At 43.4% G+C, this 60,948-nt stretch overlaps 1 protein-coding gene across 1 annotated transcript; it reads left to right on the forward strand.

Moving 5' to 3' along the window:
• Window positions 1-15,013: 15,013 nt before the first annotated feature.
• Window positions 15,014-36,044, forward strand: COX7A (Cytochrome c oxidase subunit 7A). The gene is made up of 3 exons (XM_071679366.1): window positions 15,014-15,135; window positions 32,866-32,967; window positions 35,726-36,044. The coding sequence occupies exons 1-3, from the start codon at window positions 15,115-15,117 to the stop codon at window positions 35,867-35,869; spliced, it is 267 nt and encodes an 88-aa protein (XP_071535467.1). The 5' UTR covers window positions 15,014-15,114; the 3' UTR covers window positions 35,870-36,044.
• The last annotated feature ends 24,904 nt before the right edge of the window (window positions 36,045-60,948 follow it).

The raw sequence follows: 60,948 nt of genomic DNA on the forward strand, positions 1-60,948 counted from the left end.
TCTTACTTCTTCATCCCACCACTCACTACCCTTTCTAATCTGCTCACCTCCCACACTTCTCGTGCCACAAGCATCGTTTGCGCAAGCCATCACTGCTTCCCTTAATACATCCCATTCCTCCCCCACTCCCCTTACGTCCTTTGTTCTCACCTTTTTCCATTCTGTACTAAGTGTCTCCTGGTACTTCCTCACACAAGTCTCCTTCCCAAGGTCACTTACTCTCACCACTCTCTTCACCCCAACATTCGCTCTTCTTTTCTGAAAACCTCTACATATCTTCACCATCGCCTCCGCAAGATAATGATCAGACATCCCTCCAGTTGCACCTCTCAGCACATCAACATCCAAAAGTGTGAGGTGGTTTGATATAGTAAGTAATGATAGGGTAAGAGAGAGAGCAGAAGAGGGTGTTTTGAAATTGTTTCGTCACATGGAGAGAATGAGTGAGGAAAGATCGACAAAGAGGATATATGTGTCAGAGGTGAAGGGAACGAAGAGAAGTGGGAGACCAAATTGTAGGTGGAAAGATGGAGTGAAAAAGATTTTGAGTGATCGGGGCCTGAACATGCAGGAGGGTCAAAGGCGTGCAAGGAATAGAGTGAATTGGAATGATATGGTATACCAGGGTCGATGTGCTGTCAATGGATTGAACCAGGGCATGTGAGGCGTCTGGGGTAAACCATGGAAAGTTCTGTGTGGTCTGGATGTGGAAAGGGGGCTATGGTTTTGGTGCATTATTACATGACAGCTAGAGACTGAGTGTGAACGAATGGGGCCTTTGTTGTCTTTTCCTAGCGCTACCTCGCACACATGAGGGGGAGGGGGTTGTTATTCCATGTGTGGCGAGGTGGCGATGGGAATGAATAAAGGCAGACAGTATGAATTATGTACATATGTATATATGTATATGTCTGTGTGTGTATATATATGTATTCATTGAGATGTATGGGTATGTATATTTGCGTGTGTGGACGTGTATACATGTGTATGTGGGTGGGTTCGGCCATTCTTTTATCTGTTTCCTTGCGCTACATCACTAACGCGGGAGATAGTGACAAAGCAAAAGAAATAGATAAATAAATAAATAAATGTATGTTTTTTTTTTTTTTTTTTGCTTTGTCGCTGTCTCCCGCATTTGCGAGGTAGCGCAAGGAAACAGATGAAAGAAATGGCCCAACCCACCCCCATACACATGTATATACATACGTCCACACACGCAAATATACATACCTACACAGCTTCCCATGGTTTACCCCAGACGCCTCACATGCCTTGATTCAATCCACTGACAGCACGTCAACCCCAGTATACCACATCGCTCCAATTCACTCTATTCCTTGCCCTCCTTTCACCCTCCTGCATGTTCAGGCCCCGATCACACAAAATCTTTTTCACTCCATCTTTCCACCTCCAATTTGGTCTCCCTCTTCTCCTCGTTCCCTCCACCTCCGACACATATATTCTCTTGGTCAATCTTTCCTCACTCATTCTCTCCATGTGCCCGAACCATTTCAAAACACCCTCTTCTGCTCTCTCAACCACGCTCTTTTTATTTCCACACATCTCTCTTACCCTTACGTTACTTACTCGATCAAACCACCTCACACCACATATTGTCCTCAAACATCTCATTTCCAGCACATCCATCCTCCTGCGCACAACTCTATCCATAGCCCACGTCTCGCAACCATACAACATTATTGGAACCACTATTCCTTCAAACATACCCATTTTTGCTTTCCGAGATAATGTTCTCGACTTCCACACATTCTTCAAGGCTCCCAGAATTTTCGCCCCCTCCCCCACCCTATGATCCACTTCCGCTTCCATGGTTCCATCCGCTGCCAGATCCACTCCCAGATATCTAAAACACTTCACTTCCTCCAGTTTTTCTCCATTCAAACTCACCTCCCAATTGACTTGACCCTCAACCCTACTGTACCTAATAACCTTGCTCTTATTCACATTTACTCTTAACTTTCTTCTTTCACACACTTTACCAAACTCAGTCACCAGCTTCTGCAGTTTCTCACATGAATCAGCCACCAGCGCTGTATCATCAGCGAACAACAACTGACTCACTTCCCAAGCTCTCTCATCCCCAACAGACTTCATACTTGCCCCTCTTTCCAAAACTCTTGCATTCACCTCCCTAACAACCCCATCCATAAACAAATTAAACAACCATGGAGATATCACACACCCCTTCCGCAAACCTACATTCACTGAGAACCAATCACTCTCCTCTCTTCCTAAACGTACACATGCCTTACATCCTCGATAAAAACTTTTCACTGCTTCTAACAACTTGCCTCCCACACCATATATTCTTAAAACCTTCCACAGAGCATCTCTATCAACTCTATCATATGCCTTCTCCAGATCCATAAATGCTACATACAAATCCATTTGTTTTTTTAGATATTTCTCACATACATTCTTCAAAGCAAACACCTGATCCACACATCCTCTACCACTTCTGAAACCACAGTGCTCTTCCCCAATCTGATGCTCTGTACATGCCTTCACCCTCTCGATCAATACCCTCCCATATAATTTCCCAGGAATACTCAACAAACTTATACCTCTATAATTTGAGCACTCACTCTTATCCCCTTTGCCTTTGTACAATGGCAGTATGCAAGGATTCCGCCAATCCTCAGGCACCTCACCATGAATCATACATACATTAAATAACCTTACCAACCAGTCAACAATACAGTCACCCCCTTTTTTAATAAATTCCACTGCAATGCCATCCAAACTTGCTGCTTTGCCGGCTTTCATCTTCCGTAAAGCTTTTACTACCTCTTCTCTATTTACCAAATCATTTTCCCTAACCCTCTCACTTTGCACACCACCTCGACCAAAACACCCCACATCTGCCACTCTATCATCAAACACATTCAACAAACCTTCAAAATACTCACTCCATCTCCTTCTCACATCACCACTACTTGTTATCACCTCCCCATTTGTGCCCTTCACTGAAGTTCCCATTTGCTCCCTTGTCTTACGCACTTTATTTACCTCCTTCCAAAACATCTTTTTATTCTCCCTGAAATTTAATGATACTCTCTCACCCCAACTCTCATTTGCTCTCTTTTTCACCTCTTGCACCTTTCTCTTGACCTCCTGTCCTCTTTCTTTTATACCTCTCCCACTCATTTGCATTTTTTCCCTGCAAAAATCGTCCAAATGCCTCTCTCTTCTCTTTCACTGATAATATTACTTCTTCATTGCACCACTCACTACATTTTCTAATCAACCCACCTCCCACGCTTCTCATGCACAAGCATCTTTTGCGCAAGCCATCACTGCTTCCCTAAATACATCCCATTCCTCCCCCTCTCCCTTTACCTCCTCTGTTCTCACCTTTTTCCATTCTGTACTCAGTCTCTCCTGGTACTTCTTCATACAAATCTCCTTCCGAAGCTCACTTACTCTCACCACTCTCTTCACCCCAACATTCTCTCTTCTTTTCTGAAAACCCCAACAAATCTTCACCTTTGCTTCCACAAGATAATGATCAGACATCCCTCCAGTTGCACGTCTCAGAACATTAACATCCAAAAGTCTCTCTTTCGTGCGTCTATCAATTAACACGTAATCCAATAACGCTCTCTGGCCATCTCTCCTACTTACATACGTATACTTATGTATATCTCGCTTTTTAAACCAGGTATTCCCAATCACCAGTCCTTTTTCAGCACATAAATCTACAAGCTCTTCACCATTTTCATTTACAACACTGAACACTCCATGTATACCAATTATTCCCTCAACTGCCACATTACTCACCTTTGCATTCAAATCACCCATCACAATATCCCGGTCTTGTGCATCAAAACCACTAACACACTCATTCAGCTGCTTCCAAAACACTTGCCTCTCATGATCTTTCTTCTCATGCCCAGGTGCGTATGCACCAATAATCACCCATCTCTCTCCATCAACTTTCAGTTTTACCCATATCAATCGAGAATTTACTTTCTTACACTCTATCACATACTCCCACAACTCCTGATTCAGGAGTAGTGCTACTCCTTCCCTTGCTCTTGTCCTCTCACTAACCCCTGACTTTACTCCCAAGACATTACCAAACCACTCTTCCCCTTTACCCTTGAGCTTCGTTTCACTCAGAGCCAAAACATCCAAGTTCCTTTCCTCAAACATACTACCTATCTCTCCTTTTTTCTCATCTTGGTTACATCCACACACATTTAGACACCAATATACATATATATATATATATATATATATATATTTTTCTTTCTTTCATACTATTCGCCATTTCCCGCATTAGCGAGGTAGCGTTAAGAACAGAGGACTGGGCCTTAGAGGGAATATCCTCACCTGGCCCCCTACTCTGTTCCTTCTTTTGGAAAATTAAAACAAAAAAATGAGAGGGGAGGATTTCCAGCCCCCCGCTCCCTTCCCTTTTAGTCGCCTTCTACGACACGCAGGGAATACGTTGGAAGTATTCTTTCTCCCCTATCCCCAGGGATATATATATATATATATATATATATATATATATATATATATATATATATATATATGTATATTGGTGTCTAAATGTGTGTGGATGTAACCAAGATGAGAAAAAAGGAGAGATAGGTAGTATGTTTGAGGAAAGGAACTTGGATGTTTTGGTTCCCTGGGGATAGGGGAGAAAGAATACTTCCCACGTATTCCCTGCATGTCGTAGAAGCGACTAAAAGGGGAGGGAGCGGGGGGCTGGAAATCCTCCCCTCTCGTTTTTTTTTAATTTTCCAAAAGAAGGAACAGAGAATTGGGCCAGGTGAGGGTATTCCCTCAAACGGCCCACTCCTCTGTTCTTAACACTACCTTGCTAATGCGGGAAATGGCGAATAGTTTGAAAGAAAAAAGATCTATATATATGTATATATATATCCTCTTGGTCAATCTTTCCTCACTCATTCTCTCCATGTGACCAAACCATTTCAAAACACCCTCTTCTGCTCTCTCAACCACACTCTTTTTATTACCACACATCTCTCTTACCCTGTTATTACTTATTCGATCAAATCATCTCACACCACATATTGTCCTCAAACATCTCATTTCCAGCACATCCACCCTTCTCCGCACAACTCTATCCATAGCCCATGCCTCGCAACCATATAACATTGTTGGAAACCACTATTCCTTCAAACATATTCATTTTTGCTTTCCAAGATAATGTTCTCGATTCCCGCACATTCTTCAATGAACCCAGAACTTTCAGCACCCTCCCCCACCCTATGAATCACTTTTGCTTTCATGGTTCCATCAGCTGCTAAATCCACTGCCAGATATCTAAAACACTTCACTTCCTCCAGTTTTTCTCCATTCAAACTCACCTCCCAATTGACTTGACCCTCAACGCTACTGTATCTAATAACCTTGCTCTTATTCATATTTACTCTCAGCTTTCTTCTTTCACACACTTTAGCAAACTCAGTCACCAGCTTCTGAAGTTTCTCACATGAATCAGCCACCAGTGCTGTATCATCAGCGAATAACAACTGACTCACCTCCCAAGCTCTCTCATTCACAACAGATTGCATACTTGCCTCTCTTTCCAAAACTCTTGCATTCACCTCCTTAACAACCCCATCCATAAACAAATTAAACACCCATGGAGACATCATGCACCCCTTCCGCAAACCTACATTCACTGAGAACCAATCACTTTCCTCTCTTCCTAAACGTACACATGCTTTCATCCTCGATAAAAACTTTCCACTGCTTCTAACAACTTGCCTCCCACACCATATATTCTTAATACCTTCCACAGAGCATCTCTATCAACTCTATCATATACCTTCTCCAGATCCATAAATGCTACATACCAATCCATTTGCTTTTCTAAGTATATATGTGTCAGCGGTGGAGGGAACGAGAAGTGGGAGACCAAATTGGAGGTGGAAAGATGGAGTGAAAAAGATTTTGAGTGATTGGGGCCTGAATATGCAGGAGGGTGAAAGGCATGCAAGGAATAGAGTGAATTGGAACGATGTGGTATACCGGGGTCGACGTGCTGTCAGTGGATTGAACCAGGGCATGTGAAGCGTCTGGGGTAAACTATGGAAGGTTCTGTGGGGCCTGGATGTGGAGGGGGAGCTGTGGTTTGGGTGCATTATTACATGACAGCTAGAGACTGAGTGTGAACGAATGTGGCCATTGTTGTCTTTTCCTAACGCTACCTCGCGCACATTTCGGGGGAGGGGGTTGTTATTTCATGTGTGGCGGGATGGCGATGGGAATGAATAAAGGCAAACAATATGAATTATGTACATGTGTATATATGTATATGTCTATGTGTGTATGTATATATGTTTTCATTGAGATGTATAGGTATGTATATTTGCGTGTGCTGACGTGTATGTATATACATGTATATGTGGGTGGATTGGGCCATTTCTTTCGTCTGTTTCCTTGCGCTACCTCGCTAACGCGGGAGACAACGAGAAAGCAAAGTAAACCTATAATATATATAGGTAGCTGATTCATGTGAGAAACTGCAGAAGCTGGTGACTGAGTTTGGTAAAGTGTGTGAAAGAAGAAAGTTAAGAGTAAATGTGAATAAGAGCAAGGTTATTAGGTACAGTAGGGTTGAGGGTCAAGTCAATTGGGAGGTGAGTTTGAATGGAGAAAAACTGGAGGAAGTAAAGTGTTTTAGATATCTGGGAGTGGATCTGGCAGCGGATGGAAACATGGAAGCGGAAGTGGATCATAGGATGGGGGAGGGGGCGAAAATTCTGGGAGCCTTGAAGAATGTGTGGAAGTCGAGAACATTATCTCGGAAAGCAAAAATGGGTATGTTTGAAGGAATAGTGGTTCCAACAATGTTGTATGGTTGCGAGGCGTGGGCTATGGATAGAGTGGTGCGCAGGAGGATGGATGTGCTGGAAATGAGATGTTTGAGGACAATGTGTGGTCTGAGGTGGTTTGATCGAGTAAGTAACGTAAGGGTAAGAGAGATGTGTGGAAATAAAAAGAGCGTGGTTGAGAGAGCAGAAGAGGGTGTTTTGAAATGGTTTAGGCACATGAAGGGAATGAGTGAGGAAAGATTGACCAAGAGGATATATGTGTCGGAGGTGGAGGGAACGAGGAGAAGAGGGAGACCAAATTGGAGGTGGAAAGATGGAGTGAAAAAGATTTTGTGTGATCGGGGCTTGAACATGCAGGAGGGTGAAAGGAGGGCAAGGAATAGGGGTGGGTTGATTAGAAAGAGTAGTGAGTGGTGGGATGAAGAAGTAAGAGTATTAGTGAAAGAGAAGAGAGAGGCATTTGGACGATTTTTGCAGGGAAAAAATGAAATTGAGTGGGAGACGTATAAAAGAAAGAGACAGGAGGTCAAGAGAAAGGTGCAAGAGGTGAAAAAAAGGGCAAATGAGAGTTGGGGTGAGAGAGTATCATTAAATTTTAGGGAGAATAAAAAGATGTTCTGGAAGGAGGTAAATAAAGTGCGTAAGACAAGGGAGCAAATGGGAACTTCAGTGAAGGGCGCAAATGGGGAGGTGATAACAAGTAGTGGTGATGTGAGAAGGAGATTGAGTGAGTATTTTGAAGGTTTGTTGAATGTGTTTGATGATAGAGTGGCAGATATAGGGTGTTTTGGTCGAGGTGGTGTGCAAAGTGCGAGGGTTAGGGAAAATGAGTTGGTAAACAGAGAAGAGGTAGTAAAAGCTTTGCGGAAGATGAAAGCCGGCAAGGCAGCAGGTTTGGATGGTATTGCAGTTGAATTTATTAAAAAAGGGGGTGACTGTATTGTTGACTGGTTGGTATGGTTATTTAATGTATGTATGACTCATGGTGAGGTGCCTGAGGATTGGCGGAATGCGTGCATAGTGCCATTGTACAAAGGCAAAGGGGATAAGAGTGAGTACTCAAATTACAGAGGTATAAGTTTGTTGAGTATTCCTGGCAAATTATATGGGAGGGTATTGATTGAGAGGGTGAAGGCATGTACAGAGCACCAGATTGGGGAAGAGCAGTGTGGTTTCAGAAGTGGTAGAGGATGTATGGATCAGGTGTTTGCTTTGAAGAATGTATGTGAGAAATACTTAGAAAAGCAAATGGATTTGTATGTAGCATTTATGGATCTGGAGAAGGCATATGATAGAGTTGATAGAGATGCGCTGTGGAAGGTATTAAGAATATATGGTGTGGGAGGCAAGTTGTTAGAAGCAGTGAAAAGTTTTTATCGAGGATGTAAGGCATGTGTACGTGTAGGAAGAGAGGAAAGTGATTGGTTCTCAGTGAATGTAGGTTTGCGGCAGGGGTGTGTGATGTCTCCATGGTTGTTTAATTTGTTTATGGATGGGGTTGTTAGGGAGGTAAATGCAAGAGTTTTGGAAAGAGGGGCAAGTATGAAGTCTGTTGGGGATGAGAGAGCTTGGGAAGTGAGTCAGTTGTTGTTCGCTGATGATATATATATATATATATATATATATATATATATATATATATATATATATATATATATATATATATAGTGAGAAACTGCAGAAGCTGGTGACTGAGTTTGGTAAAGTGTGTGAAAGAAGAAAGATCGTTTGATCGAGTAAGTAATGTAAGGGTAAGAGAGATGTGTGGTAATAAAAAGAGTGTTGTTGAGGGAGCAGAAGAGGGTGTTTTGAAATGGTTTGGTCACATGGAGAGAATGAGTGAGGAAAGATTGAGAAAGAGGATATGTGTGTCCGAGGTGGAGGGAACGAGGAGAAGTGGGAGACTAAATTGGAGGTGGAAAGATGGAGTGAAAAAGATTTTGTGTGATCGGGGCCTGAACATGCAGGAGGGTGAAAGGAGGGCAAGGAATAGAGTGAATTGGAGCGATGTGGTATATCGGGGTTGACGTGCTGTCAGTGGATTGAATCAGGGCATGTGAAGCGTCTGGGGTAAACCATGGAAAGCTGTGTAGGTATGTATATTTTGCGTGTGTGGACGTATGTATATACATGTGTATGGGGGTGGGTTGGGCCATTTCTTTCGTGTGTTTCCTTGCGCTACCTCGCAAATGCGGGAGACAGCGACAAAGCAAAAAAAAAAAAAAAATAATATATATATATATATATATATATATATATATATATATATATATATATATATATATATATATATATATATATATATATATTCCCTGGGGATAGGGGAGAAAGAATACTTCCCACGTATTCCCTGCGTGTCGTAGAAGGCGACTAAAAGGGGAGGGAGCGGGGGGGCTGGAAATCCTCCCCTCTCATTTTTTTTAATTTTCCAAAAGAAGGAACAGAAAATTGGGCCAGGTGAGGGTATTCCCTCAAAGGCCCAGGCCTCTGTTCTTAACGCTACCTCGCTAATGCGGGAAATGGCGAATAGTTTGAAAGAAAGAATATATATATATATATATATATATATATATATATATATATATATATATATATATATATATATATATATATATATAAATATATATATATGTATATATAAATATATATATATATATATATATATATATATATATATATATATATATATATATATATATATATATAGTGAGAAACTGCAGAAGCTGGTGACTGAGTTTGGTAAAGTGTGTGAAAGAAGAAAGATCGTTTGATCGAGTAAGTAATGTAAGGGTAAGAGAGATGTGTGGTAATAAAAAGAGTGCGGTTGAGGGAGCAGAAGAGGGTGTTTTGAAATGGTTTGGTCACATGGAGAGAATGAGTGAGGAAAGATTGACAAAGAGGATATATGTGTCCGAGATGGAGGGAACGAGGAGAAGTGGGAGACTAAATTGGAGGTGGAAAGATGGAGTGAAAAAGATTTTAATGATCGGGACCTGAACATGCAGGAGGGTGAAAGGCGTGCAAGGAATAGAGTGAATTGGAACGAGGTTGGATTACGGGGTCGACATGCTGTCAATGGATTGAACCAGGGCATGTGAAGCATCTGGGGTAAAACATGGAAAGTTCTGTGTGGCCTGGATGTAGAAAGGGAGCTGTGCTTTCGGTGCATTATACATGACAGCTAGAGACTGAGTTCGACCGAATGTGGCATTGTTGTCTTTTCATAACGCTACCTCGCACTCGAGGGGGGAGGGGGTGTTTGTTTTATGTGTGGCGGGGTGGCGACGGGAATGAATAAGGGCAGACAGTATGAATTAAGTACATGTGCTTATATGTATATGTGTTTTGTGTATATATATGTATACGTTGAGATGTATAGGTATGTGTATGTGCATGTGTGGACGTCTATGTATATACATGTGTATGTGGGTGGGTTGGGCCATTCTTTCATCTGTTTCCTTGCGCTACCTCGCTAACGAGGGAGACAGTGACAGAATATATGCATATTTTATATTTTCTATATCCTTAGGGATAGGGGAGAAAGAATACCTCCCATGCTTTCCTCATGTGTCATAGAAGTCGATTAAAGGGGATGGGAGTGGGGGATGAGAAACCCTCCCCTCCATGTACTTTAACTTTCTAAACGGTGAAAGAGGAGTCAAGCGGGGAGTGCTCATCCTCCTTGAAGGCTCAGATTGAGGTGTCTAAATGTGTGTGGATGTAACCAAGATGACAATATAGGAGAGATAGGTAGTATGTTTAAGGAAAGGAACCTGGATGTTTTGGCTCTGAGTGAAACGAAGCTCAAGGGTAAAGGAGAAGAGTGGTTTGGGAATGTCTTGGGAGTAAAGTCAGGGGTTAGTGAGAGGACAAGAGCAAGGGAAGGAGTAGCACTACTCCTGAAACAGGAGTTGTGGGAGTATGTGACAGAGTGTAAGAAAGTAAACTCTAGATTGATATGGGTAAAACTGAAAGTCGATGGAGAGAGATGCGTGATCATTGGTGAATATGCACCTGGGCATAAGAAGAAAGATCATGAGAGGCAAGTGTTTTGGGAGCAGGTGAGTGAGTGTGTTAATAGTTTTGATGCACAAGACCGGGTTATAGTGATGGGTGATTTGAATGCAAAGGTGAGTAATGTGGCAGTTGAGGGAATACTTGGTGTGCATTGGGTGTTCTGTGTTGTAAATAGTAATGGTGAAGAGCTTGTAGATTTATGTGCTGAAAAAGGACTGGTGATTGGGAATACCTGGTTTAAAAAGAGTGATATACATAAGTATACATATGTAAGTAGGAGAGATGGCCAGAGAGTGTTATTGGATTATGTGTTAATTGATAGGTGTGCAAAAGAGAGACTTTTGGATGTTAATGTGCTGAGAGGTGCAAGTGGAGGGATGTCTGATCATTATCTTGTGGAGGCGAAGGTGAAAATTTGTAGAGGTTTTCATAAAAGAAGAGAGAATGTTGGGGTGAAGAGAGTGGTGAGAATAAGTGAGCTTGGGAAGGAGACTTGTGTGAGGAAGTACCAGGAGACACTGAGTACAGAATGGAAAAGGGTGAGAACAAAGGACGTAAGGGGAGTTGGGGAGAAATGGGATGTATTTAGGGAAGCAGTGATGGCTTGTGCAAAAGATGCTTGTGGCATGAGAAGCGTGGGAGGTGGGCAGATCAGACAGGGTAGTGAGTGGTGGGATGAAGAAGTAAGAATATTAGTGAAAGAGAAGAGAGAGCATTTGGATGATTTTTGCAGGGAAATAATGCAAAGGAGTGGGAGATGTATAAAAGAATGAGGCAGGAGGTCAAGAGAAAGGTGCAAGAGGTGAAAAAGAGGGCAAATGAGAGTTGGGGTGAGAGAGTATCATTAAATTTTAGGGAGAATCAAAAGATGTTTTGGAAGGAGGTAAATAAAGTGCGTAAGACAAGGGAACAAATAGGAACATCAGTAAAGGGGGCATATGGGGAGGTGATAACAAGTAGTGGTGATGTGAGAAGGGGATGGAGTGAGTATTTCGAAGGTTTGTTGAATGTGTTTGATGATAGAGTGGCAGATGTAGGGTGTTTTGGTTGAGGTGGTGTGCAAAGTGAGAGGGTTAGGGAGAATGATATGGTAAACAGAGAAGAGGTAGTAAAAGCTTTACGGAAGATGAAAACCAGGAAGGCAGGGGGTTTGGATGGTATTGCAGTGAAATATATTAAAAAAGGGGGTGACTATTGTTAACTGTTTGGTAAGGCTAATTAATGTATGTATGACTCATGGTGATGTGCCTGAGGATTGGCGGAATGCTTGCATAGTGCCGTTGTACAAAGGCAAAGGGGTTAAGAGTGAGTGCTCAAATTATAGAGATATAAATTTGCTGAGTATTCCTGGTAAATTATATGGGAGGGTATTGATTGAGAGGGTGAAGGCATGTACAGAGTATCAGATTGGGGAAGAGGAGTGAAGAAGGATGCATGAAAACGGATGAGTGAAGAAGGATGAGTGAAGATGGATGAATGAAGATGGATGAGTGAAGAAGGATGAGTGAAGATGGATGAGTGAAGAAGGATGAGTGAAGAAGGATGTGTGAAGAAGGATGAGTGAAGATGGATGATTGAAGAAGGATGAGTGAAGAAGGATGAGTGAAGATGGATGAGTGAAGAAGGATGAGTGAAGAAGGATGAGTGAAGGATGAGTGAAGATGGATGAGTGAAGAAGGATGAGTGAAAAGGGATGAGTGAAGACTGATGAGTGAAGAAGGATGAGTGAAGACGGATGAGTGATGAAGTATGAGTGAAGAAGGATGAGTTAAGATGGATGAGTGAAGACGGAAGAGTGAAGAAGGATGATTGAAGAAGGGTGAGTGAAGAAGGATGAGTGAAGAAGGATGAAGAAGGATGAGTGAAGACGGATGAGTGACGATGGATGAGTGAAGAAGGATGAGTGAAGATGGATGAGTGAAGAAGGATGAGTGAAGAAGGATGAGTGAAGACGGATGAGTGAAGAAGGATGAGTGAAGAGGGATGAGTGGAAAAGCATGAGTGAAGAAGGGTGAGTGAAGAAGGATGAGTGAAGAAGGATGAGTGAAGATGGATGAGTGAAGAAGGATGAGTGAAGAATGGTGAGTGAAGACGGATGAGTGAAGAAGGATGAGTGAAGAAGGATGAGTGAAGATGGATGAGTGAAGAAGGATGAGTGAAGAAGGATGAGTGGAGAAGGATGAGTGAAGAAGGATGAGTGAAGAAGGATGAGTGAAGATGGATGAGTGAAGATGGATGAGTGAAGAAGGATGATTGAAGACGGATGAGTGAAGAAGGATGAGTGAAGAAGGATGAGTGAAGGATGAGTGAAGAAGGATGAGTGAAGATGGATGAGTGAAGAAGGATGAGTGAAGAAGGATGAGTGAAGACGGATGAGTGAAGATGGATGAGTGAAGAAGGATGAGTGAAGATGGATGAGTGAAGATGGATGAGTGAAGACGGATGAGTGAAGACGGATGAGTGAAGATGGATGATTGAAGAAGGATGAGTGAAGAAGGATGAGTGAAGACGGATGAGTGAAGAAGGATGAGTGAAGATGGATGAGTGAAGAAGGATGAGTGAAGATGGATGAGTGAAGAAGGATGAGTGAAGAGGGATGAGTGAAGACTGATGAGTGAAGAAGGATGAGTGAAGATGGATGAGTGACGAAGGATGAGTGAAGATGGATGAGTGAAGATGGATGAGTGAAGACGGATGAGTGAAGAAGGATGAGTGAAGAAGGATGAGTGAAGACGGATGAGTGACGATGGATGAGTGAAGAAGGATGAGTGAAGATGGATGAGTGAAGACGGATGAGTGAAGAAGGATGAGTGAAGAAGGATGAGTGGAAAAGGATGAGTGAAGAAGGGTGAGTGAAGAAGGATGAGTGAAGAAGGATGAGTGAAGAAGGATGAGTGAAGAATGGTGAGTGAAGAAGGATGAGTGAAGAAGGATGAGTGAAGAAGGATGAGTGAAGACGGATGAGTGGAAGAAGGATGAGTGAAGAAGGATGAGTTGAGACGGATGAGTGAAGACGGATGAGTGAAGAAGGATGAGTGACGGAGTGACGAGGATGAGTGAAGAAGGATGAGTGAACGAGGATGAGTGGAAGAAGGATGAGTGAAGATGGATGAGTGAGAAGGATGAGTGAGATGGATGAGTGAAGACGGATGAGTGAAGAAGGATGAGTGAAGACGGATGAGTGAAGAAGGATGAGTGAAGAAGGATGAGTGAAGACGGATGAGTGAAGAAGGATGAGTGAAGACGGATGAGTGAAGAAGGATGAGTGAAGACGGATGAGTGAAGAAGGATGAGTGAACGAGGATGAGTGAAGATGGATGAGTGAAGAAGGATGAGTGAAGAAGGATGAGCGAAGACGGATGAGTGAAGAAGGATGAGTGAAGACGGATGAGTGAAGAAGGATGAGTGAAGAAGGATGAGCGAAGACGGATGAGTGACGAAGGATGAGTGAAGAAGGTTGAGTGAAGATGGATTAGTGAAGAAGGATAAGTGAAGGATGAGTGAAGAAGGATGAGTGAAGACGGATGAGTGACGACGGATGAGTGAAGAAGGATGAGTGAAGAGGGATGAGTGAAGACGGATGAGTGAAGAAGGATGAGTGAAGACGGATGAGTGAAGAAGGATGAGTGGAGAAGGATGAGTGAAGACGGATGAGTGAAGAAGGATGAGTGAAGACGGATGAGTGAAGAAGGATGAGTGAACGAGGATGAGTGAAGATGGATGAGTGAAGAAGGATGAGTGAAGAAGGATGAGCGAAGACGGATGAGTGAAGAAGGATGAGTGAAGATGGATGAGTGAAGATGGATGAGTGAAGAAGGATGAGTGGAAAAGGATGAGTGAAGAAGGGTGAGTGAAGAAGGATGAGTGAAGATGGATGAGTGAAGAAGGATGAGTGAAGAAGGATGAGTGAACAAGGATGAACATTATATAATTTGATGAACTGGTTTGAACCATTAGTGGATTGTTTTCCTGAATTTTGGTTATGTGAGATCTTGTTCAGCTGAGCCAAGGATCTATATTGATCGTTTGTCATTCTGGTTTTAATAATAGACCAAGATAGTAATTTTCATCATTATTTTAGAGTGAATATATATATATATATATATATATATATATATATATATATATATATATATATATTCTAGTTTAGATTGAGTGTAGATTATTTATTGGTGTGTACGATGTTAGACTCTCATTTGATGGGTGATGAGGTCGGCCATCTTTCCTGGTCAGTAGTCGTCCTGTGGCCACCGTCAAGATGATCAACTCTGCAGCTCGCGTAAGTGGAATTACGTCACATAATGACGAGGTTATTACTGATATGATGATGGAGATGGTAGTAATAATGACAGGTAATACCAGAGCAAGTACAGAGCACAGGATTGGCCCTTGTGCATTCATGACGCAATCCTGATCAGCTGATTGGGATCCGGGACGGTTCTAGGGATACCTTTGTGGCCAGCATTTGGGATTACTTGTGGCCAGTATTTGGGATCACTTGTGGCCAGCATTTGGGATCACTTGTGGCTAGCTTTTGGGATCACTTGTGGCCAGCATTTGGGATTACTTGTGGCCAGTATTTGGGATCACTTGTGGCCAGCTTTTGGGATCACTTGTGGCCAGCATTTGGGATTACTTGTGGCCAGTATTTGGGATTACTTGTTGCCAGCATTTGGGATCACTTGTGGCCAGCATTTGGGATCACTTGTGGCCAGTATTTGGGATTACTTGTGGCCAGCATTTGGGATCACTTGTGGCCAGCATTTGGGATTACTTGTGGCCAGTATTTGGGATTACTTGTGGCCAGCATTTGGGATCACTTGTGGCCAGCATTTGGGATCACTTGTGGCCATCATTTGGGATCACTTGTGGCCAGCATTTGGGATCACTTGTGGCCAGCATTTGGGATCACTTGTGGCCAGCATTTGGGATCACTTGTGGCCAGCATTTGGGATCACTTGTGGCCAGCATTTGGGATCACTTGTGGCCAGCATTTGGGATCACTTGTGGCCATCATTTGGGATCACTTGTGGCCAGCATTTGGGATCACTTGTGGCCAGCATTTGGGATCACTTGTGGCCAGCATTTGGGATCACTTGTGGCCAACATTTGGGATGACTTGTGGGAATTAAAGGTTTATCCAAATATGTTGGATCCACGGAATTATGTATCCCCGGGACCAGTCATGTGTCCCATCCCAACTGTGGGACTCCCTCACATCCCACAATGATTACTCCAACAACCGAAGTTGTAGATCAATGTATTGATCTACAACCCTGTCTACCTAAGTTGTAGATAAATGTATTGATCTACAGCGCTGTCTACCTAAGATGTAGATAAATGTATTGATCTACAGCCCTGTCTACGTAAGTTGTAGATAAATGTATTGATCTACAACCCTGTCTACCTAAGTTGTAGATAAATGTATTGATCTACCTACAACTCTACCTAAGTTGTAGATGAATGTATTGATCTACCTACAACTCTGTCTACCTAAGTTGTAGATAAATGTACTGATCTACAACCTTGTCTACCTAAAGTGTGTTCGGTACGTGTGACTTCGAATAATTGATAATCACCATGAAAGATGATAATCATCATGGAAGATAAGAACTTATATCACTTAAGAATATCGTTGATTTGCTGTAAGAATTATCTTGCTCCATTCTGTATTGTTATTATCTGTGTATATTGTTCTCCATTACTCATGTTGTAGTGAGGAATATTATGTTCTCCAGTACTCATGTTGTAGTGAGGAATATTATGTTCTCCATTACTCATGTTGTAGTGAGGAATATTATGTTCTCCAGTACTCATGTTGTAGTGAGGAATATTATGTTCTCCAGTACTCATGTTGTAGTGAGGAATATTATGTTCTCCAGTACTCATGTTGTAGTGAGGAATATTATGTTCTCCAGTACTCATGTTGTAGTGAGGAATATTATGTTCTCCAGTACTCGTGTTGTAGTGAGGAATATTATGTTCTCCAGTGCTCGTGTTGTAGTGAGGAATATTATGTTCTCCAGTACTCATGTAGTGAGGAATATTATGTTCTCCAGTACTCATGTTGTAGTGAGGAATATTATGTTCTCCAGTACTCATGTTGTAGTGAGGAATATTATGTTCTCCAGTACTCATGTTGTAGTGAGGAATATTATGTTCTCCCAGTACTCATGTTGTAGTGCAGGAATATTATGTTCTCCAGTAACTCATGTTGTAGTGAGGAATATTATGTTCTCCAGTACTCTGTTGTAGTGAGGAATATTATGTTCTCCAGTACTCAGTTGTAGTGAGGAATATTATGTTCTCAGTACTTCATGTTGTAGTGAGAATAATATGTTCTCCAGCAGTTACTCGTGTTGTAGTGAGGAATATTATGTTCTCCAGTGCTCGATGTCGTAGTGAGGAATATTATGTTCTCCAGTACTCATGTGTGAGGAATATTATGTTCTCAGTACTCATGTTGTAGTGTGGGAATATTATGTTCTCCAGTACTCGTGTTGTAGTGAGGAATATTATGTTCTCCAGTACTCATGTTGTAGTGAGGAATATTATGTTCTCAGTACTCATGTTGTAGTGAGGAATAATTATGTTCTCCAGTACTCATGTTGTAGTGAGGAATATTATGTTCTCCAGTACTCATGTGTTAGTGAGGAATATTATGTTCTCCAGTACTCATGTTGTAGTGAGGAATATAATGTTTCTCCAGTACTCATGTTGTAGTGAGGAATATTATGTTCTCCAGTACTCATGTTTAGTGAGGAATATTATGTTCTCCAGTAATCATTTGTAGTGAGGAATATTATGTTCTCCAGTACTCATTGTTGTAGTGAGGAATATGTTTCTCCAGTAGGTCATGTTGTAGTGAGGAATATTATGTTCTCCAGTACTCATGGTTGTAGTGAGGAATATTAGGTTCTCCAGTAGACATGTTGTAGTGAGGAATATTATGTTCTCCAGTACTCATGTTGTAGTGAGGAATATAGGTTCTCCAGTACTCATGTTGTAGTGAGGAATATTATGTTCTCCAGTAGCTCATGTTGTAGTGAGGAATATTATGTTCTCCAGTGATCATGTTGTAGTGAGGAATATTATGTTCTCCAGTACTCATGTTGTAGTGAGGAATATTATGTTCTCCAGTACTCATGTTGTAGTGAGGAATATTATGTTCTCCAGTACTCATGTTGTAGTGAGGAATATTATGTTCTCCAGTACTCATGTTGTAGTGAGGAATATTATGTTCTCCAGTACTCATGTTGTAGTGAGGAATATTATGTTCTCCAGTACTCATGTTGTAGTGAGGAATATTATGTTCTCCAGTACTCATGTTGTAGTGAGGAATATTATGTTCTCCAGTACTCATGTTGTAGTGAGGAATATTATGTTCTCCAGTACTCATGTTGTAGTGAGGAATATTATGTTCTCCAGTACTCATGTTGTAGTGAGGAATATTATGTTCTCCAGTACTCATGTTGTAGTGAGGAATATTATGTTCTCCAGTACTCATGTTGTAGTGAGGAATATTATGTTCTCCAGTACTCATGTTGTAGTGAGGAATATTATGTTCTCCAGTACTCATGTTGTAGTGAGGAATATTATGTTCTCCAGTACTCATGTTGTAGTGAGGAATATTATGTTCTCCAGTACTCGTGTTGTAGTGAGGAATATTATGTTCTCCAGTACTCATGTTGTAGTGAGGAATATTATGTTCTCCAGTACTCATGTTGTAGTGAGGAATATTATGTTCTCCAGTGCTCGTGTTGTAGTGAGGAATATTATGTTCTCCAGTACTCATGTTGTAGTGAGGAATATTATGTTCTCCAGTACTCATGTTGTAGTGAGGAATATTATGTTCTCCAGTGCTCGTGTTGTAGTGAGGAATATTATGTTCTCCAGTACTCATGTTGTAGTGAGGAATATTATGTTCTCCAGTACTCATGTTGTAGTGAGGAATATTATGTTCTCCAGTAGTCATGTTGTAGTGAGGAATATTATGTTCTCCAGTGCTCGTGTTGTAGTGAGGAATATTATGTTCTCCAGTGATCGTGTTGTAGTGAGGAATATTATGTTCTCCAGTACTCGTGTTGTAGTGAGGAATGTTATGTTCTCCAGTACTCTTGTAGTGAGGAATATTATGTTCTGTGCTCGTGTTGTAGTGAGGAATATTATGTTCTCCAGTACTCATGTTGTAGTGAGGAATATTATGTTCTCCAGTACTCATGTTGTATTGAGGAATATTATGTTCTCCAGTGCTCGTGTTTTAGTGAGGAATATTATGTTCTCCAGTACTCATGTTGTAGTGAGGAATATTATGTTCTCCAGTACTCATGTTGTAGTGAGGAATATTATATTCTCCAGTACTCATGTTGTAGTGAGGAATATTATGTTCTCCAGTGCTCGTGTTGTAGTGAGGAATATTATGTTCTCCAGTACTCATGTTGTAGTGAGGAATATTATGTTCTCCAGATTTCACTTAGCTTTACTAAATGAGGATTGGCGGAATGCTTGCATAGTGCCATTGTACAAAGGCAAAGGGGATAAGAGTGAGTGCTCAAATTACAGAAGTATAAGTTTGTTGAGTATTCCTGGTGAATCATATGGGAGGGTATTGATTGAGAGGGTGAAGGTATGTACAGAGCATCAGATTGAGGAAGAGCAGTGTGGTTTCAGAAGTGGTAGAGGATGTGTGGATCAGGTGTTTGCTTTGAAGAATGTATGTGAGAAATACTTAGAAAAGCAAATGGATTTGTATGTAGCATTTATGGATCTGGAGAAGGCATATGCTAGAGTTGATAGAGATGCTCTGTGGAAGGTATTAAGAATATATGGCGTGGGAGGCAAGTTGTTAGAAGCAGTGAAAAGTTTTTATCGAGGATGTAAGGCATGTGTACGTGTAGGAAGAGAGGAAAGTGATTGGTTCTCAGTGAATGTTGGTTTGCGGCAGGGGTGTGTGATGTCTCCATGGTTGTTTAATTTGTTCATGGATGGGGTTGTTAGGGAGGTGAATGCAAGAGTTTTGGAAAGAGGGGCAAGTATGCTGTCTTGTGGATGAGAGAGCTTGGGAAGTGAGTCAGTTGTTGTTCACTGATGATACAGCACTGGTGGCTGATTCGGGGGAGAAACTGCAGAAGCTGGTGACTGAGTTTGGTAAAGTGTGTGAAAGAAGAAAGCTGAGAGTAAATGTGAATAAGGTACAGTAGGGTTGAGGGACAAGTCAATTTGGAGGTAAGTTTGAATGGAGAAAAACTGGAGGAAGTGAAGTGCTTTAGTTATCTTGGAGTGGATTTGGCAGTGGATGGAACCATGGAAGCGGAAGTGAATCAAAGGGTGGGGGAGGGGGCGAAAGTTCTGGGAGCATTGAAAACTGTGTTTAAGTCGAGAACGTTATCTTGGAAAGCGAAAATGGGTATGTTTGAAGGAATAGTGGTTCCAACAATGTTATATGGTTGCAAGGCGTGGGCTATAGATAGAGTTTTGCGGAGGAGGGTGGATGTGCTGGAAATGAGATGTTTGAGGACAATATGTGGTGTGAGGTGATTTGATCGAGTAAGTAATGAAAGGGTAAGAGAGATGTGTGGTAATAAAAAGAGTGTGGTTAAGAGAGCAGAAGTGGATGTTTTGAAATGGTTTGGTCACATGGAGAGAATGAGTGGGGAAAGATTGACCAAGATGATATATGTGTTGGAGGTGGAGGGAACGAGGAGAAGTGGGAGACCAAATTGGAGGTGAAAAGATGAAGTGAAAAAGATTTTGAGTGATTGGGGCCTGAACATGCAGGAGGGTGAAAGGCGTGCAAGGAATAGAGTAAATGGGAGTGATGTGGTATGCTGGGGTCAACGAACGTCAATGGATTGATCCAGGGCATGTGAAGTGTCTGGGGTAAACCATGGAAAGTTTTGTGGGGCCTGGATGTGGAAAGGGAGATGTGGTTTCGGTGTATTATACATGACAGTTAGAGACCGAGTGTGAGCGAATGTAGCCTTTGTTGTCTTTTCCTAGCGCTACCTCACACACATGCGAGGGGAGGGGGTTGTCATTTCATGAGTGGCGGGGTGGCAACGGGAATGAATAGGGCAGACTATGAATTATGTGCATGTGTATGTATGTATATGTTTGTGTATATATATATGTATATGTTGCGATGTATAGGTATGTATATGTGCGTGTGTGGACATGTATGTATATACGTGCGTATGTGGGTGGGTTGGGCCATTCTTTCGTCTGTTTCCTTGCGCTACCTCGCTAACACGGGAGACAGCGACAAAGTATAGTAATAAAATGTGGTGAGGCGGCTGGAGTGGATGGTATTGCAGTTTAATTGAAAAGGGGCATAATTTTCTTTTGAGGCTCCAGTCACTGACAAAAGTCCACATCAAGGCCGGGCCTTGATATAGATATAGAGAGGCTTATGAAAGGAAAAGAAGGGGCAAGGGAAAGTATATATGAATTTTGGAGGAAGTGAAAACGTATCTTTTAATATGTGCCAGGTCATAGTTATTGGGAAAGACATGAGAATGTGGAGAGTTCCAAAGCTTTGACATGTAGGGAAAGAAATGGTTATAGAAATGGCCCACCCTCAAGTTGCCAATGGCCATGCTGATTATGTGTCACAGCCACTTTCTGAGTATTGCATGGTGTAGCTGGTGGTTGGGGTACACCAGCAGCCAGCTCTCCGGAGCAAAAACCACAAGTAATACCTATAAAAGAGGAAAAGTGAACCAACATTGTAGCATAGGGCCAGAGGGGTCATGTTTTGAAGTGATGTGAGAGTAGAACTCCATACAAGGATGAATCAGTCCTATGTAGACAAAGCACCTATGTAGACAAAGCATCTGTTCTGAAGAAAAGAAGTTTCAACATTGTAACATGATTCCCAGTTTCTTAAAGGCAGACTTATCTCTGTTTCTTAGGGGCAGACTTAGCTGTTTCTGTATCTTTTCCCCCTCCAAGAAAGAGTGGATGTTACGGTAATACCAAGTATGTTCATTGAGTCAGGAGGTGGAATTACAGAACTGTCAAAGGAGAGACAAGTTGAGGAGTTTTCGACAAAGAGAGGGTAGAAACTGGGTCTTGGGTTGCTTATGAAAGAACATGTAAAATTTGTTTGTTGACCTTTTGCAGGATTTCAAGGACATCTAATTCTGCATTTGGTTTTGTTTTGATTTGTAGTGTGTATAGGCATCAAATCTAGTCAGAATTCTGACTGAATTCATTGGATGCAACCTGTCCTTTCAATAGGCTAGATTTGTGAGATAGAAGAGGAATGAGGTAAAGTGTAATGGATAGGAGGCTTGTAAAGGGATGGGGTGAGTCATCAGGGATCAGGCCTCCATTGAGGATAGGCCTCAGTAAAGGCATGTACAGAGCATCAGATTGGGGAAGAGCAGTGTGGTTTCAGAAGTGGTAGAGGATGTGTGGATCAGGTGTTTGCTTTGAAGAATGTATGTGAGAAATACTTAGAAAAGCAAATGGATTTGTATGTAGCATTTATGGATCTGGAGAAGGCATATGATAGAGTTGATAGAGATGCTCTGTGGAAGGTATTAAGAATATATGGTGTGGGAGGCAAGTTGTTAGAAGCAGTGAAAAGTTTTTATCGAGGATGTAAGGCATGTGTACGTGTGGGAAGAGAGGAAAGTGATTGGTTCTCAGTGAATGTAGGTTTGTGGCAGGGGTGTGTGATGTCTCCATGGTTGTTTAATTTGTTTATGGATGGGGTTGTTAGGGAGGTGAATGCAAGAGTTTTGGAAAGAGGGGCAAGGATGAAGTCTGTTGGGGATGAGGGAGCTTGGGAAGTGAGTCAGTTGTTGTTCGCTGATGATACAGCGCTGGTGGCTGATTCATTTGAGAAACTGCAGAAGCTGGTGACTGAGTTTGGTAAAGTGTGTGAAAGAAGAAAGTTAAGAGTAAATGTGAATAAGAGCAAGGTTATTAGGTACAGTAGGGTTGAGGGTCAAGTCAATTGGGAGGTGAGTTTGAATGGAGAAAAACTGGAGGAAGTGAAGTGTTTTAGATATCTGGGAGTGGATCTGGCAGCGGATGGAAACATGGAAGCAGAAGTGGATCATAGGGTGGGGGAGGGGGCGAAAATTCTGGGAGCCTTGAAGAATGTGTGGAAGTCGAGAACATTATCTCGGAAAGCAAAAATGGGTATGTTTGAAGGAATAGTGGTTCCAACAATGTTGTATGGTTGCGAGGCGTGGACTATGGATAGAGTTGTGCGCAGGAGGATGGATGTGCTGGAAATGAGATGTTTGAGGACAATATGTGGTGTGAGGTGGTTTGATCGAGTAAGTAACGTAAGGGTAAGAGAGATGTGTGGAAATAAAAAGAGCGTGGTTGAGAGAGCAGAAGAGGGTGTTTTGAAATGGTTTGGTCACATGGAGAGAATGAGTGAGGAAAGATTGACCAAGAGGATATATGTGTCGGAGGTGGAGGGAACGAGGAGAAGAGGGAGACCAAATTGGAGGTGGAAAGATGGAGTGAAAAAGATTTTGTGTGATCGGGGCATGAACATGCAGGAGGGTGAAAGGAGGGCAAGGAATAGACTGAATTGGAGCGATGTGGTATACCGGGGTTGACGTGCTGTCAGTGGATTGAATCAAGGCATGTGAAGCGTCTGGGGTAAACCATGGAAAGCTGTGTAGGTATGTATATTTGCGTGTGTGGACGTATGTATATACATGTGTATGGGGGTGGGTTGGGCCATTTCTTTCGTCTGTTTCCTTGCGCTACCTCGCAAACGCGGGAGACAGCGGCAAAAAAAAAAAAAAAAAATTACTAACAAAGCCAATTAATTAAAAAGATGTACTATCAAATTAACAAACATACAAAAATAGATGATTAATGTTCTTTTGAATTGTAACTAGATCAAAATTTGCACAGTCTTTGCTTGCCAATTTTCCTTTTTGTATAGTAACATGGTTGAATCTGTGATTTTCTTTACGGAGAAAGACCAGCAAATGTGACACCTACATATTGAGCATGAATAGATACATTATGTATATCTACCTAAGTCCTTTTCGTAATGTAATTGGTTCTTCTTGAAGGCATTGCTGTAATTGTGATGGTGAATAGGAAGAATGAGGCAAGTTTAGGAAGGTAAAGGGTAAGCAGAGCAAATTTTTGCACATAGACAAGTGTTGGAACTCTTGGAGAAAAAGATGTGTGCAACATTTATGGACTAGAAAAGGCATATAGTAAGGTGAATAGGAAAGCACTTTGAAAACTTGTAAATGCTATTATAAGCTTTTATAATGGATGTAGTCCACATGTAAGAGTAAGTGGTTTTAAATCACTGTGGCTGCATTAAGATTCTGTGATGTCACCAAGGTTATTTATTGTTTTTTGGATGGGGAATTGCCTGAGAGAAGAACAAAATGGCATGATTGAGGTGTGATACTTTACTTTCAAGAAACAGAGTAGAAGTTGGCATAGTTGTATGCAGATGATGCAGTGTTAAGTCAGTCAGAGGAAGAATTGTATAGATCAGAAGTTCAGCTCAGTGATGTACATCGGAGAAGGCCATTGAATGTTAGTCACTAGTTTCTGAAAGGGATGGGAAACAGTGTAAGATGAGTTATCATTGTGAAGAACTTGAAATTATGGATCATTTTATATTCTTGGGTGTAAACTTGAGTAAGGATGTTATTAGGAAAGCTGAAGTTGAAGATAAAGTCATGCAGGGAGAAAAATTGAGTGCACTGAAGGCTTTAGTGAATGGGAACAATTTAAGTGTAAAGTGTGCAAGAAGCTTGCATGAAGCAATACATACTTGCCTTAGTGCTGATGTGTGAGTGTGGAACTTTTGTTAAAGGTTAGGTTAGGTGAAAAATAAGGAAATGGATTTGAATGCTTTGCTTAGTATTGTTAGAATTAGAAGGATGAATAGATTGAAGACTGAAGGTTGGAGGTTATGTGTCATGAAGTCGTTGGAAAGATGCGCAGGTGAGTCTTTTAGGATGGGATGGTGTGGCCATATAGAATACTGAGAAGTAGGATCAAGAAGGTACAAGGAGAGAAAGGTTATGGAAGAGGTGGATAGATTAGGTGAGAGAAATGATAAGGGCTGAATATATTTCAGATGGTGTTAGAGGAATAATTCTGAATTTTTGAGTATGGAGGTGGTATTACTGGAGAAAATGTTCTTGATGAATCCACATACACCCATCCCTAACTTTATGCGGGATCACTGTACATGATTTTACTATTCGGCAAGGAACCTATTTCTACCTGTCCCTCTTTTTGTGTGGTCAGAATTTGCTACTGTGGGTGTGTGTAGTAAAAAGTGGACCAAAATTTGATTGAGGATTGGCAGGTGGAATAAGAATGTGACATGGGTTTACTGGTTCGTTTGTGGTGATTTCTCTTTGTGTGATGTTATCGCAGAACTTAACCCCCACATAAAGCAAGGTATGGGAGTGCTGTATAGATTGAACAGGTAAGAAGTTTCTTTTGTAAGCATAGACATCAAATTTTCACTTTTAACATGCAGGGCGTAGATTTAGAATGTGTCTAAGTGGTATTTGGAAACTATATGTATCAAATTCATCCAGAGTGATTGGAAATGTAATAATGATAAAAGATAATTATGTAAAAACAGAATTAAGAATTGTATGATTGGTATATAGTTATATATTTTAGGGAGAAATAGTTTATTTCCCCAAACTAGATTTATAGAGATACGAAGTTCATATACAATATTTTAAATTCTAAGTTTCCCTGTCAGAGCTTCACCAGCCATCGTGGCAGATAACTCAGCCGAGCTGGTTGACACTCAAGGGATACAGGTTAGTGTTATCCTCAAACGAAGGTGGTTGCTACTCATAATCCCTGCTTCAATTAAATACTGAATGTTAAGAAGGGAACAGTTTGTCTTATGAGTGAGTCATGCCATATGTGTAATGGCATATTGTACATGTGCTGCTGCTGCTGAATGTAAGCATTTGATACAACAATCTGGGCTGATATTTGAGGTTTATGCACAAGGAATAATTTTTTGTGTTTTCCATGTCTGTGTCTATGAAGGATTTCCATGAAAATATTTATGAAGCAAAATTGATAATATCTGATTTTCTCTTATTTGTAAGTTTGTTCTGTGAGCATTGAGGTACCTCATGGATATTTTAAGGGTAGTATTCATACTTTTTGGCACCCAGTTTAAATAGTGAGTTAGTGTAAACATTCCCCACCCATTGATAACCACCAACCCATGGTAATGACAGTTTACCTGCTTCGGGCCTGCCTTCGATCTGTCTGAGTCTCCCACAGGTGATGACATCACCAGGGGACTGATATGCCCAGCAGTTCAAATTCTTGTGGATTGCATGTAGACTAGATGTTATTTATTTCTTTTACCCCCTTTTTTCCCCCACTTCCATAAATTGATATCCTTTCATAGTTTCTTAAGGTTGTGGTGTACTGTAAGAGTGCTTTGGTTAGATTAAAATTTTGATATTTTCATTTTATGTCTATTACTAAAGTATTATATTTACTGTTATTGGCATCCTTTTCATTTCCAGTGTTTCTCTTCCTCCCCATGTGATTGGACATTCTTTGTGTTTGGGATTTTTTTTGATAATTCTGGAGGTTATAAGTGTATGGTCAGTAGGAAGGGGAAGTTACAGTAGAGTTGTAAATTAGAACGTAGCAGCACTTTCAAGACCTAGGGGAGTGTGTCTTCCACTGACATCTGTCCTATGTTTCTTGGTCAAGCCTTTATTTTCTTTGGTTCTCTGCAGTTGATAGACAAGTTCTTTTGACAACCCAGTCTTGGAGAAAGTGGTTTTCTAGTTCAAGGAACTTTTTTTTTTTTTTATAAAGGGTGATGTAGGGAGCAACATGTGGATCAAGATCACCCCCTAGTCATGGTGGATGGGTTGAGTCATATGCAAAAGATATAAGTTCCTTACTTTGACTAGTGCACCACCATGATGCAGTGGGGGACATAGGCTGCTCCAAGGGTTCAGCAGTTAAGGTAACCCATGTAGGGGCAAAGTTCCTCATTTGGATGGGGTTTTATATTTTTTATCCCCCAAGGCATCTTTGCATGTGGTTTCTGTATGTTTTTATGATGCTTGTTAGTGGTCAGTGGAGATTGTCTCTTTACTCCATGGCTTGTGTTGGGTAAAGGAACAAAGGTGAAAAGTTGTTCAGACGCTCATGCTGGTAGGTGCTAATTAAACTTTTGACTCCTGGTTCTGCCATAGGAGTTTGTGTAGGGAAACCCATGGTATGCATTACCTGGAGCTCCAATAGCATTGTAACATGAGGATCATATTTGAAGCAAGGTATCCTGATTCCCGTGTCTTTGTTGGGGATTAGGGAGAAAAAAAGGGGGTTTAGTTTGTAATGTGGTTTTTCTTTATCATTCTAACAAGAAATTGGTGGATTTGGTATCTATCAGGACACAGCACTTGTTGATGATTATGCTTTTCTTGTGTAAGATCGTGTGACCAGATTACTCCTAAGTGTCATTGGTCGATACGTAGATGATAAGCTAGAGTACTAGTGAGGAATTAGCTTATTGTAAAGTGCAAAAAGTACTTTCCCAATTCATGTCCCATAAACATATATTAGCCTTAGGTTTTTTATAGATACATTGGGAGAAGACCTTTTCAGATAATTAGAATTGAGAAAAACATCTATCTCCATCATTGAGTTTTTTACAGCCAAGATGTGTTGAGAGAGAGAGAGAGAGAGAGAGAGAGAGAGAGAGAGAGAGAGAGAGAGAGAGAGAGAGAGAGAGAGAGAGAGAGAGATGCCCTCTGTCTTTTAATACATGTTAGGTGTCATTCTATAGAGTAGTTAGGGGTTTAAGCTTCTATAATGTTTGTATTTTCTCTTTTTGTGACCCTTAAATTGTCTCCCTAATGTGAGGACATTGGGATTTCTGGGGGTCAGGCATAAGCTAATAATTATTAAAGTCCAAAGTGTGTAGTATTACCACAAGAGGGCTTAGCTTTCATTTGATTCCTTCCTTAGTAGAGTCAGTAGATCTACCCTGCAGTGGTGTGGTATTTTTCTTCCAGGAGAGTTGGTTTTCGTGTGCCTCCACATCACCGTTAGCAGTCACTTGTTTTGACTGTTAGCAGTTACTTGTTTTGACTTTTAGAAGTTTTCTTACCAGAAAGTTTTTTCTCCAAGCTTTCCTTTATGTGATTATGTTCTCATTGCTTTCAGGACAAACTAGTAGAGGAGAGAATTGTAGGTTTTGAAGTTTGGAAAGCATTTTTCTCTTTGAGTTGGTGTAGTGTAATTTTCATTCCCCCATTCTCATTTTTGGTTTTCCAGTTGTGTTAACATTTAGGTTGATGCGTGTAATCCATAAATTCTAACTTGCCGGGTGGACCAGTCCCTTGGAGTGAGAGTCACTGATGTCATCACTGTGGCAGACTAATTTATTGAAGGCGTACCTAAAATGAGTGTGCTGAGAGATATCACATTTCTTGCAGAAATCTGCCTTGGTTTCAGTAATCAAAACTCACATTTTTCGCCTACATGGTGGTGTAAAGATTATGTATTATTTACTGTGCTTTGGATTTAAAGTTGTTGGTAATTTGATAACATAGTGATTAAACCCCAAGTTTGTTGTTAAATCATAACTTTCAAACATATTGTTTTCCTAGAAAAAATTTAGATTTTAAAGAGGACATTCAGGAATTGATGTTGAAGTTATTATGGTATGTCGTCAAGGTGAAATTCTCGACTAAAATTATTCTACATGAAATTATGTAATCCTGTAATGATGATCTGTGCTCTTAATGAAGACAATTGGCTCATATATCAAAGATTGGGTGCATTTATATTGGCTCATATATCAAAGATTGGGTGCATGTATATTGGCTCATATATCAAAGATTGGGTGCATTTATATTTTATTCCTGTATATTGTTTTGTACATTATGACTCACTTATGAAGGTTGTTGATGGTGGTTTCAGCTTTCAACTGTTTGTTATGTGGATGTGTTCTGCTTACAATTTTAGCTGATATGCCAAAATCCAGCTCATTCATTTAGACACCATGGGAGTCAGAGCATCATTTACCAATTGTCATGCTTTTGAAACATGAAAAGAAACAGCGCTGACACTGTACAGTAATAACTGCATTAACAATGTACAGTAATAACTTAAATTCACTTTAGTTGCATTAGAATTATCCTAATGAACCAAGACTAGCATGTTTCACACGTTGCAAAGGTTTTCCAGGTATTGTAACATGCCCATGATCAAACTGAAAGTTGTGTTTTTACTGCTGAATAGAATTTTGCAAGTCAAATGACAAAATTGCTTGGTATATGGGACAAGAATCCTAGTGTTTTAAGCTTTTTGATAAAGATTGAACATTACATTACCATTGTACATACTCGAATCCTTTTCGAATCCTTTCTGATATTAGTTATTTTATGAATCGGACAAAGAATGGACACAGCTATGTTAATGTCGCCATTAGATATTTTGGCATTTATTGGCTAGAAATGATTTTTGATGCTTCTGTACTTAAAAGTATGTCTTGAATATGTATTGGCATTTCCTATTTGTTAATCCTTCATCTAAAAAGCCACTAATATTGCTTTATGTGTTTGAGGTTGTTTGTTCTCACCTTACAATAGACAATTTGAAAAATTTTTCTTGTGATTGGCATATGTATAGATTACCAGGTGATTAAGTAGTGGACAGGTATGTCAGGTGTTATGATTAATTAATCCATTGAAGTAATATTCTATATATTTTTCATTCTGTGAAATATAACAGATTTCTGTTTCCAAACAACAGTAGTTGTAATATTTTCAAAGCAAGGGCAGTCATTTGGCCAAAGCTATAGAATCTTGCTAATCACACAGATATATATATATATATATATATATATTTTGTTTTTCATTTATTATACTTTGTCGCTGTCTCCTGCATTAGCGAGGTAGCACAAGGAAACAGATGAAAGAATGGCTCAACCCACCCACATACATATGTATATACATACACTTCCACACACACATGTACATACCAATACATTTCAATGTATACAGAGAAGAGGTAGTAAAAGCTTTGCGGAAGATGAAAGCTGGCAAGGCAGCAGGTTTGGATGGTATTGCAGTAGAATTTATTAAAAAAGGGGGTGACTGTATTCTTGATTGGTTGTTAAGGTTATTTAATGTATGTATGTATGTATGACTCATGGTGAGGTGCCTGAGGACTGGCGGAATGCTTGCATAGTGCCATTGTACAAAGGCAAAGGGGATGAGAGTGAGTGCTCAAATTACAGAGGTATATGTTTCTTGAGTACTCCTGGGAAATTTTATGGGAGGGTATTGATTGAGAGGGTGAAGGCATGTACAGAACATCAGAATTGGGGAAGAGCAGTGTGGTTTCAGAAGTGGTAGAGGATGTGTGGATCAGGTGTTTGCTTTGAAAAATGTATGCGAGAAATACTTAGAAAAGCAAATGGATTTGTATGTAGTATTTATGGATCTGGAGAAGGCATATGATAGAGTTGATAGAGATGCTCTGTGGAAGGTATTAAGAATATATGTTGTGGGAGGTAAGTTGTTAGAAGCAGTGAAAAGTTGTTATCGAGGATGTAAGGCATGTGTACGTGTAGGAAGAGAGGAAAGTGATTGGTTCTCAGTGAATGTTGGTTTGCAGCAGGGGTGCATGATGTCTCTATGGTTGTTTAATTTGTTTATGGATGGGGTTGTTAGGGAGGTGAATACAAGTGTTTTGGAAAGAGGGGCAAGTATGCAGTCTGTTGTGGATGAGAGAGCTTGGGAAGTGAGTCAGTTGTTGTTTGCTGATGATACAGCACTTGTGACTGATTTGGGTGAGAAACTGCAGAAGCTGGTGACTGAGTTTGGTAAAGTGTGTGAAAGAAGAAAGCTGAAAGTAACTGAATAAGAGCAAGGTTATTAGGTACAGTAGGGTTGAGGGACAAGTCAATTTGGAGGTAAGTTTGAATGGAGAAAAACTGGAGGAAGTGAAGTGTTTTAGATATCTGGGAGTGGATTTGGCAGCGGATGGAACCATGAAAGTGGAAGTGAATCATAGGGTGGGGAGGGGGTTGAAAACTGTGTGGAAGTTGAGAATGTTATCTTGGAAAGCAAAAATGGGTATGTTTGAAGGAATAGTGGTTCCGACAATGTTATATGGTTGCGAGGCGTGGGCTATAGATAGAGTTGTGTGGATGTGCTGGAAATGAGATGTTTGGGGACAATATGTGGTGTGAGATGGTTTGATCGAGTAAGTAATGAAAGGGTAAGAGAGATAAGTGTTGATAAAAAGAGTGTGGTTGAGAGAGCAGAAGAGGGTTTTTTGAAATGGTTTGGTCACATGGAGAGAATGAGTGAGGAAAGATTGACCAAGAGGATATATGTGTCAGGTGGAGGGAACGAAAAGTGGGAGACCAAAGTGGAGGTAGAAAGATGGAGTGAAAAATATTTTGAGTGATCGGGGCCTGAACATGCAGGAGGGTGAAAGGCGTGCAAATAATAGAGTGAATTTGAATGATGTGGTATACCAGGGTCGACGTGCTGTCAATGGATTGAACCAGGGCATGTGAAGCGTCTGGGGTAAACCATGGAAAGTTCTGTGGGGCCTGTATGTGGAAAGGGTGCTGTGGTTTCGGTGCATTATACATGACAGCTAGAGACTGAGTGTGAACGAATGTGGCCTTTGTTGTCTTTTCCTAGCACTACCTCGCGCACATGGGGGGGAAGGCGGTTGTCATTTCATGTGTGGTGGGGTGGCGATGGGAATAAATAAGGGCAGACAGTATGAATTATATACATGTGTGTATATGTATATGTATATGTATATGTCTGTGTTGTTCGCTGATGATACAGCGCTGGTGGCTGATTCATGTGAGAAACTGCAGAAGCTGGTGACTGAGTTTGGTAAAGTGTGTGAAAGAAGAAAGTTAAGAGTAAATGTGAATAAGAGCAAGGTTATTAGGTACAGTAGGGTTGAGGGTAAAGTCAATTGGGAGGTCAGTTTGAATGGAGAAAAACTGGAGGAAGTGAAGTGTTTTAGATATCTGGGAGTGGATCTGGCAGCGGATGGAACCATGGAAGCGGAAGTGGATCATAGGGTGGGGGAGGGGGCGAAAATTTTGGGAGCCTTGAAGAATGTGTGGAAGTCGAGAACATTATCTCGGAAAGCAAAAATGGGTATGTTTGAAGGAATAGTGGTTCCAACAATGTTGTATGGTTGCGAGGCGTGGGCTATGGATAGAGTTGTGCGCAGGAGGATGGACGTGCTGGAAATGAGATGTTTGAGGAAAATGTGTGGTGTGAGGTGGTTTGATCGAGTAAGTAACGTAAGGGTAAGAGAGATGTGTGGAAATAAAAAGAGCGTGGTTGAGAGAGCAGAAGAGGGTGTTTTGAAATGGTTTGGGCACATTGAGAGAATGAGTGAGGAAAGATTGACCAAGAGGATATATGTGTCGGAGGTGGAGGGAACGAGGAGAAGAGGGAGACCAAATTGGAGGTGGAAAGATGGAGTGAAAAAGATTTTGTGTGATCGGGGCCTGAACATGCAGGAGGGTGAAAGGAGGGCAAGGAATAGAGTGAATTGGAGCGATGTGGTATACAGGGGTTGACGTGCTGTCAGTGGATTGAGTCAGGGCATGTGAAGCGTCTGGGGTAAACCATGGAAAGCTGTGTAGGTATGTATATTTGCGTGTGTGGACGTGTGTATGTACATGTGTATGGGGGGGGGTTGGGCCATTTCTTTCGTCTGTTTCCTTGCGCTACCTCGCAAACGCGGGAGACAGCGACAAAGTATAAAAAAAAAAAAATATATATATATATATATATATATATATATATATATATATATATATATATATATATATATATATATATATTAGTTGTAAACCATGTTTGAGTTATTGGAAAGGTATTTATATTGTACTTTAAGTGATTGATAAATGTACCAAATCTTTATTTATTCAGTGGGTAGGGGACTCTGATTTCTTTCATTTTTGTCCATATTGTAATCTTTTCCATTTTTCCCACAGGCTCTTGTTCGAACCTTTGCAACCACCTCAGCACGTACAGCTATTAAAAATGAGAGGCATTTGGGTTACCAGAAGATCCGTGATAAGATGTTTGCATTCCAAGTGAGTGTTTTTGTTTGGTTGCTTTTTTTTTTCTGAGTATCCTGGTGGTAGTAGGACTTACTCATTTGCTTTTGTGATGTTTCCTAAATCTACAGAAATATTGTTATTTACACCATGGTAGAGATTTTAAGTCAAATTACGACCGCTTGTGCACTACCTTGCTATTAATGTTATTCCCTCCTTTGCAAAAGGTCAGTTGTGACCTGGCGCAGAAGAGGAATGTTGTATTTTTTCTGTAGATAGCTTTTTTAGGAGCTGAATAATATTTTCATACGAAATCATTTACAACCTATGTGAAATTGGTTTCTCATTCTCATAAAACCAGAAAAAAAAAATTGATGGTGAAGTCGTTCTTTTAGTTTATAGTACAAGCAACTAGTGCTTTTAGAGAAAGAGACAGAGAGAGAGCAGTAAGTGTCATACAACACACACACACACAAAAAAAGGAATATTATTAATCTTTACATTGGTAAAATTGGAAATAGGATATTGATTAAACTAGATGTGAAAAAACAGAAAATGGAATGTTGAGAAATTTTTCTTGAAATTTTTCATTCCCTTTTTAGTTTTCGCTGTTAGTTTTATCTTTTATCTTTTCTTAGTTATTCCATTGGTTAATATAAGTGGCAAGGTATGTTATTGTGATTTTGGTATTTGGTAACATGTTACATATAAGCAATTAAAAAAGAAATCCATGCCCATTTAGTGTACTTCATGGGGATGTTCTGGAGTGTAACGAGGTATGCAGCAACATAATCTGTATAGTATTATACTGCTACAGTAAAACTATTTTTATACCAACCTTACCTGTCAGTGTGATGTTAGATGCAGAAGGGAGTTGCATAAGGTGAAGTAGAGTAGACAGTGGTGACTGTGTGGAGAGCAATAGATTGTTACATATGTTGCAGTTGCTGTATACAACTTACCCCTAGCTGGGGCCCAAGCTGGGGAGAAAAGGCAGCATGGAAAGTCATGTTGCAGTATGCTGATTGTCTGCCCTGTCATATTCCTGCAACTATGGGCAGAATGACCAGAAACATGCAAAATAGACTCAAGCACATAGTTGCAACATCAGATTCAGGGTTACCTCCTTTATACTCAGAGTTTAATTCACACTGTACTCGAGCATCATCCTGTTTGTTATCATGTAAAGCAATGACTAGACGCTGGCCATATTCACTCGTGTTGAGGGGAATTGTAACAGGGTGTTCGTGAACAGCCTTGGTGTGTTATATTGTATGAACCTAAATATCCTGAAATATAACAATTTTTTTATATGACTTCACATCACTTTTGCATAGGGCTGAGATGTTGATCATACACAGAGAGGGGCATTTATTCCAAAACATTGTTGTAGTTCACACACAAATGATGGTTACAAGTTTGAGGTGAAATACCATAAATTACGTGTTTCATAGGATGGTAGAGGTTGGGTACTTGGTCTAAGGGACGTTGTGTAGGTTTGCTTTGAGAAATGAGTGAAAAATATTTAGAAAAACATTAGGCTTTTCATAAAGCATTTATGGATCTAGAAAAGCATATGTTAAGGTTGATAGAAATGCTTTGTGGGAGAATGGCTTTTAGAAGCATTGAGGAGTATTTATCTAAAGAGCCAGGCTTGTTTTGCTTGTAGGAAGAAAGGAGGGTTAGTGGTTCTTAGAGAGAGAGAGAGAGAGAGAGAGAGAGAGAGAGAGAGAGAGAGAGAGAGAGAGAGAGAGAGAGAGTGTTTCTCTGGTGGCAGACTCAAGTGTGAAACTGCTTAAGCTGGTATTGGGAGTGTGTTTACGAGGAATATTGATAAGTAAGGTAATGTGGTTTATCAGGGGAGAGAGAGGAACTGGAATGTTTTATATGTATGTGAGTGGAGATGGTAGTGGACGGAACAGTTTGAGTTGAAGTGAAGCTAAAGTTGGTTGAGGGGTATAAAGGTCCTGAGTGCCTTGAGGAGTATGAGGAAAGAGAGGTCATTCTCTGTGAAGGCATAGATGGGTATGTCTCATGGTATAGTAGTTCCAGTGGTGGTGGGTTGATGTGAAGTGTTGGCCCTAAATGAAAAGAATATATGTAAGAGAATGGATGTGTTGGATATGAAATGCTTAAGGACAGATTGTGGTGTGAGAAGGGTTGATCAAGTAAGAAATGATGGGGTAAAAGAAAGGTGTGGTACTATGAAGTATGTTTCAGTGACATAAGAAATGATTGCTCTTGCATGTGGTACTGCAAAAAGTTTTGTGTATTTGCTCACCCTCTGAAAGGAATAGCAAAACAGCTGAGATCAGTGTCTTGATAAAAGCATGTTTGACTTTGCTGTTGTACACATTTGCACTATGAATAACATTGTATGTCCTTTTATATGAGTATTTTTATGCATATACATGTTTTAACATATTAGGTTACACTGAAAACTACATACCTCTGGCTGATACAAGTGTTTTTGATATTGCTCACTGTATTTGGTTAAGTGATTACTTCTGACAGGTTGGTCACCGTATTTGGTTAAGTGATTACTTCTGACAGGTTGGTCACCGTATTTGGTTAAGTGATTACTTCTGACAGGTTGGTCACCGTATTTGGTTAAGTGATTACTTCTGACAGGTTGGTCACCGTATTTGGTTAAGTGATTACTTCTGACAGGTTGGTCACCGTATTTGGTTAAGTGATTACTTCTGACAGGTTGGTCACCGTATTTGGTTAAGTGATTACTTCTGACAGGGTTCGAAAATGAGTAGTTTTTTAATACCAAGCTTATCTCTTCCAGATTGATAATGGTGCTCCAATTCACCTTAAGGGAGGTATGACTGACAACATGCTCTTTATTAGCACCCTAATCCTCAATGGTGTAGGCCTGTTTATGTGCTTTGAGTTCTTTTACTCCAAGGCATTCCCTAAGAGGATTGCTTAAACTTGGTTAGTTTATGTCTTCATGAAATCTGTAATTCTCGTACTGTACTGGCTTGTTCACTACCGGCTCAGTTACTAATGATTTTTGTGTACATAGAAATTACTCTTAACTTATAAACATCTTTCCTTGTGGAAAGTGGAATTGTACATTTATGTTTAATAAATTATAATGGAGACATTTGTTTGTTTTTTCTTTGTTTTCATGTTATATCTTTTGTAAATTGGAATTGTACATCTATGTTTGATAAATTATATTGACTTTTTTCATTATGTTTTCAAGTTAGAAATTACATATTTTAATGAATGTATCTCATGAATATATCTATATCTCTGATGCGCATTCCCTTTGGGAACTCCCATCAAATTGGTGGCTATAGCAAAAGATTCTCCCTTTATCCCTGTCCTTACATTCCTCCCTCACATACACCATTCCATGCATTCTTCCACCATTTCTCTCCTTCTAGTACTCTTCCACTCTAGTTCCCCATGTCACAGGGGGTCTTCCTCTCACATCCACACAATTAATCGTACTTATGATATACTCTTCTTGTAAAATCCTTTGTGTTCCTTGCCATACTGAATCTCTCATCACCCACTCATTACTTTGTTCATTCCATCTGTTCATACCACTTGCTACTCTTAAATATCTCATTGCCACAGCCTGGATTCTTGATCTCTGACTCATTCCATATCCATGTTTTGGCTTCATAGTCTGGATTAGGAGAACTATGCTGTCCCATAATCCTCTCTCCCTTTCCATACTTACACCTCAACTTTTCATTATTCCACTAAGGGACCCAGTGACTTCTATTCTGTGCTGCTCTCTCCCTTACCTCCCTCCATTTCACCAAACATACTCAAGACAGCTCCCAAATACTTAGATTCTGTCACCTGCTTTAGTCTTTATTCCCCCCATATCTAACACATAGTTTACTACACTTTTTTCTCTTAATCTTCAGGGTTTTGAAAGGAAAGAGTGAAAGTATAGATTTAGCAAATACCATTGATTTACATTTCTTTGTCTTTATCTTCAGTTGCCTATTTTTGTGCACATTATTTAACACACTTAAAACCTCCTGCAACTCCACTGAGCTAACAATATAGTATTCACAAACATGCTTGTCATTAGCTTCTGTGGCTCCACCACATTTTATCTCCACCTCCTCCCCTAGTTTTGATTTCGTATCTTTTATCACTCCATCCATATATATGTTACGAAGCCGTGTTGACATCACACAGCCCCGCCTCGCACATATGCCTACACATGCATTTGCTCCTCTATTAGAAGGCTTCTTCGCCATCTAACAGTTGTACAACTACCCCATGTACTCTTAACACATCCCATAAAGCATTCCACTTGACCATGTTGTACACTTTCTACAGATCCATGAAAGCTGCATACAGCAGCTTATCTTTTTGCTAGATTCTCTTCCATGGTCTTTTTCACTGCAAAAGTCTTATCCACACATCCCCCCTAGCTTTCCTAAAACCCCCTTGCTTCTGCCATATTCTGCATTCAGTCATTTCCTTTACTCTATCAGTCAACACTCAAGCATACACTTTTTCTGCTATACATGACAGACTTATTCCCCCATAATTGCTATGTTTATCCTTCACACCTTTTCCTTTGAATAAAGGAACAATAATAATGTTCACCTAATCCTCAGGCCTAACATGCTTCCATGGTGAATTACATTAATGCATCCACTGTTACATTTTCCCCTGCATACTTAAACATTTCAGCTGGAATCCCATTCACTCCAAGTGCCTCTCCTGCTTTCAACCTCATTATTGCCATTTTTATCTAACTTCTTGCTGTAGGCCCCTGCTCTTGTATCGTTTTTCTTTCTTCCTCCATGCCCATGTATGTAACTACTACTGCTTCTCTTACTCCCACATTCATCAGTTCTCTAATACTCTTTCCACCTTCCTTTCACTTCCTTCTTTTCATTCAGCAACTCTCCTTCCTTACTTATTTTTATATTTCCATATTCTTACATCCACCTCTTTCCTTTGTAACTGAAACTTTTCACAAAACTATCTTCCAAATTCTTCTCTTTCTTTGCTTTCCCCTATCAGCTTAACATTCCACTTACACATCTTATATTCTTCCCTCCTATTTTGCTGAACTTCCACTGGTAAATTCCTTTTGAGCAAATTACCATATGCCTTTTTTCTTCTTTTCCACGACATTTCTAATCTCGTCCATCCTTGGTGCATTTTCCCTTTTATTCCTATATCTCACAACCTTGTATCCAATTATTAATTCCATAACTTTGTTTTTCTCTAAACATTTTAAACACCTCATTCCCACATGGCTGCGTCCCTACAGTTACTGCTCTTTCATCAAAGCTTCCTTTCAACTTTCTGATTCATCTTCTATCTTGCTAACACATTTACTTTTCCATTCTTCCTTATACCATACCTCCACTTCTCCCTGATCCTCACCTCCACAAGAACTGCAAAATGGTTAGAATTGTCAAAGAATCCTTTCACATCTCGAGCATCCAGCATAGCCTTGCTCAACCTTTCATCGATTGCCAAAAAGTAAATCAAATCCTCTTGTTCTACTCTTCCATTATCCATGTATATCTGTGGATCATCTTGTGCTGAAAAATGGTATTTGCAAGGAATAAACTCCTCTCGACACAGACATTCACAAGATAACTCAGCCAACTATCTTGCCACTCACATCAAACCTCACCTTTGCATTTATATCAGCCACTACAACCACTTTTTTCTCCTCAAACCCATTTATACAGTCATTCAAATTTCTCCAGAAATGCTTAATTTCATATTTACCTTGTACAGTCTTCATATTCATGTGCGCATATGCACACATACCCATGTATACTACACAAATCTCAGTTTTTCTTATCATCCACACTGTTCTTGATCCATTCCATCCATGCTCTGTAAACACCCTCCCATACTCTTGGTGATAGCACAATTGCACATCCTTTTTTTCTTCCCCCAATAATTTACACTCATTCCTCTCCATACCACACTTCTGCCATGCCCTCCTATAACTTGCATATATCATTTCCAATTTCACTCCAAACAAGGTGCCCGAGGATATGGGTTTCCCCAGTCCCTAGCATGTCCACACTATAACTTAAATTTCTCCACAGATTCCCTCCCTTAACCGTATCAGTTATCCAGTAACATTCAGTGCTTGTCCCTTTAACTCCCTGCCATACTTGATGGACTTAAGTGCAGTTCTTAGCCTTTAAAGGCCTGTCTACATGAGCGGGCCTGATCGGTGGGCTTGCCCGTTAACGGGCATATTTGATGGGCAAACGATCAAATTGCCCGAAAGCCCGCCGAGCGAAATCACTGAGCTAGTGCCCGGTAGCTGGAGTTTCTACCCTGCCAGACGCAAGATAATATCGTGAACCCACAGTGGGGCTTCATTCCACATCCCACGGCATAGTAGCACAGTGAACATTTCACGATGGCAGCCCAGGATAACTCTAGTGAGCCACCAACAATTTTTTGGTCTAAAGCACTTCCTAGTACTTTGATTGACCTTCTTGAGACACAAAGCTATTATCATAGAGCATAAAATCTTTTTCTTGACAATGCTAGGCACCATGGTTCTCGTACCGCACTCCACCCGCTACTGGCAACATCGTCAGGCAGGCCCGGCTGTTCATCACTTCGGTCGTGTGGACAACATTCATGGGCAGGCCTGCCAGAATTTGCCCGTTAACGGGCAAACCCGCCGATCAGGCCCGCTCGTGTAGACAGGCCTTAATGCCTTACCCTTAACAGGCCACTGGCAGAGGGCAACTCCAGTGTGGTGTTTCCTAGAGGCAGCAGGACTCTATTAGATTCTCAAAAAGACAAAAATTTAAGTATACCTTAATGTGTTTGTTTTAAAAACTATTTCCCTGATGGAGTTGAGCTATGACTCCTGCATCAGTTTTACCTTGAAAGTTGTACTCGCGAGATCACCACGAGAGAAGACAGGGTGAGTATTGGATATCTTAGAAAACTAGAGTATCCCCTCAAAGCATTAAAGTCTAAACTTTTTCCTATAATTGAGCTCTACTGCACACATGTATGTACTACACTAATACTACTGTGAGAAATCACTAATTTTTTGGGAAAAATTATTTGATATATGTACGTTATAAAAGTTACTGTCATGATGCTCACACGTTAGCCTTCCTTACAACACTTAGTATATAGTTACAACACTCATTATGTAGTTACAACAGTCATTATGTAGTTACAACACTCAGTATGTAGTTAAGAAGCAACACGACAGCCACAAGGCTCACTACAGGGCAAACAAACACCAGCTTATTTACTAACTTGATGTCAGACTTTTGTTTTTTTGATATCTATGAAGTTGTTAGTAAATAACTAGCAAACATTGGCCTGATAATGGTTTTATCTAACTAGCCAGCCAGGAAGTGGTACTATATACAAAGGTAACTTAACAGAACACACTACTGCTGGTGAACTACCTTAATAACGAGAAACATTGTTAACAAACAAACAAACACATCTATCCTCACAGTTAATGTCTGTCTTCATGTTGTCTTCTGTCTCTGGACTACCAGGTGAATGACCAGGTAATCGACCAGGTGAATGACCAGGTGGAATGACCAAGTGGACGACCAGGTGAACAGTCAGGTGGATGACCAAGTGAATGACCTGGTGGACAACCAAGTATGAACAGGTGTACGGCCAGGTGAATGACCAGGTAGACGGACAGGTGGACAACTAGATGGATGACTAGGTGAATGACTAGGTGGACAACCAGATGAATGACCAGGTTGACAACCAGGTGGATGACCAGGTTGACAACTAGATGGATGACCAGGTGGACAGCCAGATGGACGACCTGGTGGTCAGGCAGGTGGACAACCAGATGGACAATGCTAATATGGTATTCCAACTTCGGATAAGAATATTGTATTCCAACACTATGGATAATGATATGGCATTCCGACGCTGCAGATAATAATGCAGTAGTCTGACACTAAAGAGAATAATATGGTGCTCTGATGCTAAATAATATGGTATTCCGACACTGTAGATGATAATACGGTATTCCGACACTATAGATAATACGGTATTCTGACACTATAGATAATATGGTATTCTGACACTACAGATAATGCAGTATTCTGACGCTACAAATTAACAATATGGTATTCCGACACTATAGATAATACGGTATTCCGACACTATAGATAATATGGTATTCTGACACTACAGATAATGCAGTATTCTGACGCTACAAATTAACAATATGGTATTCCGACACTATAGATAATACCATTTTCAGATCTTGTATGGTATTCCTATGCTACACATGATAATACAGTATTCTGACATTATAGACAAATGTACGGTATTTTGATGCTATAGATAATAATACGGTATTCCGATGCTACGGATGATAATACGGTAGTCTGACACTGTAGGTGACATGGTATTCTGACCCTAACACAGTGTTCCAACACTCTAGATAATGATTTGGTATTCTGACTCTATAGATAATAATACAGTATTTGGATGATACAGTATTCCGATATTACAGATATACAGTATTTTGACTATAGATAATGATATGGTATTCCAGAGTTACAGATAATGATACGATATTCTGATACTATAGATAAGGATACGGTATTCTGATGTTACAGATAATAGTACGAAATTCCAACACTATAGATAATCATACGGTATTCTGATACTACAGATAATGATAAAGTATTCCAATATTACATATAACGATACAGAGTTCTGACACTATAGATAATAATACGGTATCTAGTCTATAGACATGATATTCTGACACTGTAGATAATAATACAGTATTCAGATGCTGTAGACAATGATATGGTATTCAGATGCTGTAGATGATAATACTGTATTCTGATGGTACAGATAATGATATGGTTTTCCAATGCTAAACATAATGATATGGTATTCGGACACTACAGATAATTTTATGGTATTTAGATAGTACGGATAATAATGAAGTATTCTGACAATACATGATAATACGGTATTCCGACATTATGGATAATGATACGGTATACCGATGCTGTAGATGTTAATAAGGTATTCCGACACTAGATAATGATACGGTATTGCAACACTACCGATAATATGGTATTCCGACATAACACACAATATGGTATTCTGACCCTATAGATGATAATACGGTAATCCGACACTACACAATACGGTATTCGGACAGTACAGATAACTTGGTATTCCGACTATAGATAATACCGTATTCCGACTCTTTAGATAATCATACAGTATTCTGATGCTACAGATAATAATACAGTATTTCAACAGTACAGATAATAATACAGTATTTTGACACTATAGATAATGATGCGGTATTCCAACACTATTGATAATATGGTATTCCGACACCATAGATAATAATGCAGTATTTCGACGCAGATTAAAATACGGTATTTTGACACTTTAGATAATGATATGGTATTCCAACACTTCAGATAATGATAACGGTATTCCGGCACTATAATGACATGGTATTCCGATACTATAGATGATTATATGATATTCCGACACTTGATAATAATACAGTATTCCGACACTATATCAATATGGCATTCCGACGCTATAGATGATAAGATAGTATTCCAACACCATAGTTAATGATACGGTATTCCGACACAATAAACAATAGTACAGTATTCTGACACCATATACAATAATACGGTATTCCGACACTATTGATAATGATACGTTATTTCGACAATATAGATGATAATACAGTATTCTGATACTGCAGATAATAATACAGTATTCTGACACTAGATAATAATACGGTATTCTGACACTATATACAATGATACAGTATTCCGACACTTGATAGTAAGGTATTTCGACAATATAGATGATAATACAGTATTCTGACACTACAGATAATACGGAGTTCTGACATAGATAATAATGCAGCAATATGGTATTCTGACATTAAAGATAGTAATGAAGTAATCCGGTACCATAGATGATAATACAGTATTCCGACTCTACGGATAATAATATGGTATTCCAACACTAGTAGATAATACAGTACTCCGACAGTATTGATAATTATACGGTATTCCAACACTGTAGATAATACAATATTCCGACACTATATACAATAATACAGTATTCCGACACTATATACAATAATACAGTATTCCGACACTATATACAATAATACAGTATTCTGATACTAACGATAATGATACGGTATTCTGACACTATAAACAATGATACCATATTCTGACACCATAGATAATACGGTATTCTTACACTAGAAAATACGGTATTCTGACACTATTGATAATAATACGGTATTCCGACACTATTTATTTGTTATACTTTGTCGCTGTCTCCTGTGTTAGCGAGGTAGCGCAAGGAAACCGACGAAAGAATGGCCCAACCCACCCACATACACATGTATATACATACACGTCCACACACGCACATATACATACCTATACATCTCAACGTATACATATATATACACACACAGATATATACATATATACACGTGTACAAAATTCATACTGTCTGCCCCTATTCATTCCCGTGGCCACCCTGCCACACATGAAATGAAAACCCCCTCCCCTAGCATGCCGAGGTAGCACTAGGAAAAGACAAACAAAGGCCACATTTGTTCACACTCAGTCTCTAACTGTCATGTATAATGCACCGAAACCAGAGCTCCCTTTCCACATCCAGGCCCCACAAAACTTTCCATGGTTTACCCCAGACGCTTCACATGCCCTGGTTCAGTCCATTAACAGCATGTCGACCCCGATATACCACATCGTTCCAATTCGCTCTATTCCTTGCACACCTTTCACCCTCCTGCATGTTCAGGCCCCGATCACTTATAATATTTTTCACTCTCATCTTTCCACCTCCAATTTGGTCTCCCACTTCTCCTCGTTCCCTCCACCTCTGATGCATATATCCTCTTTGTCAATCTTTCCTCACTCATTCTCTCCATGTGACCAAACCATTTCAAAACACCCTCTTCTGCTCTCTCAACCACACTCTTTATTACCACACATCTCTCTTACCCTTTCATTACTTACTCCATCAAACCACCTCACACCACATATTGTCCTCAAACATCTCATTTCCAGCACATCCACTCTCCTCTGCACAACTCTATCTATAGCCCACGCCTTGCAACCATATAACATTGTTGGAACCACTATTCTTTCAAACATACCCATTTTTGCTTTTCAAGATAACATTCTCGACTTCCACACATTCTTCAACACTCCCTCCCCCACCCTATGATTCACTTCCGCTTCCATGGTTCCATCCACTGCCAAATCCACATCCAGATATCTAAAACACTTCACTTCCTCCAGTTTTTCTCCATTCAAACTTACCTCCCAATTAACTTGTCCCTCAACCCTACTGTACCTAATAACCTTGCTCTTATTCACATTTACTCTCAGCTTTCTTCTTTCACACACTTTACCAAACTCAGTCACCAGCTTCTGCAGTTTCTCATCCGAATCAGCCACCAGCGCTGTATCATCAGCGAACAACAACTGACTCACTTTCCAAGCTCTCATCCACAACAGACTGTATACTTGCCCCTCTTTCCAAAACTCTTGCATCCACCTCCCTAACAACTCCATCCATAAACAAATTAAACAACCATGGAGACATCACACACCCCTGCCGCAAACCAACATTCACTGAGAACCAATCACTTTCCTCTTTTCCTACGCGTACACATGCCTTACATCCTCGATAAAAACTTTTCACTGCTTCTAATAACTTACCTCCCACATCATATATTCTTAATACCTTCCACATAGCATCTCTTATCAACTCTATCATATGCCTTCTCCATATCCATAAATGCTACATACAAATCCATTTGTTTTTCGAAGTATTTCTCACATACATTCTTCAAAGCAAACACCTGATGCACACATCCTCTACCACTTCTGAAACCACACTGCTCTTCCCCAATCTGATGCTCTGTACATGCCTTCACTCTCTCAATCAATACCCTCCCATATGCTTTACCAGGAATACTCAACAAACTTATACCTCTGTAATTTGAGCACTCACTTTTATTCCCCTTTGCCTTTGTACAATGACACTATGCAAGCATTCCGCAAATCCTCAGGCACCTCACAATGAGTCATACATATATTAAATAACCTTACCAACCAGTCAACAATAGTCACCTTTTTTTAATAAATTCCACTGCAATACCATCCAAACCCGCTGCCTTGCCGGCTTACATCTTCCGCAAAGCTTTTACTACATCCTCTCTGTTTACGAAATCATTCTCCCTAACCCTCTCACTTTGCACACCACCTCGACCAAAACACCTTATATCTGCCACTCTATCATCAAACACGTTCAACAAACCTTCAAAATACTCACTCCATCTCCTCTATACATCACCACTACTTGTTATTACTTCCCCATTAGCCCCCTTCACTGAAGTTCCCATTTGTTCCCTTGTCTTACGCACTTACTTACCTCCTTCCAGAACATCTTTTTATTCTCCCTAAAATTTAATGATACCCTCTCACCCCAACTCTCATTTGCCCTCTTTTTCACCTCTTACACCTTTCTCTTGACCTCCTGCCTCTTTCTATTACACATCTCCCGGTCATTTGCATTATTTTCATTGCAAAAATTGTCCAAATGCTCTCTCTTCTCTTTCACTAATAATCTTACTTCTTCATCCCACCACTCACTACCCTTTGTAATCTGCCCACCTCCCACGCTTCTCATGCCACAAGCATCCCTTGCGCAAGTCATCACTGCTTCCTTAAATACATCCCATTCCTCCCCCACTCCCCTTACCTCCTTTGTTCTCACCTTTTCCATTCTGTACTCAGTCTCTCCTGGTACTTCCTCACACAAGTCTCCTTCCCAAGCTCACTTACTCTCACCATTCTCTTCACCCCAACATTCTCTCTTCTTTTCTGAAAACCTCTACAAATCTTCACCTTTGCCTCCACAAGATAATGATCAGACATCCCTCCAGTTGCACCTCTCAGCACATTAACATCCAAAAGTCTCTTTTGCGCGTGCCTCTCAATTAACACGTAATCCAATAACGCTCTCTGGCCATCTCTCCTACTTACATACGTATACTTATGTATATCTCTTTTTAAACCAGGTATTCCCAATCACCAGTCCTTTTTCAGCACATAAATCTACAAGCTCTTCACCATTTCCATCTAAAACACTGAACACCACATGTACACCAATTATTCCCTCAATTGCCACATTACTTACCTTTGCATTCAAATCACCCATCACTATAACCCGGTCTTGTGCATCAACACCACTAACACACTCACTCAGCTGCTCCCAAAACACTTGCTTCTCATGATCTTTCTTCTCATGCCCAGGTGCATATGCACCAATAATCACCCATCTCTCTCCATCAACTTTCAGTTTTACCCATATTAATCGAGAATTTACTTTCTTACATTCTATCACATACTCCCATCACTCCTGTTTCAAGAGTAGTGCTACTCCTTCCCTTGCTCTTGTCCTCTCACTAACCCCTGACTTTACTCCCAAGACATTTCCAAACCATTCTTCCCCTTTACCCTTGAGCTTCGTTTCACTCAGAGCCAAAACATCCAGGTTCTTTTCCTCAAACATACTACCTATCTCTCCTTTTTTCTTATCTTGGTTACATCCACACACATTTAGACACCCCAATCTGAGCCTTCGAGGAGGATGAGCACTATCCGCGTGACTCCTTCTTCTGTTTCCCCCTTTAGAATGTTGAAATACAAGGAGGGGAGGGTTTCCAGCCCCCCGCTCCCGTCCCCTTTAGTCGCTTTCTACGACACATGAGGAATGCGTGGGAGGTATTCCTTCTCCCCCATCCCCAGGGATACTATATATATATATATATATATATATATATATATATATATATATATATATATATATATATTTTTTTTTTTTCAAACTGTTCGCCATTTCCCGCATTAGCGAGGTAGCGTTAAGAACAGAGGACTGGGCCTTTGGGGGAATATCTTCACGTGGCCCCCTTCTCTGTTCCTTCTTTTGGAAAAATAAAAAAAAAAATAGAGAGGGGAGGATTGCCAGCCCCCCGCTCCCTCTCCTTTTAGTCGCCTACGACACGCAGGGAATACGTGGGAAAGTTTTCTTTCCCCCCTATCCCCAGGGATAATATATATATATATATATATATATATATATATATATATATATATATCCCCAGGGATAATATATATATATATATATATATATATATATATATATATATATATATATATATATATATATATATATTATCCCTGGGGATAGGGGAGAAAGAATACTTCCCACGTATTCCCTGCGTGTCGTAGAAGGCGACTAAAAGGGAAGGGAGCGGGGGGCTGGAAATCCTCCCCTCTCGTTTTTTTTTTTTTTTTTTTTTTTTTTTTTTTCCAAAAGAAGGAACAGAGAAGGGGGCCAGGTGAGGATATTCCCTCAAAGGCCCAGTCCTCTGTTCTTAGCGCTACCTCGCTAATGCGGGAAATGGCGAATAGTATGAAAAAATATATATATATATATATTTTTTTTTTTTTTTTTTTCTTTCATGTTATTTCAAATGGTGATAATGCATTATACCAATCCCACTATTCTCCAACTCTCTAATATGAATGTTTTTTGTAGGATTTCTTATTTACAACATTTTCAGGCCGGACTGTATTATCTGAGGGTCATAATTTTATTTTATTTTCATCATAATATGTCGGGTAAACATACCTGCTTTAGTTATGGAAAATTTACTGTAATACGATAATCTGACGCTAATGATAATGATACGGTATTCCGAATCTATAAACAATAATACCGGATTCCGACACTGGATAGTAATACGGTATTCCGACTGTATAGATGATAATACGGTATTCCGACTGTATAGATGATAATACGGTATTCCGAAACTAATGATGATAATACGGTATTCCGAAACTAATGATAATGATACGGTATTTCGACGCTATAGATAATAATACAGTATTCCGACTGTATAAATGATAATACGGTATTTCGAAACTATTGATAATCATACGGTATTCCGACACTATAGATAATAATACGGTGTTCCGACACCATAGATAATAAGATATTTCGACACTTTTGATAATAATACGATATTCCGACACTATTGATAATAAAACAGTATCAAGAAACTATTGATAATAATACAGTATTCCGACACTATATACACTGATACAGTATTCCGACACTATATACAATAATACGGTATTTCGACGCTAATGATGATACGGTATTCCCATACTATAAACAATAATACGGTATTCCGACACTATAGATAACAATACGATATTCCGACACTATAGATAATAATACGGTATTCCGACACTATAGAATATGATACGGTATTCTGACACTTGATAATGATACGGTATTCCGACACTGTTGATGATATTACGGTATTCCGATACTATAGATAATAATACGGTACTCCGAGACTATATACAATAATTTGGTATTTCGACACTAATGATGATGATACAGTATTCCGACACCATAGATAATAATACGGTATTCCGACACAATAGATAATGATGCGGTATTACGACACTATATACAATATTACGGTATTCTGACACTAATGATAATAATACGGTATTCCGACAATATAAACAATAATACCGTATTTCGACACCATAGATAATAATACGGTATTCTGACTGTATTGATAATGATACGGTATTCCGAAACTATTGATATTGATACGGTATTCCGACACTATAAACAATAATACCGTATTCCGACACTTTTGGTAATGATATGGTATTTCGACACTATTGATAATAATATGGTATTCCGACATTATAGATAATAATACGGTATTCCAACACTATTTACAATGATACGGTATTCCGACACTATAAATAATAATACCGTATTCCGACACTGTTGATAATAATATAGTATTTCGACACTGTTGATAATGATACGGTATTCCGACACTAATTATAGTATTACAGTATTCCGACAATGTAGGTGATAATACGGTAATCTGACACTACAGATAATACGGTATCCCGACACTGCAGATAATGATACAGTATTCTGACGCTAGATGATAATACGGTATCCCGAGACTATATACAATAATACAGTATTCGACACTATAGATGATAATACGGTATTTTGTCACTATAGATGATAATACGGTATTTTGTCACTATAGATGATAATACGGTATTTAGTCACTATAGATAATACGGTAATCCGACACTATAGATATTAATACGATGTTCCGATAGTTTAACAATACCATACTCCGACAGTATATATAATAACACGGTATTTGGAGAGTATAGATAATAATGCGATATTCCGAGAGTATAGATACTAGGGTATTCTGACAGTACAGATAATACGGTAATCCGACAGTATAGATAATAATACGGTGGTTCGACAGTGCAGAAAGTAGTACGGTATTCCGACAGTACAAATAATACCATTCCGACAGTGCAGATAATAATACGGTATTCTAACACTGTACATAATAATACGGTATTCTGACACTACACATAATAATACGGTATTCCGACACTACACATAATAATACGGTATTCCGACACTACACATAATAATACGGTATTCCGACGTCCCTACGTCCCCACACTGGACCTGCCTTCACCTGACGTCTCCACACTGGTCTTGCCTTCCCCTGACGTCTCCACAGTGGTCTTGCCTTCCCCCTGACGTCCTCACACTGGTGTTGCCTTTCCCTGACGCCCCCACACTGGTGTTGCCTTCCCCTGACGTCCCCACACTGGTCACGCCATTCCCTGACGTCCCCACACTGGTCACGCCATCCCCTGACGTCTCCACACTGGTCTTGCCTTCCCCTGACGTCTCCACACTGGTCTTGTCTTCCCCTGACGTCTCCACACTGGTCTTGCCTTCCCCTGACGTCCTCACACTGGTGTTGCCTTCACCTGACGCCCCCACACTGGTGTTGCCTTCCCCTGACGTCCCCACACTGGTCACGCCATCCCCTGACGTCCCCACACTGGTCACGCCATCCCCTGACGTCTCCACACTGGTCCTGCCTTCCCCTGACGTCTTCACACTGGTCTTGCCTTCCCTTGACGTCCCTACACTGGTCGTGCCTTCCCCTGACGTCCCCACATTGGTCTTGCCTTCCCCTGACGTCCGCAAGTTCCCACACCGGTCTTGCCTTCCCCTGACGTCCCCACACTGGTCTTGCCTTGTCCTGACGTCCCCACACTCGTCTTGCTTCATCTGACGTCCCCACACTGATCTTGCCTTCCCCTAACATCCACACGTTCCCACACTGGTCTTGTCTTCCCCTGACATCTCCACACTGGTTTTGCCTTCTCCTGACGTCCCCACACTGGTTTTGCCTTCCCCTGACGCCCCCACACTGGTCTTGCCTTGCCCTGACGTCTCCACACTGGTCTTGCCTTCCCTTGACGTCCCCACACTAGTCTTGCATTCCCCTGACGTCCCCACACTGGTCTTGCCTTCCCCTGACGTCCCTACGTCCCCACACTGGTCTTTCCTTCCCCTGACGTTCCCACACTGGCCTTGCCTCCCACTGATGTCCCAACACTGGTCTTATCTTCCCCTGACGTCCCCACACTGGTCTTGCCTTCCCCTGACGTCCCCACACTATCCTGCCTTCCACTGACGTCCCCACGTCCCCACACTAGTCTTGCCTTCCCTTGGCGTCCCTACACTGGTCTTGCCTTCCCTTGACGTCCCTACACTGGCCATGCCTTCCCCTGACGTCCCCACACTGGTCTTGCCTTGCTCTGACGTCTCCACACTGGTCTTGCCTTCCCCTGACGTCCCCACACTGGTCTTGCCTTCCCCTGATGTCACCACATTGGTCTTGCCTTCCCCTGACGTCCCCACACTGCTCTTGCTTTCCTCTAACGTTCTCACACTGGTCTTGCCTTCCCCTGACGTCCCCACACTGGTCTTGCCTTCCCCTGATGTCACCACATTGGTCTTGCCTTCCCCTGACGTCCCCACACTGCTCTTGCTTTCCTCTAACGTTCTCACACTGGTCTTGCCTTCCCCTGACGTCCCCACACTGGTCTTGCCTTCCCCTGAAGTCCCCACACTGGTCATGCCTTCCTCTGACGTCCCTACGTCCCCACACTGGTCTTGCCTTTCCCTTGACGTCCCCATTACTGCTCTTGCCTTCCCTAACGATCTCACACTGGTCTTGCCTTCCCCTGACGTCCCCACACTGGTCCTGCCTTCCCTTGATGTCCTCACACTGGTCTTGCCTTCCTCTGACGTTCTCACGTCCCCAAATTGGTCTTGCCTTCCCCTGATGTCCCCACGTCCGCACACTGGTCTTGCCTTCTCCTGACGTCCCCACGTCCCCACACTGGTCTTGCCTTCCACTGATGTCCCCACACTGGTCTTATCTTCCCTTGACGTCCCCACGATGGTCTTGCCTTCCCGAGACGTCTCCTCACTGGTCTAGCGATCTGCTGACATCCCTACGTCCCCACAATGGTCTTGCCTTCCACTGACGTCCGCATAATGGTCGTGCCTTCCCCTGACGTCCCCACACTGATCTTGCCTTCCCCTGACGTCCCCACATTGGTCTTACTTTCCCCTGACGTCCCTACGTCCCCACCCTGGTCTTGCCTTCCTTGACGTCCCCACACTGGTCTTGCCTTCCCCTGACGTCTCCACAATGGTCTTGCCTTCTCTTGACGTCCCAACGTCCCCACACTGGTCTTGTATTCTCCTGACGTCCCCACACTGGTCTTGCCTTCCCTGACGTCCCCACACTGATCTTGCCTTCCCTTGACGTCCCCACGTCCCCACACTGGTCTTGCCTTCCACTGATGTCCCCTCACTGGTCTTTTTTTACCCGGACGTCCCCACACTGGTCTTGCCTTCCCCTGACGTATCCACAGTGGTCTTGCCTTCTTATGACTTCCCTACGTCCCCACACTGGCCTTGCCTTACCCTGACGTCCCTACGTCCCCACACTGGTCTTGCCTTCCCCTTATGTCCCCATATCCCCACACTGGTCTTGCCTTCCTCTGACGTCCCTGCGTCCCCACACTGGTCTTGCCTTCCCCTGTCGTCCCTACGTCCCCACACTGGTCCTACCTTCCCCTTACGTCCCCACACTGGTCTTGCCTTCCCCGTACGTCCCCACACTGGTCTTGCCTTCCGCTGACGTCCCCACGTCCCCACGTCCCCACACTAGTCTTGCCTTCCCTTGGCGTCCCTACATTGGTTTTGCCTTCCCTTGACGTCCCTACATTGGTCGTGCCTTCCCCTGACATCCCCACACTGGCCTTGTCTTCCCCTGACGTTCCCACGCCCCCACACTGGTCTTGCCTTCCCCTGACGTCCCCACATCCCTACACTGGTCTTGCCTTCCCCTGACGTGTCCACACTGGCCTTGCCTTTCCTTAACGTCCCTACACTGGTCATGCCTTCCCCTGACGTCCCCACACTGGTCTTGTCTTCCCCTGACGTCCCCACGTCCCCACTCTGGTCTAGCCTTCCCCTGACGTCCGCAAGTCCCCACACTGGTCTTGCCTTCCCCTGACGTCCCCACACTGGTCTTGCCTTCCACTGACGTCCCCACACTGGTCTTCCCCTCCGCTGACGTCTCCACACTGGTCTTTCCTTCCCCTGACGTCTCCACACTGGTCTTGCCTTCCACTGATGTCCCCACATTTGCCTTCCCCTGACGTCTCCTTACTGGTCTTGCCTTCCCCTGACGTCCTCACACTGGTCTTGCCTTCCCTTGACTCCCCACACTGGTCTTGTCTTCCCTTGACGTCTCCACACTGGTCCTGCCTTCCCCTGACGTCCCCACACTGGTCTTGCCTTCCAATGACGTCCCCACACTGGTCTTCCCCTCCGCTGACTTCTCCACACTCGTCTTGCCTTCCCCTGACGTCTCCACACTGGTCTTGCCTTCCCCTAACGTTCCCACACTGGTCGTACCTTTCCCTGACGTCCCTACACTGGCCTTGCCTTCTACTGACGTCCCCACACTGGTCTTCCCCTTCGCTGACGTCCCCACACTGGTCTTGTCTTCCCCTTACGTCCCCACACTGGTCATGCCTTCCCCTGACGTCCCTATGTCCCTACAATGGTCTTGCCTTTCCTTGACATCCCTGACGTCCCCACTCTGGTCCTGCCTTCCTCCGACGTCCTCAAACTGGTCTTGCCTTCCACTGATGTTCCCACACTGGTCTTGCCTTCCCCTGACGTCTCCAACCTGGTCCTGCCTTCCCCTGACGTCCTCTCACTGGTCTTGCCTTCCCCTGACGTCCCCCACACTGGTCTTGCCTTCTACCGACGTCCCCACACTGGTCTTCCCCTCCGCTGACGTCTCCACACTGGGCTTGCCTTCCCCTAACGTTCTCACGCTGGTCTTGCCTTCCCCTGACGTCTAAACACTGGCCTTGCCTTTCCCTGATGTCCCCACACAGGTCTTGCCTTCCCCTGACTTGCCTACGTCCCCACACTGGTCTTCCCTTCCCCTGACGTCCCCGTTCTGGTCCTGCCCTTCCTCCGACGTCCTCACACTGGTCTTGACTTTCCCTGACGTCCCCACACTGGTCTTGCTTTCCCCTGACGTCTCCACACTGGTTTTGCCCTCACTTGACGTCCCCACACTGGTCTTGCCTTTCCCTGATGTCCCTACGTCCCCGCATTGGTTTTGTCTTCCCTTGATGTCCCCACATTGGTCTTGCCTTCCCCTAGCGTCCCAACGTCCCCACATTGGTCTTCCCCTCCCCTGACGTCCCCACTCTGGTCCTGCCTTCCTCCAACGTCCTCACACTGGTCTTGCCTTCCCCTGATGTCCCCACACTGGTCTTACCTTCCCCTGATGTCCCCACACTGGTCTAGCCTTCCCCTGATGTCACCACACTGGTCTTGTCTTCCCCTGACGTCTCCACACTGGCACTGGTCTTGCCTTCCCTTGTTCCGACTCTGGTCCTGCCTTCCTTCGACGTCCTCACACTGGTCCTGCCTTCCCCTGACGTCTCCACATTGGTCTTGCCTTCCTCTAACGTCCCCACACTGGTCTTGCCTTCCCCTGACGTCTCCACACTGGCACTGGTCTTGCCTTCCCCTGACGTCCCCACTCTGGTCCTGCCTTCCTCCGACGTCCTCACACTGGTCCTGCCTCCCCCTGACGTCTCCACACTGGTCCTGTCTTCCCTTGACGTCTCCTCACTGGCCTTGCCTTCCCCTGACGTCTCCACACTGGCACTGGTCTTGCCTTCCCCTGACGTCCCCACACTGGTCTAGTCTTCCATTGATATCCCCACTCTAGTCTTGCCTTCCCCTGACGTCTCCACACTGGACTTGCCTTCCCCAGACGTCCTCACACTGGTCTTGCCTTTCCCTGACGTCCCTACACTGGTCTTGCCTTCCACTGATGTCCCCACACTGGTCATGCCTTCCCCTGACGTCTCCACACTGGTCTTACCTTCCCCTGACGTCTCCACACTGGTCTTACCTTCCCCTGACGTCTCCACACTGGTCGTGCCTTCTCCTGACGTCTCCACAATGGTTTTGCCTTCCAGTGACGTCCCCACACTGGTCTTTCCCTCTGCTGACGTCTCCATACTGGTCCTGCCTTCCCCTGACGTCTCCACACTGGTCTTGCCTTCCACTGATGTCCCCACACTGGTCATGCCTTCCCCTGACGTCTTCACACTGGTCTTTCCTTCCCGTGACGTCTTCACACTTGTCTTGCTTTCCCTGACGTCCCCAAACTGGTCTTGCCTTCCACTAACGTCCCCACACTGTTCTTTCCTTCCCCTGACGTCTCCACACTGGTCTTGCCTTCCCCTGACGTCCCCACACAGGTTTTGCCTTCCCCTGACGTCTCCACACTGGTCTTGCCTTCCCCTGACGTCCCCACACAGGTTTTGCCTTCCCCTGACGTCTCCACACTGGTCTTGCCTTCCACTGACGTCCCCACACCGGTCTTCCCCTCTGCGCACGTCCCCACACTGGTCTTGCCTTCCACTGACGTCCTCACACTGGTCTTCCCCTCTGCTGACGTCTCCACACTGGTCGTGCCTTCCCCTTACGTCTCCACACTGGTCTTGCCTTCCCGTGACGTCCTCACACTTGTCTTGCCTTCCCTGACGTCCCCACACAGGTTTTGCCTTCCCCTGACGTCTCCACACTGGTCTTGCCTTCCACTGACTTCCCCACACCTGGTCTTCCCCTCTGCGCACGTCCCCACACTGGTCTTGCCTTCCACTGACGTCCTCACACTGGTCTTCCCCTCTGCTGACGTCTCCACACTGGTCGTGCCTTCCCCTTACGTCTCCACACTGGTCTTGCCTTCCCGTGACGTCCTCACACTTGTCTTGCCTTCCCTGACGTCCCCAAACTGGTCTTGCCTTTCACTGACGTCCCCAGACTGGTCTTTCCTTACACTGACGTCCCCACACTGGTCTTCCCCTCTGCTGACGTCTCCACACTGGTCTTGCTTCCCCTGACGCCTCCACACTGGTCTTGCCTTCCACTAATGTCCCCACACTGGTCTTGCCTTCCCCTGACGTCTCCACACTGGTCCTGCCTTCCCCTGACGTTCTTCCCCTGACGTTCCGACACTGGTCTTGCCTTTCACTGACGTCCCCACACTGGCCTTGCCTTCCCCTGACGTACCCACACTGGTCTTGCCTTCCACTGATGTCCACACACTGGTCTTGCCTTCCCCTGACGTCTCCACGCTGGTCTTGCCTTCCCCTCACGTCCTCACACTGGTCTTGTCTTCCCCTGATGTCCCCACACTGGTCTTGCTTTCCCCTGACGTCCCCACACTGGTCCTGCCTTCCGCTGACGTCCCCACGTCCCCACCCTAGTCTTGCCTTCCCTTGGCGTCCCTACACTTGTCTTGCCTTCCCTTGACGTCCCTACACTGGTCATGCCTTCCCCTGACGTCCTCACACTGGTCTTGCCTTACCCTGACGTCCCCACACTGGTCTTGCCTTCCCCTGACGTCCCCACATGGTCTTGCCTTCCCCTGATGTCCCGACTCTGGTACTGCCTTCCTTCGACGTCCTCACACTGGTCCTGCCTTCCCCTGATGTCTCCACATTGGTCTTGTCTTCCTCTAACGTCCCCACACTGGTCTTGCCTTCCCCTGATGTCCCCACACTGGTCTTGCCTTCCCCTGACGTCCCTACGTCCCCACACTGTTCTCCCCATCCCCTGACGTCTCCACACTGGTCTTTCCTTCCCCTGACATCTCCACACTGGTTTTGCCTTCCCCTGACATCCCCACACTGGTCTTGCCTTTCCCTAATGTCCCTACGTCCCCACACTGGTCTTGCCATCCCCTGACGTCCCCACACTGGTCTTACCTTTCTCTTATGTCCCTACGACTCCACACTGGTCATGCCTTCCCCTAGCGTCCCCACATTGGTCTAGCATTTCACTGGCATCCCTACGTCCCCACAATGGTCTTGCCTTCCACTGATGTCCTCACTCTGGTCTTATCTTCCCCTGACGTCCGCACACTGGTCTTGCCTTCCCCTGACATCCACACACTGATCTTGCCTTCCCCTGACGTCCCCACACTGGTCTTGCCTTCCTGTGACCTCATCACACTACTTTTGCCTTCCCTGACGTTTCCACGCTGGTCTTGCCTTCCACCGACGTCACCACACTGATCTTGCCTTCCCCTGACGTCTCCACACTGGTCTTGCCTTCCCCTAACGTTCTCACTCTGTTTGTGCCTTCCCCTAACCTCCACACACTGGTCTTGCCTTTCCCTGACTTCCCAACACTGGTCTTCACCTCCGCTGACGTCGCCACACTGGTCTTGGCTTCTCCTGACTTCCCCACACTGGTCTTGCCTTCCCCTGACGTCCCTACGTCCCTACAATGGTCTTGCCTTTCACTGACGTCCCTGCGTCCCCACACTGGTCTTCCCCTTCCCTGACGTCCCTACATCCCCACACTATTCTTCCCTTCCCCTGACCTCCCCACACTGGTCTTGCCTTCCCCTGACGTCCCTACATTCCCACACTATTCTTCCCTTCCCGTGACGTCTCCAATCTGGTCCTGCCTTCCTCCGGACGTCCTTACACTGGTCGTGCCTTCCACTGATGTCCACACACTGGTCTTGCCTTCGCCTGACGTCTCCACACTGGTCTTGCCTTCCCCTGACGTCCCCACACTTGTCTTGCCTTTTCCTGACGTCCCCACACTGGTCTTGCCTTCCACTGACGTCCACACACTGGTCTTGCCTTTCCCTGACTTCCCCACACTGGTCTTCCCCTCCGCTGACGTCGCCACACTGGTCTTGGCTTCTCCTGACGTCCCCACACTGGTCTTGCCTTCCCCTGACGTCCCTACGTCCCTACAATGGTCTTGCCTTTCACTGACGTCCCTGCGTCCCCACACTGGTCTTCCCCTTCCCTGACGTCCCTACATCCCCACACTATTCTTCCCTTCCCCTGACCTCCCCACACTGGTCCTGCCTTCCCCTGACGTCCCTACATCCCCACACTATTCTTCCCTTCTCCTGACGTCTCCACTCTGGTCCTTCCTTCCTCCGACGACCTCACACTGGTCGTGCCTTCCACTGATGTCCCCACACTGGTCTTGCCTTCGCCTGACGTCTCCACACTGGTCTTGCCTTCCCCTGACGTCCCCACACTGGTCTTGCCTTTTCCTGACGTTCCCACACTGGTCTTGCCTTCCCCTAACGTTCTCACACTGGTCTCGCCTTCCCCTGACGTCTCAACGCTGGTCTTGCCTTCCCCTGATGTCCCCACACTGGTTTTGCCTTCCCCTGACGTCTCCACACTGGTCTTGCCTTCCCTTGACGTCCCCACACTGGTCTTGCCTTCCCGTGACCTCACCACACTGGTCTTGCCTTCCCTACGTCTCCACACTGGTCATGCCTTCCCCTAACGTCCCCACATTGGTCTAGCGTTTCGCTGGCATCCCTACGTCCCCACAATGGTCTTGCCTTCCACTGATGTCTTCACTCTGGTCTTATCTTCTCCTGACGGCCCCCACACTGTTCTGCCTTCCCATGACGTCACCACATGGGTTTTGCATTCCCATGACGTCACCACACTGGTCTTGCCTTACCCTGACGTCCCCACATCCCGGCACTGGTCTTGCGTTCCCCTGACGTTCCCAAACTGGTCTTACATTCCCATGATGTCACCATACTGGTCTTGCCTTCCCGTGACGTTCCCACACTGGTCTTGCCTTCTCCTGACTTCCGTACGTCCCAACACTGGTCTTGCCTTCCACCGATGTCCCCACACTGATCTTATCTTCCCTTGACGTCCACACAATGGTCTTGCTCTCCGGTGATGTCTCCACACTGGTCTTGCCTTCTCCTGATTTCCGTACGTCCCAACACTGGTCTTGCCTTACACTGATGTCCCCACACTGGCCTTATCTTCCCTTGACGTCCGCACAATGGTCTTGCCTTCCCGTGATGTCTCCACACTGGTCTAGCGTTCTGCTGACATCCCTACGTCCCCACAATGGTCTTGCCTTCCACTGATGTCCGCACACTGGTCTTATCTTCCCCTGACATCCGCACACTGATCTTGCCTTACCCTGACGTCCCCCACACTGGTCTTGCCTTCCCGTGACCTCACCACACTGGTCTTGCCTTCCCTGACGTTTCCACACTGGTCTTGCTTTCCCCTGACTTCCCCACACTGGTCTTGACTTCCCCTGACGTCTCCACACTGATCTTGCCATTCCCTGACGTCTCCACACTGATCTTGCCTTCCCTTAACGTTCTCACTCTGTTCGTGCCTTCCCCTGACCTCCCCACACTGGTCTTGCCTTTCCGTGACCTCACCACACTGGTCTTGCCTTCCCTGACGTTTCCACACTGGTCTTGCCTTCCCCTGACCTCCCCACACTGGTCTTTCCTTCCCCTGACGTCCCCACACTGGTTTTGCCTTCCCATAACGTCCTCACACTGATCTTGCCTTACCCTGACCTCCCCACACTGGTCTTGCCTTCCCCTGACGTCCCCACACTGCTTTGCCTTCCCATAACGTCCCCACATTGGTCTTGCCTTCCCCTTCCCCTAACGTTCTCACTGTTCGTGCCTTCCCCTGACGTCCCCACACTGGTCTTGCCTTCCCCTGATGTCCCCACACTGGTCTTGCCTTCCCCTGACGTCCCTACGTCCCCACACTGGTCTTCCCTTCCCCTGACGTCCCCACTCTGGTCCTGCTTTCCTCCGACGTCCTCACACTGGTCTAGACTTCCCGTAACGTCCCTACACTGGTCTTGCCTTCCCCTGACGTCCCCACACTGGTCTTGCATTTCCCTGATGTCCCTACGTCCCCACACTGGTCTTGCCTTCCCCTGACGTCCCCACACTCGTTTTGCCTTTCCCTGATGTCCCCACATTGGTCTTGCCTTCCCCTGATGTCCCTACGTCCCCACACTGGTTTTGCCTTCCCCTGATGTCCCCACACTGGTCTTGCCTTCCACTGACGTCTCCACACCGGTCTTGCCTTTCCCTGATGTTCCCACACTGGTCTTGCCTTCCCCTAATGTCCCTACGTCCTCACACTGGTCTTGCCTTCCCCTGATGTCCCCACACTGGTCTTGCCTTTCCCTGACGTCTCCACACTGGTCTTGCCTTCCCTTAACGTTCTCACTCTGTTCGTGCCTTCCCCTGACCTCCCCACACTGGTCTTGCCTTCCCCTGACGTCCCCACATCCCGACACTGGTCTTGCGTTCCCCTGACGTTCCCAAACTGGTCTTACATTCCCATGATGTCACCATACTGGTCTTGCCTTCCCCTGACGTCCCCATATCCCGGCACTGGTCTTGCGTTCCCCTGACGTTCCCAAACTGGTCTTACATTCCCATGATGTCACCATACTGGTCTTACCTTCCCGTGACGTCCCCACACTTTTCTTGCCTTCTCCTGACTTCCGTACGTCCCAACACTGGTCTTGCTTTCCACTGATGTCCCCACACTGGTCTTATCTTCCCTTGACGTCCACACAATGGTCTTGCCTTCCGGTGATGTCTCCACAGTGGTCGAACGTTCTGATGACATCCCTACGTCCCCACAATGGTCTTGCCTTCTACTGATGTCCTCACTCTGGTCTTATCTTCCCCTGACGTCCGCACACTGGTCTTGCCTTCCCCTGACATCCACACACTGATCTTGCCTTCCCTTGACGTCCCCACACTGGTCTTGCCTTCTCGTGACCTCACCACACTGGCCTTGCCTTCCCTGACGTTTCCACACTGGTCTTGTCTTCCCCTGACGTCCCCACACTGATCTTGCATTCTTCTGACGTCTCCACACTGGTCTTGCCTTCCCCTGACGTCTCCACACTGGTCTTGCCTTCCCCTGATGTTCCCACGTCCCCACACTGGTCTTGTGTTACCCTGACGTCCCTACGTCCCCACACTGGTCTTGTCTTCCCCTGACGTCCCCACACTGGTCTCGCTTTCCCCTAAAGTCCTTACACTGGTCTTGCCTTCCCCTGACGTCTCCACACTGGTCTTGCCTTGCCCTGACATCCTCATGTCCTCACACTGGTCTTGCTTTCCCCTGACGTCTCCACATTGGTCTTGCCTTCCGCTGACGTCTCCACACTGGTCTTGCCTTCCACTGACGTCCCCACACTGGTCCTGGTTTCCCCTAACGTTCCTTCACTGGTCTTGCCTTCCCCTGACGTCCCTACGTCCCCACACCGGTCTTGTCTTCCACTGACGCACCCACACTGGTCCTGCCTTCCCCTGACGTCCCCACGTCCCCACACTGGTCTTGTCTTCCACTGACGTCCCCACAATGGTCTTGCCTTTCGCTGACGTCCCTACACTAGCCTTGCCTTCCCCTGACGTCTCCACACCTGCCTTAACTTCCCCTGACGTCCGCACGTCCACTCTCTGGTCTTGACTTCCCCTGACGTCCCCACACTGGTCTTGCCTTCCACTGACGTACCCACACTGGTCTTGCTTTCCCCTGGCGTCCCCTCACTGGTCTTGCCTTCCCCCTGACATCTCTACGTCCC

Source organism: Panulirus ornatus, chromosome 29 (assembly GCF_036320965.1).
Source record: "Panulirus ornatus isolate Po-2019 chromosome 29, ASM3632096v1, whole genome shotgun sequence".
NCBI lineage: Eukaryota > Metazoa > Arthropoda > Malacostraca > Decapoda > Palinuridae > Panulirus > Panulirus ornatus.

Coding starts and splice junctions, on each gene's coding strand:
- COX7A (XM_071679366.1), top strand. CDS start 15,115: ATGATCAACTCTGCAGCTCGC. Junction 15,136..32,865: donor TGATCAACTCTGCAGCTCGC/GTAAGTGGAATT, acceptor TTTTTCCCACAG/GCTCTTGTTCGAACCTTTGC. Junction 32,968..35,725: donor ATAAGATGTTTGCATTCCAA/GTGAGTGTTTTT, acceptor TATCTCTTCCAG/ATTGATAATGGTGCTCCAAT.